The sequence below is a fragment of the Pollachius pollachius genome (genome assembly GCF_949987615.1).
Source record: "Pollachius pollachius genome assembly, chromosome: 9".
In the NCBI taxonomy this organism is placed as follows: Eukaryota; Metazoa; Chordata; class Actinopteri; order Gadiformes; family Gadidae; genus Pollachius; species Pollachius pollachius.
The window spans coordinates 20542776-20613094 of NC_136942.1; the positions used below are offsets into that span (position 1 = coordinate 20542776).

The window sequence follows — 70319 nt, forward strand, 5'->3', positions numbered from 1 at the left end:
TAAAAGAGTACAGATCTAAAGATTTGCACTGTTAATGGTATCCACCTAATGATAGCCGTAAGGTAGTTATACAATAACAAAATGGTCATATAGGCAAAATAGGTTGAGACTGTGGACGTTTGGCTTTTCTATGAAATTGTGGGAAAAGTAAACATTTTTAGAGCTGAAGACCAGGGTGAAAAAGATGCATCTGATTTTAGAGATTAATATGATGAAAGAATTTTGAGTCCAGGTCAATCTCGTAAGGAGAAATAAGGCTAGTTCATAATTTTTTTTCAAAATTTTGTTTTTTTTGTAGTGGGGGGTATTGGTATCCACCTAATAATAGTCGTATGTTTTTTTATACAATAACAAAATGGTCATATAAGAAAAATGGGCTAACTGCTCCAACTTTATTGGCCAATATTTCTCTAATGGAACTACCAATTCTGTTCGATGATTTTTGTGAGGCTTGGTCTAAAGATTTTATGTGGCGATTTTGGTGAATTTTTGATTATTTTTGTAGCCTGTGAATCTTTTTTATCATGTTTAGCTTGAATATGAAATTGTGGGAAAAGTATACATTTTTAGGGTTTTATAAATGCGTCTGATTCTAGAGATTAATATTATGAAAGAATTTTGAGTCCAGGTCAATCTGGTGAGGAGAAATAAGCCTAATTCATGATTTATTACAATAGCGCCACCTTTGGGTTCAGTACCACACATTTTCGTTTATGGGTAGAGGGGGTTATTGATACCTGAAAATTTCAAGAGTTTTCGACTTACGGTATAGGCTGCAGTATGACTTTTACAGAATTTGAGGGAAAAAAAAAACGTTACAGAAACAATAGGGGCCAAGCAGCTTTGCTGCTTTGACCCCTAATAAGCAATTTAGATTAGTTATGAAATGGTCCACAGTTTCTTCAAATGTAAACCTGAACAATGATCTGAACCTTAAACTCCACCTGACGGAGGCCTAGATGTAAATCATTAGCTAATGATTATAAATTCTAACAGTCCAAAGTCACGATCACCATTTAACAAAAATAAATAATTGCATTATTAAGTATATTATAATGTAGTGATGGAATTATATTCTTTTTTTTTTAATACAGTCCCATGAGACTGGGCAGGCTCGCTAGCCTCTTGCTGATGAATATATATATATATAATAATATAATATAATACACATATGGATAAAAGGGATCTTAGAGGGCCATATATCATGTTTTCTAATTCTGTGATTTAAATGTAAAAACTGTGAAGTGGGAGGATGAAAGCAAGTGTATCATAGAGTTTTTAACAAGACAAAGGCTCAAGAAGAGGGGTGGGGGATTGTAACAGACTGAGGAGCTTCATGCTGGGAGACCGGGAGCTGGGAAGTTCAAGTGCAGAGCAAGATGCATTGATGCTTTCCCTCTGTAACAAGCTGCGCTCTGGGCTGAGTATCAAGTCCAAACTGTTGTTCTGTGTGTTTTCTCTCTATTGCTCAGATGGATGGTCATGGATGAACCTCGGTATGTCTCGCTCTCTTGTCTCTTTACACATACTTTCATATAATCTTTCATGATGAATCCCCATATTGTGAAACTTTGTCATAACTAAAACCCTCCATCCCTAATCTCTACATGATGCTGATTCTGATCATTTGCTCATTATTGGTTTGTCTGTACTTTTGCAGGAGTTCTGGTTGTCAGTGTCACTCTAACACTGGGATCTGTTATGATTGTGTCTTTAATATGCTGTATATTAAACCGCAGAAGGTAGGTAACAAAGGACCACAGGGGTCTACTGTATGCATAGGTGCTTCGTATTCACAATATACTCATAAAGTCAAGAAACGTCAAAACACACTAGCAACACTAGATGTTGGTTTCTTAAAATGTGAAGACAGCTTACTAATAAAAGTATTACTGTCCAATAGGATACTGCTAATAGCATAGAAAAAAATAATAACACCAATAATAATAATAATACTTACTAATTATAATTTTTATTAGGATTAGATCACAAGGGATAAAATGCAGAATTAAGCAGAGAAAGATGGGCTAGCATGATGAAGGCTAAATCCTGTTTGCCAAGAGTCCCTTGATAATTGCAGGAAAGTTTCAGGAAAGTGTGCTTCAACAGCTGCAAAACCACATCAGAAGTCTTAAACTCAGACTCATGGAAATGATATTAAGCTTGATTTTTAGGGGACAGGCCAAAGTTAGTAGAGCACTTTTAGCCTATAGAGCTCTGAAAGAAGCCAGTCAGAGTAGACAATGTTCCATTGTTTGATTAATTTGAAGACCTGCCCCATCAGGAACTCACTGGGGGTTGAGTTTCTATTTGAAAATGATCAAAGAAGAGATTGTAGTTCAAAGTCAGTAGGAAAATCTTTTTATTTTTATTTTTATTATTATTACAATTTTTATTATTTTTATTAAAACGTCTGAATGAGCGTTGATGGCCAAAATAACCTAACAAACACACCACATATACAGTACAGATATAGGCACACGTTAAGGCCCATGGTGAAGACATGTCCCAACGATAGGGGCCGTCAGATGCTCACACAATGCACACACTCATTCGAATCTATCTGCTGATAACACTCGGCCACAGCCCGGGGTGCTCAAGGCCAGGCAGGTGCTCTCGAGAAACCCCCACACCAGCCTTGACACACACAACTCACAACACACAATTCGCTAGAAGAAAACACATAAGACTGATACACCCATAAGGACATTACGCTCATTTGAAGCAGAACCTCTACAGAGGCGAAGCTCCGGACGACTTCAGCGCTGTTAGGGACTTAGACATTTTCGCTCGATCGATCTCTTACGCTCTATAGCTCAGTATAACCTTTTTCACCTTACTAAATAAATCCGAGGCCCTCGTGCCAACAATTTTATCTCCTCTCCGTCTCAGTTTATCTGTTCAAGTAACTAGGCAGACTATTTTTCCCAACAGCGTCCTTATTAGAAATTGTACGATTTATTTGGTGCATAAAATGAAAAAAATAGTTAACTTATCATGAAAAGGTATAATGTTTTGCAAATTCTGATAGGAGAATGTACATTTAAATGTAAATGTAGAGAGTAGTTAATAAACCATCTGATTTTGAAGTAACAAACAAAAGTATGTACACACTGAGGAATAATGGTTATCTTGATTAAGTCATATCATTAGATATAAGATTATTTTAAATTAGATATAGAACTATATCTGAATGAAAATATCTGCACTATAAATGAGTGAATAAGCTGAACATGTAATTTCAGCAAAGGTTGCTTGGATAACGTAAAGAAACATGAGATAATTGATGCATTTGCAGGTCTGGGACTACCTCAGAGGAGAACAAAGAGGCCGGCTGCAAGGCAGGAGACATGGACGAGTACGGCTCAACGGTGTAGAACTCGTGGTTAGAGAATCATCTTCCACCCAACACAAGAGAATCCCCACAACAAGCCTCCGACACTCCATCAGTTGTCATGTCTCACGTCTCCCAACTTTCCTTTTAAGATGTGATTAATGAATGATTACGAATGTATGTTTGGAGTCAATATGCCGCATTCAAATCAAAAGTCCAAAGCTGCAATTGTAGTAAACCCTCCTAGTCGCGCCAAAAATTTGTCTGGCTTTCTTTTCGTTTTACTGCAGTTCAAACCTTTGTTGGCTGTTTATGGACGGAGCGTTCATGAGGTTGATTACGTCTTCTTGACTTACGGGAAACGCTGTTCCCCAGGTTCATAAGACACGGAACATTGAGTTTCTCAAGGACATCTCCTTCATGGGAGACTGACCCGCAAAAGGGCCAACGGCTGAAACAGTAGCCAGGGCTTAGGTCAGGAGCCAAGCAGACATGGTGGAAAACACGACCGCTGTCCAAACAATAGGGGGATAAGAGTCGACAGACATCCAATAATAGTAGGGTGGCCTAAGAGGGATGGGCTTTGCCACAGTTTTGTCAACCCTGTACTTAGCGCGGCTCTACGGATCGCATAATAAAAGGGCGCTTAGAAGATTTCAAACACAGAACCACACAACTCCTTTCTGGGCGCTGAGAACAAGGCTTTTGTTTCTCCGGTGGAGAAATGTGGGATTGACCTCTGACGGGGGGTCATGCCAGCCCGGATCACAAGATCTCCTCCCCCTCCCATAGCACTTCTGGGACCTCTGGCTCAGACCCACAGCCCCCAGTAGATGGAGCCCCTTATCGGCCCATCACCATGCTTCTTCGCTGTGCCGTGTTCATGGAGATTTATCCGGAGGATGACTGACATTCCTCGTTGGGCTCGGTATGAATGTATGTAGGGAGGAGACCCAGATGATTGAGCATCAACACTGTTGTATCACATCACATTCAATGCTCGTTATTGCTGCTTGATGCTATCCTGTTTCAGTAGCATGTGTTTTGGCACCATATTTAGCTATAGAATAAAAATAGTGTCTCTGTAAAGCAATACAGTAATGCCCTTCTAAACGATGTTTGCATAGATGTCGCAATAATACATTTATTTTTTGTCATGTATTATTTTCTTGAAGGAATAATACAGGTGTTTTATCTATCTAATAATAAAGAATAATGGTCAAACAAACCCCTACGTTTGCTCTATTTTGATATGTTGAAATAGTTACTGATAATAAAATTACGCGATGTGTCACCTTATGTTAAATAACCAGAATAGATAAGCACACACATACCTAAAGCGTTAAATTATTCATATTTTATTTATTTATTTAATGATCAATGCCAGTCGACCACGAATAATTGATGAGCAGAGACATCTAGCGGCATATTTACGCCATTACATTAATAGTGGAGCGATCCTTCTGGCTAGACGCTAGTGATGATAGACATTGTAAACGCAGATTTAAAGTCAAAGTACGATTTCCTAGCAGCTAAATACATGCTGTAGGATTAATTAGAATAATTTTGTATTAATTTCATTTTAAAAACCAAAAGTAAACCATATCCATTTTAAAACCTTTTTGTATATACACGAATATTTGCGACCCGTATACTTATTTCAACATACCTTATACTTTAACTTAAAATATATGTTTTCTAATAGTATCGGGAATATATTATTGAGCTAACACAAATAAATATTTTAAAAAACTCGTTATCGAAATGTCCTGCTTGAGTATCCGTACGCAATACGTGTGTTTTGGTTTGGAGACCGTCAGTATTGTGTGTGCCAGCTAGCAGCAGCTCATCATGTACCATCAACCTGTCTTTAAGAACAGAAGAACTCTGCTAGAGAGAGCAGAAAAGTTCATATCAGAGATCTATTTTACAGACTGCAATCTCCGGGGACGGTATGGTTCTCGTCTCACCACTCTTTACCTGCTGCAGAATAGTATTGATCTGATCAAATCTGCACAATAACCCCAATCCATTGTGTTTAATGCATGGACTGTGCAATAATTCTAGGTTTAATCCTAGTTTGCGACTCTTCTCTGCAGACTCTATGGGGACTCATATCCACTTGGATTTCTGACTTCATTCCTTTCCTTTAAACGGATTCCCTTCTCAGAAGCTGTCAGTCAGAACTTTACTCCTTATAAGATTGGCGATACCTTTGGACCAACGTAAGTCGTTTACACATGGCTGTTTATTGCTCTCTCTTAAAACGATTGCACGGATAAAATAAGTAGGTTTACAACCACACCTCTTTTAGATGGTGCACTTGCTGGTTCAAAGTGATATTGAGAATACCCGAATCCTGGAGGGGGAAGGAGGTCCATCTTCTGTGGGAGAGTGATGGAGAAGCGATGGTTTGGAGAGATGAGCAACCAGTCCAGGTAGATATACACACACAGACCAATAGTGTATCACTGTGGAGTTCAACAGTTCACTGACATCTTAAGATGACTTGCAGGGATTAACTAAAGAGGGTGAAAAGACCAGTTACATCCTATCTGAGTGTCTGGGAGATGATGACCCACACAGGTGAGATGTCCCCCACTCACAATAGGGCTAGCCTGCCATTTTGAGAGGGCTTAAGAATTGTACTATGATAGAATCTTAAAACAACATCATTATAGCTAGGCTAATGAAAATGTTGTGCAATGTGAAACACCATGACCAACGGTCCACAATATCATCCAATGAAGCCAAATCATTTCATGATAAATGACTGATCATCATTAATCAATAAACCGAAAAAAGTTAATTAAAAAACACTAACTCACATTTCAATGCCCCCATGCTTCCAAAATAGTTCATTGCGATGTGGCGTTACGATGTACACGCCCTATACCATGTTGTTTCCTTGTTGTAGCGTCACCCTCTACGTGGAGATGGCCTGTAATGGTCTTTTCGGAGCTGGTCAGGGGTCAATGATTGCAGCTCCGGATCCCAACAGGAAGTACTCCGTTCAGAAGGCGGAGCTGGTGGTGCTCCACCGGGACGTCAGGGAAATGCTCACTGACTTTGAGATGATGGTTGATATCGTGAAGGTAGACTCCCGATACGATAATTAGTCTCAGTACGATGAATACAAAGTCATTGTACCTAGAAACCCATATCAGCTGCTCTCTGTTCATTGAATCCTCCCTGCCCCGTCCGCAGCAACTGGGGGAAGGAGAGCAGCGGGGCTACCAAGCCCTGTTCACCGTCAACCAGATGGTGAACCTCTGTGATCCTGCCCAGCCGGACTCCTTCCCCAAAGCCCGCGCTCTAGCACAGAGCTTCTTCACCCAGCGGAATGGAAACAGCCAGCACACCGTCCATGCCATGGGTCACTGCCACATCGACACAGGTCTGAATTCATGTGTCTCCTAGAAGTTGTCATAGGGCCCGTTGAACATGGCTAATAATGCCTTTAAATCGACGGGTGAGAGTGACTGTGTGTGTCTCCGCAGCGTGGCTCTGGCCCTATGAGGAGACCATCCGCAAATGCGGTCGGAGCTGGGTGACGGCCGTACGTCTCATGGAGAAGAATCCTGATTTTATGTTTACGTGCTCTCAGGTAGTGCATTTATAAATTAGTGGGTCAGGTTTCTGCATGCCATCAGTTATTTCATGCCGTTATGAAAGAGCAGAACTTGGACTGTGGCTCTTTGTCTGAATGGATTTCCAGGCCCAGCAGTTCCAGTGGGTGAAGAGCTGGTACCCAGGACTCTACTCGCAAATTCAGCACTTTGTCAAGAATGGCCAGTTCATTCCGGTTGGAGGTACATGGGTGGAAATGGCAAGTTTCATTTACAAAATAACCACGCCTCTACCTCTTTATCAGAGTAGTCTGAGTCATGAGACAGGCGGCCTTCCAGTGCGGTGTTCCTAGTCGAACTTCCCTGCTCGTGGCCATGTACTTTCTGATTGTTTGAAAGCATACTAAGACACAAGCAAGCAATGATAGATCCTTGGAAAGTTTGGGAAATAAATAACATAGTTGCTGAGGGAAATTTATAGTGTCTTCTTCATCCAAAAGGATGGCAATCTTCCGTCCGGTGAGTCCATGGTCCGTCAGTTCCTGGAAGGCCAGCGCTTCTTTCACCAGGAGTTTGGGATCTACTGCAAAGAGGTCAGGCGTCCTTCCACTGTTCCATCCTCCTGCTGTGTTGAAATAGAGGTTATGCGTATACAATAGTATGTTGGTGCTTTTCCATTGGCACTTTTGGCCGTATTGAACCTTACTGTGCCCCGCTGATTGTGCTTTCAACACTGTGCTAGTCTACCAAGGACACTGTGTGATGGGGAAATATGTGAAACATGTAACAATGTGTATACATGACTAACATGAAATATATCTTCTCTCAATGACCAATTGAGCTAAGGAAAGAGAACGTCGAACGTCAAACTGAATTCATCATAGCGGATATCGTGATTCGTGTGTGTGTCACCATCCGTCGGAAACAACCGAAATATAGTAAATGCGTATTAAAACAAATGACTATACATCTGATGAGGCAATACAAGTGCTAGTGCTGTTGTATTGTCAGCTCATCACTCAAAGACAAACCTTGAAGGGGGAAGCCGGGTTGTAATTGAAATGCAAATCCGAGCTGGGCCAGTATGGTGTAGTGGTAAAACGCTTTGTGTGTGTGTGTGTGTCTGTGTAAGAATACCTCTCCTTGCTCTCCAGTTCTGGCTTCCAGATACTTTTGGATACTCAGCACAACTGCCTCAGATCATGCAGGGCTGCGGCATCTCCCGATTCCTCACCCAGAAGCTGAGCTGGAACCTGGTCAACACGTTCCCTGTGAGTAACCCCGCCCCTCCCACCGCAGAAAACACAGCAGGGCAAAGAGAGTCCTGAAGGAAACCTGTTTCCTTCCCCCTTATTCAGCGTGTTCTTTTCTCTATTCACCAGGGGGCCCGCAGAGGTATTAAGAGCCTTTAAAGAGTCTTACATTTTAAATGTCAAACTAAGGCCTTAGAAGAGGCCCATAAATACCCTGAAATACGTATTAAAGGAGACATTATGGCATTTTCATAAACATAGTATTTGAGTTCCAGAAAATATGTTTTTGAAGCTGTTGCTGGATATAGCTTTTAGGAAAAAAAATATTGCCTACCGCTATTCCCCTCTGTTTCAGTCCCTTCAGAGTGCGTTGTTTCTGGTGTCTGTAGCTTTAATGCAAATGAGCTGCTGCCCATTGACCAATGAGCTGTCAGACTGAACCACAGCATGGAGGAGAAGGGATTGTTGCCGTTTGCGGACTTCTGGAGCTCTTAATCTATATTATATAATATAATATAATAATATAAATATTATATATGGGTATTTATATAATATTATATCTAATATCACGGCCAAAAGCTATGTGCGCCTCGGATGATATTATGAATCATAAAGACTGCGTCCGACGTCTCTGGCACTTCCACAACAAGTAAAGAGTCTAGTGGGGGATATCTCGGATATGGTTGAGAAGGATTTGGGGAAAGGAACTTTGGCCTTGACACTCTGAAGTCCATGAACCGCGACATGGAGGAGAAAGGGATTGTACTCCGGGAGCTTGGCTGCCGGACTGCCGCTGTCGAAGCCGTTCGACCGACGCCGAAGCTTCGCCGGCAGTCCGGCAGCTCCGGCGATGTACACCGGGAGCTGAACTGCCGCCGAAGCTTTCTGGCTGCTCCGGCAGGTGTCCTCCGGGAGCTGAAAAGTCTGGCGGGGGTAGCTCGGCGGCAGTCCGGAAGCTCAGCTCCGAGAGTACAATCCCCTTTTCCTCCATGTCTCCTCTTCCGGACTGCTGCCGAAGCTTCGGCAAGAGTCCGGCAGCTCCGGCGGGGGGAGGCAGTCCGGCAGATTGTAAGGGTACAAAGGGATTGTACTCCCGGAGCTGAGCTGCCGCCAAGTTCCCCCCGCCGGAGCTGCTTGTGTGCTGGTCCACAAAATCTTAGCTATGCTCTGATTGGAGGGGGTTGGGGAAGTGGGAGGTAATATTCAACTGTGCCCCCTTCCTAAGTAGGAGGGGGGTGGAAACCTGCGGTAACCCTAATTAATCTCTTTTCGCCTGAAGCACAACACATTTTTCTGGGAGGGTCTGGACGGCTCCCATGTCCTCACCCACTTCCCGCCAGGAAACTCCTACGAGATGAAAGGCAGGGTCGATGAAGTAAGCTGGCAGTTTACACATGCTTTCACCGGGGTGCAATATGGGTAAACAGTTAGTGTGGGAGAAACATTTCAAATGTTTTTATTTCCTTGTGTCTCTATCCTCCTTCCCTAGTTGGTTAACACTGTGAAGAATAACAAAGACAAAGGCAGAGCCAATCACAGTGCAGCTCTGTTTGGCTTCGGCGACGGAGGCGGTGGACCCACGCAGCTGATGCTTGACAGACTGACGCGGGTTCAGGATACAGATGGTCTTCCAAAGTCAGTTCCTGTTATTCCCTGCCTCCCCCTCTGAATCCTTAAACAGGCTGTTCCAGACAAAACAGTGTAATGTCTATTCTCTGGGCAACCATGTCATTACATACGTAATGTGGTTGTGAGTCTCCTGTGGTTCCATGAGGGACCTCTCCATACAAATGGGTGTGGTTCAATGAGTGACCACTCCATAGAAGTGGGTGTGGTTCCATGAGTGACCTCTCCCATGTCCCCCAGGGTCCGGATGTCAACTCCTGACCAGTTGTTCTCTGAGCTCCTGGCCGACTCCGCCCTGCTGTGCACGTGGTCCGGGGAGTTGTTCCTGGAGCTTCACAACGGCACCTACACCACCCAGGCCAAGGTCGACGACACCTCACTCCTTACAGCACAGCACTTTGTTTGAATGCTATTGCTATTGTTGTTACAAATGATATTGGCAACGGATATTTAAGGGGAGCCACGAGATGCGAGGGTGACGGATGTTAGAAACAATGTCATAATATAAAAGTAATGTCATAAAGTCATTATTGTTGATGTGAATGCTTGTAGATAAAGCGAGGGAACCGGCAGTGCGAGTCTTTGCTCCATGACATCGAGGTGGCCAGCAGCTTGGCTCTGGGCCAGGACAAGGCATTCCACTACCCTCTGGAACAGCTACAGGAGCTCTGGAGGTACCGGCCCGTCTCTACTCCTAACCTCCGTATGGACCCAGCTGTTCCAACGTTCACTCTGTTCTCACCCTTTTCTCTTTTTCCCTTCCAGACTGCTCCTTCTCAACCAGTTCCATGACGTGATTCCCGGGAGCTGCATTGAGATGGTGGTGGAAGATGCGCTCCGATATTATCAAGGTACATTATTTTAGGGATGAGTTTGCCGCTTGTTTCCTCACCGCGTCAGCAGCCCCATTTGGGAAATGGAAAAGTTGAATGGTTCATCGTCCGTCTTAGATATTCTCCGTGTTGGAAGCGGTCTTCTGGGCGATGCCTGTAGACACCTCGGCCAGAGGGAACAGAATGTGGACTCCCCCGCTGTGTTCAACTCCCTGCCCTGGGAGCGTAATGAGGTGGTCCAGCTCCAGGAGGCCACTGGTCCACCATCGCTAGGTATGTTCACATCATGACTTATATCATTGTTGTCATCATTGTTATGGTCCAGCTTTGAGATTACAGCAAACAAGGAAGCACTCATGAGGGATTCAACAAAAGAAAGGAATAACTCTGACAAAATGTAACCAAATGATCAAAATGCAGTATGAGGTCAACTAAACTAAACAGCAGTCAGTGTGAAGTCCCAACCCTGTGGTCAAGGGCGAGGGGGATTCTCGACTGCTCGGATGGGATGGGCTGGGCTGGGCTTTATGCATTCCTGGCGAAGTGGCCAACTGTTCCCAATTCCAGTACAACCCAGCTCCACTACAGAAGGAACCACACACTAAAAGACAACACAACAAACATGCCCTGGGTCGTCTCACCCCGCCCATAAAGACAGTGTCCCGACAGGAACTCTAACCACCAACTATCTTAAACTCCAACAATATACATAATACATTTAGCATACTGCATAAAGACTCGCCATAAAAACAAAACGATTAAGACTGCATGACTAAATCAATACTTAAAATACTCAAAACACAAAGACACTTCAGCACTATGCTTATTTCCTTCCTCCGCCAAGCATTTGGAGAGAGAGACAGACTTAAAATAATGTACCAATGACTGGCATCTGGCTCTTGACAGGACACCCTCAACTATATCGTCTTTTCCTTCAATCTTCACCTTTTAAACTAAGGCCTATTCAATTTCTTAGAGTCAAACTCATCACTCTTTCCAAATCCTCCGCCAGCAGCCATACTCCACCAGCCCCCACGAGACGGGCGACCACCTGCAGTTTACAGGATGTATCCCAGCATGGAGCAGCCAGGAGCATCATAGAGGATCTCCATCACAGTTCTAAAGCAGTACCTCTGAACTTTTAGGTCTACCTTTTAACGATTCGAGTCATGATGAAGCAAACCATCCTCCCAAACTGTTCCCTACCAGATAGTACTGTGTAACAAACACACACGTGAGAGCTATCTACCAATGTGCTCTGCAATGGGACGCACGGGTGTAACACAGGTGATTTTATCCGATTCACCCTCTATTCTCTCAATCAGCAGTCATATGCGCACAGCATGCATGCATCAAGGGGGTTACCATTTGTTGCAATATTTCCTTAGCGTGTGGTAAGCAAATTACTGGTATGTCCTGATGTGCCCCGACTCATCAAGACTCTCCCACAACATTTCCAACAGTTGTGTTACACCATCGACGGGCAGAGTCTGGCCCGCAGCCTTGTAAACCTCCCCATAAAACATTTCTAAATAGCGCACAAGTTTATATACCCACACATGAATCACAGACAGGTATAAAATAGCCTGTGTCCCTTTCCTCAGAAAAAGCCAGAGCAGATGCCAGGATAAACTAATCCTGGCATCTGCTCTGTGTCACATACTATGGTCACTGGCACCTTCCCAACACTACCAAAAATATAATTTAGAAATAAACGGAAAGTAGGACCTTAAATCCGGCTTCTAAACGACGGATGGTACACTACTCGGCCGATAAGCGACCAAACCGGGAAATGGTGCAGCTGAAGCAACCAGCTTCACATGCTCTCATTCGTACGTGTTTCGCGACTCTAGCACAGCGCAGTCTCTCCTGGAAACCAAAATAAACTCTCTGGTCAGAGTGGAATTGTTTAAACGGAAGGCCCAGAGAAATACACCCCCACAGCAGGGCCATTTTCTTCCATAACAGCACAGGCATAACCACAGGCCTCCAATCACTACCTCTGTAGGGGTAACGGATAATCATCTGCCAGCGCAGAAGCCTCCGCTGCAGTTTTTACCTCCTTCTCACTTATGTGCCCTGAAATTTGCTCCGGGACTGTGTTTAGAAACTGACCTTCCTTTTTAAACTAAGTCACACAGATCATCAAAACCCTTCACATCTGATGCAGAACACCGTTTATAAAAGTGCATTATCAAACCGCGCCCAAAGTAAAGATATTGTTTGTCACCCGTTCTCGAGTTTCTATCTGTTGGTGGTAAGCCTCGGGTACTAGTTCACACGCCTTCAGCACAGCTACTTTAACCTTTCGATAATTGCTACTGTCACCTGCAGTCAGCGAGGAAATAGCCTCTTGAGCGCGCCCAGTCAGAACACACTGTAACAAGCCTATAGGGGTCAGACTCAAGCCAGGCCCTCACCTCTGCAACACTCTATTCAAAATATCGCTGGAATTATCACAGCCTTGAAAAGACTCCCCGATCTGAGATATCACACAACTTCCCTTCCGTAATTCGACTCTGCCTCTCTCTTTCCAAATTTCCAAATTTCCAAATTCTGCTTGCTGGCGAACCCTTTCCAATTCTAATTCCTTCTCTTGCTCAAACTGCATCCATGAAATTTGTCCCACCGTACGTTCTACATAATCCCATCTCCTTCCCAGCTTTAGTGAAGGTTCCCAGCATTGGCAGGGCCCTGGTAACGGACACACAACCAGCTATTCCAGTTTCTGTCACGGTTCAGGTCAGTGGTCACACGGTATTCAGTGGGGTTGTTTTGGTTAAAGCGATTATTAAAGAGTTCACTGGTCAGTTAAACCTCTGACCCATCTCAGGCCGATGGAACAGTCCTCATGGAGAATGGGATTTTGAAAACGATCATAAACAAAGACGGCAGTTTGGCATCACTGTGTTTGATGGAGAGCAACAGGTAAGATTATCATATGTATTTTTTGTTTTTATAATAAACATACAGTGGGGCAAAAAAGTATTTAGTCAGCCACCAATTGTGCAAGTTCTCCCACTTAAAAAGAGGAGAGAGGCCTGTAATTTTCATCATAGGTATACCTCAGCTATGAGAGACAAAATGAAAAAAAAAAAATCCAGAAAATCACATTGTCTGATTTTTTTTTAAGAATTTATTTGCAAATTATGGTGGAAAATAAGTATTTGGTCACCTACAAACCAGCAAGATTTCTGGCTGTCAGAGACCTGTAACTTCTTCTTTAAGAGGCTCCTCTGTCCTCCACTTGTTACCTGTATTAAGGGCACCTGTTTGAACTCCTTATCAGTATAAAAGACACCTGTCCACAACCTCAAACAGTCACACTCCAAACTCCACTATGGCCAAGACCAAAGAGCTGTCAAAGGACACCAGAAACACAATTGTAGACCTGCACCAGGCTGGGAAGTCTGAATCTGCAATAGGTAAGCAGCTTGGTGTGAAAAAATCAACTGTGGGAGCAATTATTAGGAAATGGAATACATACAAGACCACTGATAATCTCCCTCGATCTGGGGCTCCACGCAAGATCAACAAAAACAAACAAAAATCCCAGAACCACACGGGGGGACCTAGTGAATGACCTCCAGAGAGCTGGGACCAAAGTAACAAAGGCTACCATCACTAACACACTACGCCGCCAGGGACTCAAATCCTGCAGTGCCAGACGTGTCCCCCTGCTAAAGCCAGTGCATGTCCGGGCCCGTTTGAAGTTTGCTAGAGAGCATTTGGATGATCCAGAACAGGATTGGGAGAATGTCATATGGTCAGATGAAACCAAAATAGAACTTTTTGGTAAAAACTCAACTCGTCGTGTTTGGAGGAGAAAGAATGCTGAGTTGCATCCAAAGAACACCATACCTACAGTGAAGCATGGGGGTGGAAACATCATGCTTTGGGGCTGTTTTTCTGCCAAGGGACCAGGACGTCTGATCCGTGTGACGGAAAGAATGAATGGGGCCATGTATCGTGAGATTTTGAGTGAAAACCTCCTTCCATCAGCAAGGGCACTGAAGATGAAACGTGGCTGGGTCTTTCAGCATGACAATGACCCCAAACACACCGCCCGGGCAACGAAGGAGTGGCTTCGTAAGAAGCATTTCAAGGTCTTGGAGTGGCCTAGCCAGTCTCCAGATCTCAACCCCATAGAAAATCTTTGGAGGGAGTTGAAAGTCCGTGTTGCCCAGCGAAGGCCTAAAAACATCACTGCTCTAGAGGAGATCTGCATGGAGGAATGGGCCAAAATACCAGCAGCAGTGTGTGAAAACCTTGTAAAGACTTACAGAAAACGTTTGACCTCTGTCATTGCCAACAAAGGGCATGTAACAAAGTATTGAGATGACCTTTTGTTATCGACCAAATACTTATTTTCCACCATAATTTGCAAATAAATTCTTTAAAAATCAGACAATGTGATTTTCGAGATTTTTTTTTTTTCATTTTGTCTCTCATAGCTGAGGTATACCTATGATGAAAATTACAGGCCTCTCTCATCTTTTTAAGTGGGAGAACTTGCACAATTGGTGGCTGACTAAATACTTTTTTGCCCCACTGTACATCATATTTTCACAGGTACTAGGCTTGTGTGTACTTGCCATCACACATTGACTCATTGTCCTCCGTGATACCCTGACATTTACAGAGAGGCCCTCTCTGACGGCTGCCATGGCAACCAGTTTGTGATGTTTGACGACGTACCGCTTTACTGGGACGCCTGGGACGTGATGGACTACCACCTCCAGACCAGGTGCCAGTCCCCCCTGTCAACCATGTGTGATGGCTGCTGAGCCTAGCGAGGGACGGAGCCTTAACGCCAGTGTGTGGCCCCCTACAGGAGGCCAGTGACGGAGGTGGTGGAGCCCGTTCAGGTGGTGTCCTCCGGGGGCCTCCGGGGCAGCGTGAGGTTCACCCTCCGGATCAGCCCCAAGAGCACCGTCACCCAGGAGGTGGTGCTGGACGCCATGAGTCCCTACGTCAGGTTCAACACGCAGGTGAGCTGCACTGCAGATGGGTGCTGGAGTGTCTCAACTCTCCCCTCTAAGAGAAGAACATCAGAATTTCAAGTTCAATGCCATGAACAAAAAGGTTTATCCATTGAAATAGGGGTCAAAGGTCAACTTTTACCAATTGCTGCATTGCAGGTGGAGTGGGCGGAGTCACACAAGTTCCTGAAGGTGGAGTTCCCGGTGCGTGTGCGCAGCCCCAACGCTACATACGAGATCCAGTTTGGCCACCTCCAGAGACCCACCCACAGGAACACGTCCTGGGACTGGGCCCGATTCGAGGTGACCAGAGGGGCATCCAGCCCGAAGTGGGGGGGCGGATCAAAAACCGGCACTGAACGGTTGACCGCAGTTTGACTCCACTGTGTGTGCGTAGGGGTTAGGGAGTGTTGAGCCAAGTTCTTTGAGGCTGCAAGAGGGACAGCTGGCCATATGACAAGTGTAGCAAGGTCCGTGCTTCACGCCTCCTAGGTGACTTCTAACGGGCTCCTCCAGACAAAAGGATGAAAGGTGTTGGGTATTAAACCTGGGCAGACTGACTGCTTAATGTGCAACAGGTGTGGAGCCTCACCCAGCCCCAGAGTCCAATCAGACACAGGCAGCCGAGGCTGCTTAAACCAGCCTCAACCACACACACTCCCACAACAATGTTTATGTCCATCGTCAACCGCTTGTTTATGTCCAATCAATGTTCAATCCAGAAAGACATTGGAGCAAATGTCTGTAATATATATCATAACATTTGGTTGAAATAGAATATGATGAAATGTGCTTTTCTGCTATTACATTTGTATGATTTTTTTTCTGTTTAAAGGTATGGGGTCACAAATGGGCTGATCTGTCTGAACACAACTTTGGAGTTTCTCTGCTGAACGACTGCAAATATGGTTATTCCATACATAAGAACCTCATGACTCTGTCTCTGTGAGTTGTCCCTAACCATCACACATACCAGCATCACAAATAGCTTTTCATTGATGGTACTAAATGGGCTGTTAAATGTCTTTCAAGTTCCACTATCTAATCAGTAGTGTATTTCCCTCATATTGAACAAATCTGGATAGGATATAGCAAAACACGTAAAATCCGGTCATTTAAAGTTAATAGAACTAGCTCTTAAGTGACAGGTCAATGTATTTTCTAGACTTCGAGCACCCAAGGCCCCTGATGCCAACGCTGATATGGGCGCTCATCTCTTTACATACGCCATCATGCCACATGCAGGTAAGTTGAATGAAATGTAACTTTTGTCCAATACTGCAATGCATTGATCACTGCATATGGTTACAGGCTCCAATAGTGGAACTGCGTTGGTTTGAAGAATTAATGAACAAATGCTCCTTATGTTATGTTGTACCTTTCACTTCCTTGACACAGCGATAGTTACGAGGCACTAATCAAATGAAGCTGGATGCATGTCCAATATGTTTGAGAGTTTTGAGCTAGTAGTCATCCAAAGTGATGCTCATAATAACTTAACATAATAACAAGTCTATCCTAACCTCATGCTCACTAGTGAACCCAAACCCGATCCCTTGAATGTTTAAACTAAATTGATACGGCCCCTTGGACTGAAGTGGTGTTCTGCTGTCTCACAGGATCCTTCCAGACGGCCGGCGTCATCCAAAGTGCTTACAACCTCAACTACCCTCTGAGGCTCTTCAAGACCAGCGGTGACACGGCCTCGTGGAGCGCCTTCTCCGTCGACGCCGCCGCCGTGGTCCTTGAGACCATCAAGCAGGTAGAGGTGTTGCGCTCACTCTTTCCCCAAGGACACAATTAAATAAAGACAAATTGAATACTCTGATTGCGACCCAATTAACACAGCGTAAATCCAAAAGACATGGTGTTGGACAGGTAACCCTTGTAGGTGTGTAATGTGTTGAGACCGAATATGGCTCGTGTTTTTGCATCATCCACCTGTCTCAGGGTCGAAGAGGACGAGAATCTCTGACCTTTGAGTCTGTTTGCAGAATTAATACACTGATCATAATGAGATTAAGATCAATACATATAGATGCATACCAGATCAATGTATGGGTTAATGTCTAATTAGTGTCTGGCCCTGTAATAACTGCTCCACCTCTCCCTAGGCTGAGGACTCAAGAGGCACTCTACTGGTTCGCTTGTATGAGTCCCACGGCAGCAGTGTGACCACAATGCTCCGTACAGACCTTCCCCTCCAACAGGCCTGGCAGTAAGTATTCCTACTGCTCCTATATGATGATGGGTCACACGCTTTAGACAGATGCGTAGGTAGATGAAGCAGCAGCTCCTGAAAGTACCACATGACCCAGAAGAAAAATGTATGTGCCCGGACCAGTGAAAAGCCGTAGCATTTAGCCAGAGTATGGCTTCACTGATACTGTTTCTTATTCTCAACTCCTTCCAGTTGTGATCTTCTGGAGCGTCCGGATCACACTCAGCCAGCCCAGATGACCTCAGAAGGAATCACTCTGGGGTTCAGTCCTCATCAAATAAGATCACTCCTCCTTGTTCTAAAATAAGCACGGCTGAGAGTGACTCAAAGAATTAATCAATAAACAACCAACTTATTTTGACACAGTTGTGATTGTAATAGTCCTTTACAAGCCATTACGTTCGGACTGGAATTCCATTAATTCATCATGTCGGTAGCCATGGGTTACTCCCTACTTTGAGAGGACTTATCTTTAATGTTCTGTTCCCTAAACACTGCAATCAGTACTCTGAATCATAGGCTTTTGTAAAAGTGAAAAAGCTTTAATGTTTATGAACGTGTTTCAGAAGGAGAAAAATCATGGTCACATTATTTTCCTGGTCCATTTGGGTCAGCTTATTGTCTCTTTGTTTCTGTAAAAGAAAACCCTTTGAGTACTGCATCATACTTAATGTGTCCTTGCATTTTGATCTAACAACACATACATAAATAAAATCTATTAATGGATGCCTTTTAGCTATGCTTGTTCTTACTCAAGTTTTCTTACCAACGATACTTAAAATAGTGAACATCCGCTCTTCCCGCCTTAGCGTGCCTCACTGGTCTTGTTACTCCGCAAACATCTCGTGTTGTCAGAGGTGCGCGTCACTTCCCCCTCTTGTTTAACCTTCCGTTTCCTCAAGCCAGTCTTGCTATTTGGGGCTTCCTGCTTGACACCCTTTTCTGTCTTGATTTTAGGGACAATTTCAGCAACCTGGAAAAAAGGACTTTGTTCAAGCACAGATATAAATATTTTTTAACACCCGTAAACAAAGGGTTTGCCTTTTCTCCTGACCGTGGCGGCATTGTAGTCTTCTTCTTTCTTCACTCTCTTCTTTGCTTTTGTTGATTTGCACTCTAAGGAGGGAGAAGGCAACTATGGTTTCTCATTCAACTCTAAGAATAACCACCCTAAAAAAGATGATAAGTATTATAAAATAGAGTTTTGTTTGCCTCTCTTACCTTTGGGTGCCATGGGGCCTGAGTCACCCTGAAATTAAAAAAACACAATTCATTAGTTAAACGTTTTTCCTTGAATTGTTCCATCAAGGACAACCAGCCATGATTTCACCCCACTCACACTGAACCACATGGTTCTGCCATTGTGGTCTCTGGTGCTTTTCATTCCGGCCACATAGTAACACCGCAGCCAAGCCTGGAAGTCGGAGTGGTCGGCCTTCTGGGGGTCGTAACCTTTCCCACCTTAGAGAATTAACAGTATAACAGCAGTCTATCAAACTGCGGCACACTGACCATATTTGACTTTGCATCGATAAATTCGTAACCACATACATTTTAGTGATGGCGTGAATTAATTTGTTCGTAACCTGAGAGACAATACAGCAAAAGAAAAGCTACATACCCATGTTCACGACCTCCAGAGGAACGGTGTGGCACAACCTCAGTAGATCAGCAGATTGAGACGTGCGTTTCGACTCCCTGTCGGAGGTCTTTGAAAACAAAAGCGTTGTCAATAGTCAGTTATTGGTGGATCTTGGCGATCAGAGACTGCAAGTTTACCTTTTGGTCACCAAGCTCTTCTTTCACAGGGGTAGCATCTGCAGCCAGATCCTCTAGCTCAAGGCTTTCCAACACAGTCCTTGCCTGCACAAAGGGTGGAATGCTCAGCCTGACAAAAGAAAAGGGACACTTATTTTTAGTTAACATTCTTAACTAAAGCCTATCCTGTTCTTAATCATGTATTCATAGCAGTGGCCCCTAGAGGATTTGGAGAGGAAGCAAAACACAATGTTGTAATCTTGTTTATTGTTTTCAAACTTGTGAAACGAGTCATGCACGCCCAATAACCTGAAAAGGATCTCTGCCCGCAAGTAGTTTCCAATGCCGTTGAAGTAGTTCTGGTTAAGCAGGGCCTCACAGATGGGCCTTTCGAAAGCCCGGTTAGACAAATTGGAGAGCACCTTTTTTCTGAAAGAATAAAAACACTGTTAAGGTCACAATAAAAAGATCGGCTGAATGGCTTTTGATCTTGATCTGATGTATTCATCAGTCCACATCTGCTGACCTGAAGCTCTCGTACTCGAACATGACGCAGGGCCCCCGGCCACGCTGCCAGCTGCCGTTGGGCTGCCAACTGCCAAACCTGCGTGTGTCCACAAAGCTCAGCACTCGGCAGGGCTTTTCGTTGGAAAAGAAACGCAAATGGGCATGTTTCGGCAGCTCATCCTCTGTTGTGAATCGGAAATAGCCGGACATACCGAAGCGGAAAACGATGTCCATGGGTTGCTCTTTGCTCCCCTCCTTGACATCGCTCTTCATAGGTGTTAACGTGAGCTTCACTTCCTTCCCCCTGGAAGAAGCTTGGATCCTATAAGCCTCGCAGGTGAAGGACACATCACAGTTCTTGCTCACTGCAGATTTTGTGACTGGGCCTGTGAACACTACTCCCTCACACACTTTGTTAACAAACAGACTGGCCAAGTGCAGCTCTGGCCCTTCAGGCATGTTGGTAAAACAATGACGGTGAAGGAGCTGAGAAGTTTTCTGTAATGGACACAGGAAGAAGGATACCCATTAATCACCATGACCACAGCTCTGGCTGTTGTTGTGCAATGGAAGTGTGTGTGTGTGTGTGTGTGTGTGTGTGTGTGTGTGTGTGTGTGTGTGTGTGTGTGTGTGTGTGTGTGTGCGCGCGCGCGCTCGCTACATCACAAAACTAGGGTAAAAATGGTCCGCAAATACGCATTAATATGTGGTATCGAACACCAATACACCGAACTTGTATTTAACTATTTGGAAACGTGACCAGAAATGGGAGAGCTGAAACCCTAACATTTATATGCCGATCAACAATAAGTAGAAAAATGTATTATAACAGCAAACAACGTACCGTGCATTGCAAATGTCCAAGACACTTATGGGGAGCTTAACACAGGACTCGTGAAATATGTATCAGGAAGTTCTGGAACACATGTTATAAAAACAGCCTTGCATAAACTGCAACTCGATTCGTGGGCGACACTGGTGCTTAGCAGATCTCGCGGAAAGATCGCGAGATATACACAATATTGTGGCGACCACGGGTGTGGGCGCCATGTTCCGGGGCCGCGGGGATTCTGGGAATTGGGGTTGTCAGTTGACAAAAGGGGTTCTGTTAATTTATTCTGTTAGGTTAAGTGGGGTTAACGGGTTTGGGGTCTTTATTGGTTGTGTGTTAATTGTGTGTTGTTCCATTGTTGTGTGATCGGGACCATTAGTGAGAGTGTTGTGTGTGTTGGTCAGGTGTCCCGTGTTTCTGTTATGTTCGTTGTTAATAAAGGCAGTCCGTAGTCGTGCGGTGTATGGGGCACGGAACTGCATAATTGTTCAACCTGGGCTCCCGTCTCCTCCTTCCCGTGCTGCTCGCCACAATATGTTAATTCTGTGCTGTGATCATAGAAACAGGAAGTAACCGGGTATCATTATTCTTTAATATGTCGATGGTCCATGTCCCAGGGCCAGAGAGAGAAGAGTTGCGACCATGGTTGCGACACTCAGTAATCTCGCCGGCGAGATGGTCGAGAAAAATATGAATGGGTTTCAATGGAGAGAAAGTAATTATTTGCTGGTCCCAGTCTTTATATGCCCTGGATTACATATATGTCGTTTTTGGATTTAAATGATATTTTTTCATGCAAAGAAAACCTAGTGAACAGTGTTTGATAATGTTAGGGTTAAGGTTTTGTGTGAGGCCGCTTTGTGAACTACAGCTCTTCACTGCTCTCGACGCGAATGATATACGTCACCACCCGCACTTGGAACTCCGGTACAGATATGGCGATCTCTCTGCTCCACTGCACCGCTTTTTTCCAAGGGGAGGATAAAAGCATCGAAAGAGATGAAAAACATTATAAATCGGGCCATGTGGAGAGTTTCAGTTACGCCGATGATGGGGAGCTTGTCGGTCTTGTCCACGCCAGTCGCAGGGAGCGTGACGTCACATACGAGACGTGTAGTCTTTCTCATTGTGTTTTCTCTACAGACTTTAACTGAATAATTGCACAATAAACGGTCCAAACTTGACAAGAAAAATAATCATTTAAATCCACGAACAACATATGTGTAATCCGGGGCGTATAAAGACTGGGACCAAAAGATAATTACTTTCTCTCCATTGAAACCCATTCATATTTTTCGATCTCATAGGTCCCAAGGGCTCTACCGGAAAAGGCGTGACTTCGCCACTCTATTGTAGCATCCACAGCAACAAGGCCAACATCAAACATCCGACATTCTCTGCTAACAAATAGCAATGGATGATGGGAACTAAGGGAAACAAAACAAGCGTCCTTTTTTTTAGGTCCAGTCAAAGCTTTTAGGATGGCTATGGCCCAGTGTGCACAGTTTAACATTTATCGTCAACGACAGCACCGAATAGCAGTGTCAAGTGGTTCCTCGATAGATAGGCCTACGAAATCAATTTAGTTGTTTACTCTGCCCCACTATAGGGCATAACTTGAGTTAAGATACTTTAACATCGAACGCAATTGTTTGTAGTGACTTTTACCATGTCAATATAAGATATACCAATCATGGAATTGTACAAATTTTATTTTGGTGTAATAGCGAAATTGTTTTAATTGGTATCCTTTCCATGGAAACTGAACATGTTGTAGGACATGGTGAAGGTACCTGTAGAATTATCGAATACTTGATAATTGGAGTACGGCGAAGGTAATTGTGTGTTCCTGAATCTTAGGACGCCAGACTTCCGAGTCGAAAGTCAAAGATCTCCCAGCTTTCTTGCGGCATTTCTCGAAGGCACGCCCCTCGGAGAGTAGACCGAGAGCAGTGATGACGCTCTCAACAAAATTGCTGCGCCCGTGAAGAGATTTTTTTCTTTTTTGTATTTGTACCAAGTATTATTATTATAATGTTGATTTTAAATGCTCTTACATAATTGATTACATTGCTATTTTATTCCGGTCACCAATTTATACATTGCATGGTCTTGCTGTGCGTGCATTTGTGTGCGTTTGTTTTCAGGCTGGTTTGCTAAAGAGGCTGATGTAGCTAACACTTAACAACGACTAGCCAATTTCATGCCACAGTCAAAGACGAACTGGAACGCTATGAATGCTCGGAGACAGGAAGTGATGTCCGCCACGTTCCGTGCAACTCGGAAGGCTGGCGTCCTTCCGAGTTAGGAAGGACGCCAGCCTTCCGAGTTGCACTAAGTGACAAATAATTTCACGATTAACTAATCAATGACCAAATCACCATTACTACCTAAAGGCTTGTACATCATAATGCATCATGGGATTTTTTGTTGCCGACACTAAGATGACTCCATTTTGAGAGTACTCAAGATTAATAGTTGTACTAAACGTTGTAGCAATGTAAATTCTAAATAAATGTAAACAATCCATATGCTAGGCTAATCAAAACTTTGTTTTGCCACATCTCACAGGAGAAACATTGGCAGTTTCAAACACAACTATATCGATCCATGATGGCATAATCCAAGATTAATTACTAAACAATGCCAAAACACTATTACTACCATAAACATTCATATTCCCCTATACAGTACAAATTGTCGAACATTGCAATTTCACATCACTTTGTACCATCCCTATAACATCTCTATGCCTCTAAAGGCTACTTCCGGAATGAAGTCAACATAGCAATGTGACGTGACGATGTACAAGCCCTGCAAACCTCTAAATACATCTTATAGTATGGCGAAAGGATGGTGCATGCTCTTCACTAAGAAAGGGGTTCCGACAGAGGGTTCATCTTTTCTGCCTATTGAATTATAACGCCACAGTGTTGGGTCATAGCCATTTGTAGACACACCACCCCTTGTTCCTAGAACTGTTTGTCCATTCTGGGATTCAGTAGAAACATGGCATCCCCTGTGGAAGAGGCTCGCTCCCTATATGCAGATGTAAAAGCCTCATTCTAGGGTAAAAAAAACACTTCTTAATTTCATGTGACAATACATTAATTAAAACATACTTAGGAATAATGTATTCCCTCTCTGCAATGTTTTTTCCACTAGATGGCACTAAATACTACACAAATCAACTTTAAGCATAGTTTTATTTTAAAAAGTCAGATATTAATAAAAAAAACATTTACAATGTTAAATTTGCAATGTCAGTTCAAGCATGAAATGACTGACAATTGACAGAGATAGGCTATAATGGCAAAGAGAAGAATACAATTTGCAGTTTATGAACAAAAGATGAGCATTCATTATTAATGGATATAATGAAATTGTATCCAATATTTCAGGCAATCTTTCTTCATTGTAGTGCATTCATCATAGCTTGTGCTTGTTTTAGCTCTATGGAAAGAGACACAGACCCACACATCAGATTAAGCCCAAACTTCTACAAACAAAATATATAAAAATAGAGACAAGAGCTTATGTAAGCCATAACAAAACAAACCTGTAAGCAAGACCCTGAACTTCTCAGCAGAAACAGACACAACAGTGGTCTCTGCAGAGCCGGACTCTGCTCCCTGCGCCTGCAGTTTAAGATGCACAGTTGGCTCGTTGACCTCCTTCAGCTCACTGGAGCTGAGTATGCAGTCCACCCGCCAGGACACAGAGTTCAATCGGCTCACTGAAACACACGGGGCAGTGTGAAAATCCGACGGGGCCCCATCATGTAACTCGGGCCGAAAAGTCATTTTTGTTATGGTCCCCTTTCTCCCGAGGGCCCGAATACTCACATCTAAGGCTCTTCTCACGAAGTTTGTCCTGCAGTGCACTGTGCTTGTCTTCATAGGATTTACAAAGGCCTGTGGTGTGCTCTGAGGACAAGGACAAGGAGAAGAAAATGAATAACTGCGTTTCACCCGTTCTTCCTTGATAGGAGCAGTGGGCTGCCACTAAGTGTGCAGACTGGGAACCAACTCCAGTTTTTCACAATGTGAAAACGATTTATAAAATATCACATTATAATTAATACATAGAGGTAGTAATGTACATTGCTAATTTTTCTTTTGTTGCTAAATACGTAGATGATTTTATCCGACTGACCTTTTGGCAGGCCTAGTTGCTGGAGTTCACTTGATAGACTTTCACTCTCAACGTTGTGTTTTGCTGCACTGGATAGAATGAAGCTGAGCACTGCAACGCTGGCTTTAATGTCTCCACTCTCTGCAATGTGGACGGATGCATGCAGTGTAATTACTGAATGGGGTAGGCCTACTTTTGCTTTGTTGGTAAAGCGCACAAAATAACGCAAGAAGTTGACTTACCAAACTTTGCATCTGCAGTGAGCTTTGAAACCTTTTCATACTGAAACGATAAGACAGGGCTAGAGTTATCGACGCCAATAATGTGTATCTATTTTAAGAGTAAAACGATTTGTATTTACTTACATCAATGCCCTCTCCAAGCAGATCTTTCAGTACTTGAGCACAGAGGAGTTTCATCTTTACACTTGACTATAATATCGGGAAGGATGGAACATTTTAGATTTACGCCAAAAACATAAAGAACCAGTGAAAGCTGACATGTCCTCCCTAGCAATTAGCACTTACACCAGCACTTACAATTTTCGCCAACGTGCTGATCTCCGCAAGAACCCAGTCCGGGCAATCCAAATCGCCACAGAAACGAAATCGCTGAAACAAATAAACCAAATATATATAAGTTATTTTGTAGCAAAAGCGTTCATTCAGACACATCGTTCGTCTTGCAGTTACAAGTAAGGATGGCTCCCCTTTTATTAAGTGGAAAAGCGGTAACACATACGCATATAAATGACAGTTTATTATGGGATATATAGATGTATATATATATACATTTCCAAAGAAATAACGATTATTATGATAAACTACAACGTTACTTGCCATGGTGGTTGTTTTTATGTCAGCTGATTCATACTCCGGAAGTAAAAAAGGAACATTCTTTGATTGGTAGGTCGAAGGGAAGGCGGGTCTTCAAGCCTTGATGACACCAATGGTCGATGCGTAATCGATATTTCACTCATTATCAGGAACAACAGTTATGCCTCTTGTGAAAGTGTCTATGTTAAATATAAATAAAACTCACTTTATGGGTAAAACATCGGTGGAAAACTGCATGCTGAGCAAGGGGAAATGGACAGACCTGACTATAAGGGCTGATTATGTAGTGGATTCGTTAGATGTCATAATGCATAATTCATTTATAGATATAACGCTATATAAAATGAGTTGAATACCATTTATTATAATATTAATGCTAGTACAAAATGAAAAGCTGCATTGTGTTAAGGATAACCTGGTAAGTAGACCTAGCCCTAAGGAATAACGCACACCTATGTTTCCTAATCTTCTCAATACCTCGTCGGCTCCGTCAAGAAAGTTGAAAAATATTCTTTTCAGGCAGCGACGGATCCGTCATACAGTCAGATCGCGTATGCTCGGGTTTGGCTGACGCATGCCTCTGCAAAGACTACTCCCCCATCCGTCAGCCACGCCTTCCGGCTTCAGTTTTCGGACGGTGCAGCTGAGTAGACGGCGGCCTCGGCTGTCTGGTGTATTTATGCCAAAGTAATATGCAGAGTAGTTTTGCGCTCCTTGTAGTCACGGCGAAGGACAGAAATAGCACAACATGCGCAATAAAAAAAATAACAAAAGGATGCAATGATGCCTCTTATTGACCTCTCCGTTTTATTATTATTGAACTTCCATCTGACTCCCTATGTGATTCTGACGGACATAACAAACCTGGGACAAGATAAGCCGAGGCGTTTCCTGAACGGAGGTAAGGGTCATATACCAATAGCCTTTTAAAAATTGTAACACACCTCATCAGTATCCTATTTCTAGTAGGCCTAATGGATTTAAGCAACAGAGGTTAAGCTCCGTTAATCTAGTTCAACCATGTAGGCTACAGCGCCCATTTGATATGCTCTCACCGTCCTGTTAAAATTCGGTTTTCATTAAAGGTCTACTAATTTAACATTTCATATGGCAATTGATGCCATAGAGAAAAATATTGTTCTGTTTAATCTCAGGCAAAACTGTTTTTCTTCTACTTTCTTTATAGATACAATTCCTATTCAACTTCAGCATCCAGCCGATCAGAACTTTACCGTATTATTTCTACAAGAAACCAAAGATGTTCTGTATTTGGGAGGCACTGATTTTGTGCTAAAGATTAATGTGGATAGTAACTATGTTATGGAGGTAGGAATAATTAATTATTCTTTAATATGTTTTTTTTTTTAAGCACTCGTCTACTTTAGTGTCCTTTTTGTTATTCTCATACACTAAATATACAAATGTCAGTTTTATATACATTTATTAACCATCCCGTCCTGTTTGGGAAGAAGGTGTGTTTGGTCAACAAGCTACAATGCAGGCAATACTTAAAGGGGCTGTTGACAATGACCTTTATGTCAATATGGCAAGGTCCCGGTCACGAACAGCTGTTGGTGAAAAGAATAACAAAGATGTCTATTTGCACAAATTCTTATGAAGATAAATGTGTGTGTTCACAAAATTTCATGTTTGATTTGTTGTAATCATTTGCAGAAATTTCAATTGAATAAATCAGCCAATGAGGTGTGTTCACAGGTTAGTAGGATTAGATATTATTACAAGAGGGACATTTCCAAAGTTCTGATAATAATTAAACTTTTAATTATTAGCTTAATTCTGGTATAACTCTGTTCTTTATAGGGACCCTGCAGAAATGTCATTACTGTAATCCAAGAATTTCAAGATAGCTTGTTTGTCTGTGGAACCAACGGGTACAAGCCACAGTGTTGGAAACTGGTGAGTATTATAACGTCTTAGATGACGTCTTAGATGATGACGATGTGCTCTGTTAAATGTGTGGGTGGGCCTTTTTTGTTTGCTCTTTTAATTAGCGTAATTTCCCTGTTGTCGGCGGGAGTTCAATTTTCTGTGTTGTTGATAGTATTCCCAGGTGGGCAATCAGTCAAGTGAAGTAGTAGAGAGCTACGAAGGGACTGGGATTTCACCATATGTTTATACACAGAACTGGATCTCCCTGACAGTAGGTATGTGTACAACTCCCTTTGCATAAACACAAAACATTCAAAGTTTCAATATAAAAAGCGGGTATTATTGTGGATTTATTTATATTTTGTTAATTGCACAAACTCACATACTGTCACAACAGAAGAATATCATTGGAAAACAGAGGTAATGAATGTCTGTTATCCTTAGAGGGGGACTTATACGCAGCGGCCCCTTTGGAATACGATGGTAGCTCTCTGCAGTTCAGAAGAAAAGCCGGCAATAGAACTAACGTATGGATGTATGACAAGTGGGTGTCAGGTTAGTATACAACATGACCAGCATATATTTATACTTTCCTTTTAATGTCCCATCAAAGATTCAACCAACATTACCCACCTTTTATTGGTTGGGCAGTCGAATATACTTCAACCCATCTGATTTGAGGCAACTTAAAACTGACATCTTCATCTCCTCATTTCCTCTTTCACTTTAAAATTTATTTGTAAAAAGAGTGGAACTTTCTCCCTCTCCCCCTCCCCCTCCCCCGTCCGTCTCAACAGAGCCCACCTTTGTTGCCGCATCCTGGGTGAGGCGGAACGAAGACCGAGACAATGAGAAGATTTACATTTTTTTGCGGGAAAAGAATTCGGACAGCAGTCCTGAAGCGGACCCTTGGGTCACGAGAGTGGCCAGAGTTTGCAAGGTAATGGACCATCACAGTTACACAAGCAATCATCCTGATGGTGACCCAAGGCGATATTCTGGAAACAGTAATGTTTTTACTGAAACCATTGCACAACATTTTTGTCTTTTTTTGTATTTTTAAATAATTACTTATGTTATCAGTTCTAATTATTATAATGTCACATATTTAAATATGAACACCATTATGGCAACATTATATGGCACGATATCTGCACACTTTTCTTCTTATTTTGATTTAAATTTCAGTTTTTGCACTATTATTGCATTCTGGTATCTTCTGGAAGGTGCTTTAGAGTGCCCCATACCTGCACTATCTCCAGCCCTGCATTGTTTCTTTTATCATGCATTTTTTAAATCGTCATCATGTAATGTGAGACGAGCAGGGAGGTTGTTATTTATTCATCTGATCTAACCGGAAAGCTGAGAGGGCATCAAGATCCGAAGAGGACACTGATACGGAGTATAAATCAGCCTCATTTTCTTCATGAGAACCTGCTGCTGCCCTTGAAACTCATCGTTTTCTTTGCTGATAGAGGCGTCTTTCCACTCCCACCACCTGTACAAACAGAATTGTGGCAGTTTTTCAGTAGGCTGCTGCTAACAAAGCACCTTTTTCAATTCCACTTGTTAGACATGGAGTCTGGTCTCAAACTGCTTTCGGCTCAATCACGCCAACTAAAAACTACTATATATATATATATGTGTGTGTGTATGTATGTATGTATGTATGTATGTATGTATGTATGTATGTATGTATGTATGTATGTATGTATGTATGTATGTATGTATGTATGTATGTATGTATGTATGTGTGTGTGTATATATATATATATATATATATATATTAGTGGTGTCAACAATAATCGATTCGGCGATGCATCGCAATGCGGGGCATGCACGATTCAGCATCGATGCGGCAACGTGCTGTAATCGATTATGTCGCTGTTTATTTTCGGTCATCGAGTGGACAATAAAGTTGTGAAGTACATGCTAAACGGCGGCGCTAGCTAGCACAACAACAACAACAACAACAACAACAACAACAACACTATGGATGGCTGAGGGAGATGACCGTGAAAGACGGGTACGCACAGGGTGCGATTTGCCGGTGGGGATGGTGGGGATTATCCCCCCCTCTGGTTTACACGTCCTACCCTCTGCTGAATTATTTTTATCCTCGGTGGGGATAAAAATTATCCCCCCCACCCAAAGTATTTTCACCATTACATCGTAATAATTAACAACCAAAATACACAGGGTCCGTCTTCATTTTGAAACATTTTAAAATGTTTCTCAAAATTATCCCCCCCTCTGTTTTTTTCACAAATCGCACCCTGTACGCACCCAAAGCTTGGAGAGCGGACATCTGGGCACATTTCGGATTCTACGAAGTTAATGGGAAACTAAACAAGACTTACGCGGTGTGTAAAACCTGCCACTCTAAAATCAAGCACGTTGGCAATACAACTAACTTCAAGAACCATGTTGATCGTTGGCATCCTGAGTTGGCTTCAACAACAACAACAACAACATCAACAACAACACAAAAAAAGTCGACACATCCCAGCCAAGAATTGACGAGTCGCTAGTGTCAACGTTGCCACACAACTCCGAGAGAGCAAAGAGGATCACACGATCGGTGGCATGCTTCATAGCGAAGGATCTACGACCCTATTCTGTTGGAGAAAATGCGGGTTTTCGCCACCTGCTTAAAACAATTGAGCCCCGGTATAAGCTACCGACAAGAGCTACCTTCACTGATTCTGCGCTTCCCGCATTGTACAAAGAAACCAAAGCAAAGGTAATGGGATCCATGTGTAAAGCCAGTCGTGTAGCAGTTGCAACTGATGCCTGGACTTCAGTCGCAACAGAGTCCTATGTAACCATTACGGCACATTACATTAGCGAGGATTGGCAGATTGTATCACATGTGCTGCAGACGAGAGCCGTTTACGAGAGCCACACTGGCGCTCATATGGCGAGGCTACTCTTGGATGTTGTGGAGGAATGGCAGCTAACAGATAAAAGTTCAGGAAGTGCCTTGTCTTAGAGCTGCTATTTTACTGTGTGTAAAAAACCCCACTTATGGTCACTGCTGGAGAAAGTTGGCTGTTATTGCTCTATTTAAATTCAAATGGTTCTAAAGCAGAGAGAAGAGAAATATTTCTCATTCAAAGCCCTGAAAGCAGTGATTTATGTTTTCTTTTTCAGGTTTGAAAATGCCATATCCAATACCCTGTACCGTTTAATTTTATTTAATTTTATGACATAGCAGCCAATAAAATCGGTTGTTATATCTGACTGCTTGTATTGCCTCGTGATTGATGAAAAATGTGCCTTATTGTGTGCAGTAGAATTTTGATGCATCGCAATGCATCATACAATTGAATCGAATCGTTACCTGGTGAATCGTAATCGTATCGAATCGTGGGGCAGTGTCAATGCACACCCCTAATATATATATATGTGTGTATATCCATGTCTACGTACACACACATGCACACGCATTTGAAAAGGCACTGTTACAACCCTGATATATATATATATATATATATATATATAGGGGTACATAGGGTTAATTACGAGTTGCTTGGATATAAATATTTAAGTAACAAGAACCTTTTAGATATGGAAGTTTCCACCTTTATTCTTCCTCATTCCTTGGTGTGGTTTGCACAGTGCAATAATTAAATTATATATATATATATATTATAAATATATAACTATTACCATGTTCCTTTGCCATCCGCTGCTGTTCCTTCAGGTGGATGAAGGCGGCTCAAAGAGATTCTTCCAGAACACGTGGACGTCTTTCCTAAAGGCTCGGCTTGTGTGTGGCTATCCAAAGGACTCGCTCTACTTCAACCACCTCCTAGACGTGTATGTGTTGCACGCAGACCACTGGCGTGACAGCAGGGTGTACGCACTCTTCACAAGCAGCTGGTGAGAGAATCCCCCCGACCCCCTAGTATCTGTAAACATCCACCTGATAAAAACACTGACACGCAACACACCTCAAGCTGAAGCAATTCTTGTCTCACTAAAGTGACACTTTGTCTGTAGTATAGATTATAATGTCACTTTAGTGTGACTAGAAGCCATGCTATAGAGTATAGCATGGCTGAGATGCAGTGCTGCATCCGGCTAATGCGTAACACTTCAGAACTATTTCATGCTCCGCTCGCTAACTCATGGAATCAATTAATATTTCAGGAATTCTACAGCAGTGTGTGTCTATTTGATGGCAGATATTGATGACATATTTGAGAAGTCGAACTTCAAGGGTTATGAAGGAGTCATTCCCGACCCAAGGCCAGGAACTGTAAGGGTATTTTACTCTTTGGATTTTGTTTATTACCGCCAATATTTACTCTTTGGGGAATTATTGCACTGTGCAAACCACAGCAAGGAATTAGGAAGAATAAAGGTGGAACTTGCATATCTAAAGGGTTCTGTTACATGAATATTTATATTCTAGCAACTCATATTTAAACCTATAAACAGTAGTTCCTTATTTAGTTCCAAATCTTCTTGTGTCTAAACAAAGTGCTGCCTAAGGAAGTGGTATCTAGTGTAGTCTAAGCAGGGTTATAACTCTCCTCTCAGTAAAATGAGTCAGGATTAATCAGAATGTCAGCAAGGTTGTTGGCAAGAATTATTCAAGGAGGACACAACCACAAAGTATTTTCCCCTGTCTCAGGCGATTGGTCGACAGCACCATTCATGCCCAATGTAATCAGTTACACTGAGTGAAACAGTAAACAGGTTTTACCCTTGAATCTTCCTGGTTTCTTTCCTTTTTATCGTTTGCATGCTGCCCATCTAAACTACGGCTATCCTGTGCCCACGTTGTATTCCAGTGTGTAAAAAACAGCCGGGGCCTACCGTATGCAACGTTAAACGTGGTAAAGGACCACTCCGAAATGAGCGAGTGGCTCCACTCCTCCATACACCCACTGGCTCCCTTCTACGTCAGCAGTTACAACTACACAAAGCTGGCTGTGGACCGCGTGAGAGCCGCCGACCAACGCACATACAACATTCTGCTGCTGGCCACAGGTAGGTCACCTCAGTGTGGATGGACAGCATGGAAATGACTCACTGTAGTCCGGAACATTGTTCCGCACATCATTTAAAGTCCTGGTGATTGAGAGTGCTTCCCAGACTAATTATTTTCACATTTTAAGTTGTTGTTGTGTGTGTGTGTGTTCTATTTCTACAGACACCGGTAAAATCCATAAGTGCTTAGAGCTTGGTTCGGATATTTTCATCATTTCAGAAACCCATCTCTCCAACCGCTCATCCATTCAGTCAATGATACTTTCCTCCAAGAAGGTGTTTTGACTGTGTTTTTTTTCAAACAGATGCTTTAATTAAGAGGGCTGTCTCATTTAATGAAAATGTCTTTAATTCCTGCCTACAGAAAAAGCTGATAGTAAGTTTTGCAGAGGAGGTCTTTAGCCTTGACCTCCGACAGTGTCACCACTACAACAGCTCCTGTGCAGAGTGTGTCCTCTCCAGGGACCCGTACTGCGCTTGGACTCAGAATGGATGCACATCAACCATCATGTGTGTTGAGTAGGAACTCCACTGACTGCTTAATCAAATTTCCACTTCCCAGAATAATCTGTGAATTTGTCACACATTATTCTAAGTAAAGTTATCCCCGTTGAACAAGACCAGCAGGACTATGTCTGATGAAAGCCTTTGCTTCCACAGGGGGGGTATTCAAAATATAATGGAGCAAACAATGGGTGTTTGTACAGCAGCGTTTGATGGTAAGCTCTAATACCATATTATCACATCAAGGAATTATCATCTGATGATATATCAAGGGCATCCTGACACACACACACACACACACAAACACACACCAAAGGGTCTCTTCCACCCCACCCCCTCCATGTTCTTTCTCATCTAGAGCAAAAGACACTCAACGAGAACAGAAAGGAAACGGTGCCCGTCTCCCCAGCAGTCTCCAGGGCGGACCACGTGGTCCCGCTGGGCGTTCCCCTCTACCTGTCTTGCCCAATAGACTCGTACCACGCCACCTACATGTGGAAGCACGTAGGTGGCGACAGCAGCCCCTGTCAGCAGATGGGGTCCCAATGCCTGCACCTCATCCCGGCCCTGGAGTCCGGCAGCTATGGCCGCCACCAGTGCTTCTCCCAGGAGCAAGGCCACACCAGACTGGTGGCAGAATACCAGCTCACCATGCAACCCGCCCCGGACCCCATAAACCACAGTGAACGCATTATTCCTGTGTGGCGTGTTGATTGGGTCGTCCTGAGTGTAGCCACTGCGGTGGTTGTTGCACGGCTTGGTGATTAGGAGGAGCCCCAGAACAGCAACGCAATCGCTTGGTTGGATCTTGGTTGGAAGCACTTTCCATTGTTATTAATAGAATAATACCAAAGAGGGTGTGTGTTGCGTGCGCGTGTATGCAATAATATGAGAATAACTTATTTACTTAGTCGTCTTTTGGAAACAAGGTTAAAAAAGGGCTTCTCAAGATATCATTTTTTATTTATAACATTCTCAGGCAAGTCATTCCAGAACTGGATTAATTTTCCTAAAGCGAACATGCATTTTGTATGACCTTTTTTGAATTCCCAATTGCCTGTGTTTTCCCTGCTACTTTTTCATCTCGCCAGCCAAATGGCCACCCACTTCCTATGATACAATCTTTGAGGTCCTTTGAGGTTGAGGACAGGATTCAGATCTTTGTCTTAATTGGCTTTCAACCCCGCCCTGTCTGTATTTTTCACAGAATAGTCAATACCGGTTAATGAAAACATTCATTCTCATTCTAATTTTTAACTCTGAATATGCTTTAAAATGAATTCATCATATATCTGTAAATTATACTATATTTAGTTTATTATATTTTAGTTTATTTATTTGCAAAAATGAGAATCAAACAGCTTATAAATTAACTTTTAAAAAATTACCGCAGGACCGCAAACTGCTTAGCATCCAAGTGTCTGAGCCTCACCACAGAATGACATGGCACTGGAAGGCACCGCTTGCTAAGCATGTATTAGTCCTGTCCTGCTGTTGGCAAAGAATGGTAAAAGAATGGTTATGGGTGGCATAAAGTCAATGATGAAATGAATTCAAAGGAAAATGCAATATAGGTAACATCCTAACTAGGCACCTAGATTTGGCAACAGTTCAAGGAATCATTGTTTTAGTGGTTTAATTGATAGGGACGATGCATATTTATTAACATTACTGTTAAAAAACACCATGTTAATATGCCAGAATTATTAAAAATAAATACTTTTCATCTGCAGTCCCCCTTGGATTCCTCCTTGGTTGGTGTAGGACATCATATACAGATCAACGTAAATTGTCTCATCTTTTTAATAAACACGTTACAGCTAAGTGACATGCAACTGTCAAGGTGATGAACAGTGCAGTTGATCATTGTCTCACTTAGTGATTTTATGAAATCATTTTCAATACTATTTAATTGATTACCGATTCAGTTCGATCTGATAACAACCGAACGAGAGATGGCATTTTCCATTGCTTCCATGTGTTGTTTCTTTCAAAATAAAAATAAATCAATTTCAAGAGGTGAAAATCACTACCAGTCGAAACATGAGGGAACATGTCAGGGTTGTCATAACTTCAAAAGCTTAAAAAAGATCCGGGGCTTTTGACGTGAGATTCGGGGCTTCAGTCCCGAAAGCCACCCCCAAGCTCCACGCATGGTAACAGTTATCGTGGCTCTGCCTAGTAAAAAACCATACCAGCCGACACTTTACATATTCTTCACAATATACCATGGAGAGATATCACTATTCCTTACCTATCTATAAGAAATGTAGCCATCTCTTCTCAGGTCACGTAACTCTCCATCGCTCATAAGCCACGCCAATGTTTACTCAGGTTTTATTTCGAGCTCTCTCCGCCTCCCTTTTAGTAGCTGTCCTTTCAACAAGGGTCCTCTTTTTTTCGCTGTCTTAGCGGTGTTAGTTGTTGGTATCCGGGGAATGGGAAATTTAGGGGCCGTTGATGAAGACATTGCTATTCATTTGTTGTCGCCGTAGTAGTGCAAAACTGTCAGACTGCTAGGCTCGTGAACGCTCACGCAGGGACGCACCAACGTCGTTGCCAAGGTGAACGGACAGTCCCACAGCCAATAAGAACGGAGAATCAGAGCCTCGCTCTGATTGGTCAAAGTGTACATGAGCGGTGGCGATTTTTGGGGGCGGCACACAGAGGCAGGGGAGAGCAAAGTAATGGGCAGATATTCTCAGAGCACTTCACCTACATATAGCTGACTGGCTATTATGACAGTTTTGCCAAATATTACAGTAAAAAAATTACCCACCCTAGCTTTAAATGCTGTAGAGAAAACACAATGAGAAAGACTACACGTCACGCTCCATGCGACTGGCGTGGACAAGATCGAAAATCTCCCCATCGGCATAACTGAAACTCTCCACATGCTCCGACTTATAATGGTTTTCACCTCTTTCGATGCTTTTATCCTCCCCTTGGAAAAAAGCGTTGAAGTGGAGCAGAGAGATCGGCATGTCTAGTTCCAAGTGCGGGTGGTGAGGTATATCATTCGCGTTGAGAACAGCGAAGAGCTGTAGTTTACAAAGCAGCCTCACTCAAAACCTAACATTATCAAACTTCTTCGCGAAAATTTTTAGCTTTCTTTGCATGAAAAATTATAATTTAAATCCACAAACAACATATGTGCAATCCGGGGCATATTAAGACTGGGACCAGAAGATAACTACTTTCTCTCCATTGAAACCCATTCATATTTTCGATCTCATAGGTCCCATGGGCTCTACCGGAACGGCCGTGACCTCGCCACTCTATTATGAAAAAGTACAAACAAGTGTATTTATTAGTGTTATTTTCTTTATTCTTTATTTCAAGGATAGCCGCTTGAGATGTACCGTCTCATTTTCGAGGGGCTCCTTACAAATAATGACAAACAATACAGACATAATAAAAAGTAAATACTAAACATAATACCAAACATATAAGCACAAGTTCACACACTCATGCACACTCCAACAATGCTCCCCAAAGCTAATCCCCCCCCCCCTATTTTCTATTTGTATTTTGACCAGAGGAGCATCTCAGCCAATTAGGCTTCCTGCTTCGACCCGTTGCTGCGCATCGTGCGCGTCGCCACCATGTTTGATAGGTCAAGGCTGGCCTTTAAATAAATAAAAGACAGCAATACAGCGTATTCATTCATTGACCGAATTCATGAGTCGTTTCATTATTCATATGAAATTATATTCTATAGGCCTATATGATATAAAATATATATATTTTAAATGTAAAACTTTAGGAAGTTCCTGTATGTCACCTAGGCAACGAGTAGCGGAAGCCATTAAAGGAACAGTTCACCACACCCATGGTTGTAGTGCCCAAGAGCACTGGCAGAGTCAGGATTTGCACCGACCTCACGGAGCTGAACAGGTCAGTGATGAGGGAGAAGCATCCGCTACCATCTGTCGAGCACACTTTAGGACCGCTTACAGGAGCCAAGATCTTTTCTAAACTCGACGCCAATGCTGGATTCTGGCAGATTCCGCTATCCAAAGAATACTCTCTCATCACCACCTTCATAACGCCATTTGGGCGGTACTGCTACAACCGTCTCTGTTTTGGAATTTTGTCCGCTCCAGAGCACTTCCAAAAATGCATGTCTTGTATCCTGGAGGGCCTGGAAGGTGTTGTATGTTAGATGGACGATGTGCTCATATGGGGTGCCACGCAGAGTGAGCATGATGAGAGGCTCAGGAAGACATTGACACGTCTGCAGGATGCAGGGGTGACACTCAATGACAAATGTGACTTCTCAAAGAGCAGGATAAAGTTCCTGGGACAACTTATCGACGCCACTGGAGTCGGTGCAGACCCTGACAAGGTGGGCGCTGTGAAAGCCATGGCAGAGCCCAGTAACGTCAGTGAGGTGAAGCGCTTCTTGGGAATGACCAATCATCATCATGTGCCAGGCAAGGACATCGCCACTGCTGACGTGCTCTCCAGAGCGCCAATCGAGAACACAGCAGAGGGCTTACAGGAAGAAGAGGTGAGCCTTTACGTGGACACTGATGGCAAACCTGCCAGCTACAGACAAAAGACTTAAAGAAATAGAAACACATCAAGACAAAGACAGTGTATCCCACACACTGAAGAGATACTGCAAGGAGGGCTGGCCCGATAAATTCTCCATTCAAAGAGCATTCCGTCCCTACCTGCCATTCTCAGGTGAGCTAACAGTTAATGAGGGTTTGCTACTTTACGGCTGTAGAATAGTAATTCCAGTGTCACTTAGAGCAGATATGCTGAACAAACTGCATGAGGGCCACCTGGGACTCACTAAATGCAGAGAGAGGGCCAAGCAGTCTGTATGGTGGCCAGGCCTTAGCAAAGACCCGACACAACTGATAGATAACTGTGATGTATGCAGTCGCGAGAGAACCAACTTTAGAGAAACACTGCAACCCACTGAGTTCCCAGCAAGACCATGGTCCACTGTGGGGGCAGATTCTCAAGAATTTCCAGATTCTTTGAAGTAGCCAAACTCACTTAAACAACATCTGAGGCGGTGGTGGAGCACTTCAAATCCATAATTGCATGTCATGGCATACCAGATGTGGTGCGCTCAGACAATGGGCCACAATTTGCATCCGAGTACTTCAGAAAGTTTGCACGAGAGTGGGGTTTCAGCCATGTCACATCCAGCCCCCACTTCCTACAAAGCAACTGTGAGGCAGAGTGGGCCGTTAGGACCATCAAAGGTATCCTGAAGAAATCCAGTGACCCTTACCTTGGCCTCATGGCCGCTCCTCTGGCGAACGGACACAGTCCAGCAGAGCTCCTCATGGGCAGAAACATTAAACACCTGTCCCTGTCATCCCATCTCAGCTTTACCCGGGCTGGACAGCCATGAACAGTCTAAAAAGAACTGAACAGGAATACAGACAAAAGCAGAAACTGAACTACGACCGTCGTCAACATGCACGAGCTCGAAACATGCCACTCCTCCGACAAGGTGACCATGTGTGGGTCAAGGACATCCTTGAGAGAGGCACAGTGGTGTCAAATGCAGGCACTCCAAGATCCTACATTGTGGAGACGCCTAGGGGCACTCTGCGAAGAAACAGGTACCATCTCTCGCCCACCCCTATTCCACCAGCAACATGCACCGACTTACCTGAGGATGGTGCATCCACTGCGGTGAACACACCTGTCACACCTGCAAATCCCTGTGACTCGGGCAGCAGACACCAGTAAAAGAAGGACACGTCCCTTCCAGAGTGAGAGTACTTCCAGTGTACCTAAAAGACTTTGACAAAAAAAAAAGAGAAAGTGATGTGAAAATGTTGTTAAAGTAAATGTTGTTGATGCTTGTGAGAGTATCTATTTGTTGAAAGTGAAAATGCAACTGTTTACATTTGACATGATTTCATAGTTCCAGTAAGACTTACATAAAGGTTAAAAGGTTATGAGATTAACATAAAACAGTGTTAGTTTAAAAACCTGTTGCTTGAAAAGATGAAGTGTTTAGTTTAACTCCCAAGAGGAGTGAAAGAAATAATTAATGTTTTTTCCTAACAGGAGTTTTATTGTTTAGTTATACATCTTTTTAGACAGCATCCTTAAGTCAGAAAGGGGGATGCAGTATTAGTTGTAATACGGGGTTGGAACGTTCTGTATGTAACCTAGGCAATGAGTAGCGGAAGCCATTAAAGGAACAGAGTTCATACCATGCAGTCACGTCTCTACGAGTCTCCTTGATATTTTAATATATGTTGCAAGGCCAACTGAACACAAACTTCCTTAATAGGTGTGAGGTTGTAGGAAGCCTCCTCTCAAGTTTGACACAGCATGCATCATAGAGCCCACGAGGATGATGGCGATTAACTCGAGTTGAGGACGAGAATCAACCCCCCCCCCCCCCCAAAGAAAATGGTTAGGGGAGAGTGGGGTAATTTGTGCCAAGGGGCAAGTAGTGCCACCCCTGTTTTCTAGAAAACCATAGAAGAAGTTGGTCATGTGACCACATATTTTTGAAGGGGGATCCATTTCACTCATCCTGCAAAGAAGGGAGACACATGGCTTGAGAGGTAAGCACATTTAAGTTCAAAAAACATTTTTTTGCCCTCAAAAGTAAAATTTCTATGATTAAGGTTTTTTGATTGCTGTGTTTGAACAATTACAGACAACTTTGAAAACAGTTCACACATGTTTTAGTGCTTTAGTAAGCTACAGCATGAGTCCATACAGTTAGCATGATGCTTGCTCACCAGCTGGGGATGCATTTTTTTCAAAATGGTGGGTCTGGTGTAATTTGTGCCAAAGGGCCTGGGTTAAATTGTGCCAGTGGCACAACTTACCCCAACTTATGATTTTTTTTACTATATATTACTTTATTGTATTTTATTGTTATTGTACATTGTATTCTTACATTTGATCACTAAAACTATGTGATATTCTTAGAACATCATGTCACGCAAATACAAACGGAAGACAGACAGGGTTTCAACTCCTCTTGAGGAGTTGGAAAGAGAAGTTAAAGAGGTGCAAGAGGGGAAGACCGTACGTCAGGTTGGAAAGGAGATGAAGATCTGCAGGATGACCATAAAAAGATATATGGATAAGAAAGAAGTTGGAGAAGTAACAAAGCCAGGCTATGAAAGAACAGGAGCTGCCAAACATGTCTTCAATGAGACCATGGAGAAAGAGCTTGCTGACCATATTAAGACACTAGCAGCAGTGTTTCATGGCATAGGTGCCATGAAATGCCGTGAACTGGCTTTTGAGTTTGCACAAAGAAATAAGATTAACATGCCTGCCAGCTGGACCAGAGACAAAAAAGCAGGTTAGATGAAGTATAGGTTATTGGATAGTTATTTGAAGCAGATAGTTTCAACTTAGCCTAAATCTGAATGTAAACTGCAATGTGCTGATAAACTTTTAACCTTCTCTAGGACCTGATTGGTTCAATGCCTTTACAGTTTTTTTCAATTGCTTGAACACATTTTGCCAAACTTGGCTCATTGTGTCAAAACTCAACACACAAGCAAATAAGACACAACACTGAGAAATATACCATTCACATCTATGTCAAATTGAAACTCTTCTATCGAAACCTAACAATCCTTTGTGAAAACATCACTCTGATGAAAAAATGATACACACTTGTATCATATGAATACACTTTCAGATCAGCAGCAACACAGTAGTCTACTTTATATAAAACATTGCAGTCTTCCATATTCACTGTTTTTATTCAGTTCTACAGAAGGCACGTTTTCACAACAACCAAAACATCTAATACTCAATACTGTACATTGCAGTACAGTACTTCACAGTTCAGTAAATTCAGTTTCAGCAAAAATCTAACAAAAATTAACCAAAAATAAAAAACTATTGTAAACACAGAAAAACACGGCAATTGTGCGTTGGTTAGCTTATGGATCCTCTCCTTGTGTGCCGAATCCATCCATGGATTGAACTTACCTCAATGTCTCTGCAGGCCCATTCCATTGCCTGCAGAATAGGCATGCGGGCATGTGGTTGGCGGTCATATACACTACATCTTCAAGCCGAAAAAAAACCTTCTATAGGTTTTAGAAATGGCGAGTATAGGCCTTCGACTTCAAATTGTTTATGGTTGGTGTACCAGTTCCGGACCAAAACAGCCCGATGGAAACATTATCCCAGAGAACAACAAACCTGGGCTGCTCTGATCTGTCCTGTTCAGCTGCATCATGAAGTGCATCTAGAAGTGTGATGATATGCTGGATATTGTAGGGCCTATTTTTGCATGATGGTGCAGTTACTCTCGAAGGCTTATGGCGGCACACAATAATATATTTCCCCCGCGCTGCCCCGGGACGTGCACAATTGCCCTTTGACCTTTTTGTAGCTGGCTGATAGGTGTTCAGTTTTGTAAGTAAGTGTTTTGAGGTCTGTATTTAAGTATTTTCAATTACCCAATGTGTTTAGTATTTTGAATAGATGTGTTCTCCCAATAATATAATGAGATGTCATTTTTGAACTAAGTGTCTTATGTATGAAATTGTGTGTAGCGTGCAGGAGCAAGTGTGTTGCAGAAAGGAGCAAGTGTGTTGCACAATTGCAACTAAAGTGCAAAGCAGCGCTTTTGTTTAAGGAATGGTTACATTTGTTTAAGGTATAGTAACAAAAACTTCAAGTTGTGTTACTTTGGTCTAAGCATGTGTCTATAGTGTTCAAGCAATTGAAAAAAACTGTAAAGCACAATACCATTTGGCATGCCGCATTCCTGGAGCAACCTTTCTTGGAAGAGCTACTACTTTTAATAAGCACAAGAGAAGATGAGAAGCTGGAGTTGGAGAAGGCTCACAGAGAATAAGAAGATAAAAAGGCTGAACAGGAAAAGAAAAAGAATGGAAGAGAAGAAAAGGGCTATGAAAGCTGCAAATCAAAACAAAACCAAGAAGAAAACGACCGTGTACAGTAGCTCAGAAGAAAACTCCACCACCAATGATGAGGCAGAAGATGGCCTGGAGAAGATGCACAGCAGAGAAAAGCTCATTTTGGAATTTTGATTTTGTTCTGAGTAGCCTATGTTTTCATGTGGCGCTAGGCCTTGTCTAAGCAAATTGGCCGTTGATGTCATAAACTATTTTAATGTAAACCACACACACCACAAAACTTGGTGGTACAGCCAGAAAGGAGCAAAAGTTCATATTTCCCTGCTGCATTGACAAGTAGGATGTTAAGTTGTAAGCCTAGTAGGCTGGACCTGTGTCAGAAGTGTCAATTAGACTCAATTAGGTGTTCATGTGACGGTTATAGAAAAAAAAAGTTTACCCCAGTGTATTCTCTCTAATGGCACAACTTACCCCGTACCGGGGGCAAGTTGTGCCACAAAACCACTTTTTTTTCTAAAGCAGTATTTCTCAAACAGTTTGTCTAAGATCAAAAGTAATTGCTCCCAGGGATGCACAACATCCTAAACTAGATGTAAATATCTTAGTTGGAGGCATTACTGTTATCCCCTTGCTTTAAGGGCACTTTAAGTAAAAATTGGCACTACTTACCCCACTCTCCCCTAATAATTAAGACGTTTAAATACTTTTAGGCTAATTGCTTAGAGACTTAAAATTAATAACTTAAGAATAATCACTTGTATTTATTTTAGTCAATTAGTTAGTTAATTAGGTTTTCTGGTTGTCTTACCCTATTATAATTTTCAGGATTACCTTGTATCTAGTTTGCATCTATTGACCGGTGCATCTATTGCGATCGCCAAATGCTTCATATCCTGTAATGTCCAGGTCAGAGCACTAGGGGACGTAAGAGTGCTTTCCTTTACCTTCAAATGACTTTACAAGAAATCAAGAGAGACAAAACGAAAGAAAGATGCACGTCTTTCTACCAGAGGATGGCAGTAGACATACAGAATATTAGGATTGCGTTGAGAAAGAAACAATACTTTCAGGGATGCAGGCTTCAATTGTTTTTCATGAATAATCATGAAGTCTACTTGGATGACCATATCATCATTTTGACTGACATTTATTTTAAAGTTAAACTATTGTGGTATGGTAGCTAACGAAACCGCCACATCAAAAACAAGTAGGAAATGTTTTTCACGCAAGCCTTCTTTCAGATGTGTTGTCACGTTTAGTTAACTAGACCAGATGATTCTTCTGATTTCTATTGATTTAAAATGTGGCATCTGAGAATTGTTTTAATATCGCATGACAAAAATGTTTTTTTGGCCTATAGGCTTTCATCACATGGACCATCTGAGTGTTTGAAATACGCAATCAAGCTTTCACTTCCGACTTATTTTTTAGTTGGAGTTTGTCCAAATAACGCTGCACCGACAACTACAACAGATGCCCATCTTTGAAACCATTTACATATTTAAAGTAGCGCACATTAACGTCTGTTTGATTGTGTTGTATAAACATTGGATTTCCAAACCGAATGAGGTCAAAGATTAGACTTGGGTGATGGGTGAATACATTAAACAAACGTCTGAATTATGAATTTTCTTTGAGGGTGGAGTATCCGGAGCTTCTGTATCTTTAATACTGACGATGAAGGATGGGAGAGGCTGCGCGTTCACGATCTCCTCTCTTCCTGCGCGGTGGCGGGAGCGCGCATTGGAGCTGACTCTGCAGAGAGGGGAGAAGAGGCGTCCGACCGCGCATCACCGGGAGGAAAATGTTTCTTCAAGCGCCTTTTATGCATACTTCCGTGGTCTTCAAAAGTAATTCAATAGGATCCACTAAATCCGAGGATACGGTGTTTTACAACCATTAAACTTATTGCAAAATAGACCTACTTTAACTTCCACAGACGCTGGAACTGAAGTACATCAGGTAAGACGATTCACTAAGTTACCGCAGTGACATATCAGTCTTGATTACTATGAAGGAGTACTATCCCCTTTTTCTTAGCAGACATGAAATGTTTCTATGGTCGTATTTTAAATTATGGCAACACGGAGCATTTTCGAATGCATTTGATGCTCGACGTGCACCCGCTTCACCGGCGGACAGGTCCGTATCTTTTCGGATCACTTTCAGATCACTTTGGAGCACAACCGCTCCCTGACACTGGGTGTTGTCTGTATCTTTGATTTGTGCGTCTAACTAGTGAAACCAAAAACCCTTGTTTTGTTCGGTGACCATATAGTCAGTTTTGTGCTGACATCGACAGTAGTATTTGACATTGAAGTCTGTCCGATGCATTTGTCATGATTGTCTGAAAACGTATTTTCCATGTTGTTGTGTTCATCTTAGATAGGCATCTACTATATTTTAATCAGTTAACAACTTTGATACACCCCTTCTATTATGTCCAGTGGGTTATTTCTCCCAGCAGAAATGTGATTTATTCATGAGGGTTAACAAAGGGTGCTTTCTACACTGCACGGTCCACATTGCATTTGAAGCATAATGCTCTCCCACCTTGGCTGCACATGTTCTTAAATCTAGACATGTCCTATTTACAGGTGGTGAAAATGGTGTTGAGGCTCCTGCAGCTCGTGGCTCTGTTGACGACACTGGTTGGCACGGCGAGGGCTTGTCCAGAACCGTGCACATGCGTGGATAAATACGGGAACCTGCAGTTTGCGGATTGTGCGTACAAAGACCTGCTACTGGTACCGGTAGGACTGCCTCCCAACGTGACCACCCTCAGTCTCTCCGCCAACAAGATCAAACTGCTGAAGGCAAAAAGCTTTGTGAATGTCACCCAGGTCACGTCCCTGTGGCTGGCCCACAACGAGATCGTCACCATAGAGACCAACACCTTGGCCCCTCTGGTGCAGCTGCGTAACCTAGATGTCAGCCATAACAAAATAGTCAACTTTCCATGGGGTGATCTGCAGAACCTCACAGGCCTGCAGCTCCTGAAGATGAACAACAATGAGATGACTCACCTGCCAAAGGACGCCTTCTCCACGCTCAAGGAGCTGAGGTCCCTGCGCATCAACCACAACAAGCTCACCAGCATCGTGGAGGACACCTTCAGCGCCCTCACCTCCATGTCTCACCTCCAGATCTTCGACAACCCCTTCACCTGCTCCTGTCACCTGGAATGGGTGAGAGACTGGCTGGCCAACACCAAGATATCTGTCCCTGACCAGAAACTGATCTTGTGTGGGGCGCCTGAGAACCTGAAGGGGATCATGGTGTCCAAAATGCCCAAACTGGACTGTAAGCCCCCCACCGCCGTCCTCAGCTACCAGCCTAACCCGGAGACCACTCAGATCTACGAAGGCTTCATGGTCGTCCTGAACTGTGAGGCCAAGGGGAACCCCAAACCTGAGGTTACCTGGGAGGTCAACGCTGGAAGCCCCAAGTTTCAGTTCACCATCCCCTCTGCGGGGGAGGAGAGCGACCAGCCCATCAATGACCAAGCCACCAGGTCTCGCTTCCACGTCTTTCAAAATGGCACCCTAATCATCCCCAGTATGAGCAAGAAAGAGGATGGGAACTACAGCTGCTCAGCAGCCAACGAGCTAGGGAGGGCAGAAAGCAGCGTGAAGCTCGCTCTGACCGGAACACAAAAGCACGCCACGAACTCCGTCCTGGAGATGGCAGGGCCGAAAACAGCCACCGTGGCCAAGCCATCACGCCCTAAAGCCTCTGGAAACAACGTGATCAACTGGCCGAAATCTGAAGGCAAGGCCAACGTTTCTCCAACGGGAACCTCAGGGAAACATGGTGCCACGGACCATGTGGTCGGCAACGGAAAGGACCTGACGTTTGCCGGCAAGTGTGGAGTAAACGATGGCAGTGAATACATCTCCAACCATGCCTTCAACCTCAGCCTGGACGATCTCAAGCAGTATACGTTTGATTTTGGCGTTATTGCCTTGGAGGTTTCAGAGACGGAGGCCAAAGTACAGCTCAACCCTCTTCAGCTGCAAAGCAGCAAGTCCAACCTGCACCTCAGTCAAACTCAAAACCTGGAAACCGTCAATAAAGAAATATTCAGCCTTTTCCAAACGGCAGCACAAAAGGCCCCTCTCGACATGTTGTACCTTTGTGTGAAATCTGGCAACGGACACTCAATGGTTCAATGGTCCAAAATAGAGGAGGGTGTTAATGCCTATCGTTTCCATGGTTTGCAACCTGGTACCAATTACACTCTCTGTCTCACCTATGGAGGCCAGGACTGTCAAGTTCAAGTTGTCTTCACCACAAGGAAGAAAATCCCATCTCTGCTGATTATTGTGATCGTCAGCACTTTCCTGTTGGCTTTGGCCACCGTTCCCTTGCTGGGAGCCACCTGCTGCCATTTATTATACAAGTATCAAGGGAAGACGTACAAGTTAATCATGAAGGCTCAGAATCCAGATCAAATGGAGAAACAGATAGCGGGGGACTTTGATCCTCGGGCCTCTTTTGTGGAGTCCGAGAAAAACCTGGACCCCAGCGAGCTGGGAGAGTTAGAGGGAGAGGCGGACGGAGAAGACATCGACGGAGAGGGGGAGCTGGAGGGAAGCGTGGCGGCCACGGAATCCATCCCTGGCTCCTCATCCAAAACGAACCCGGAGGAGTTTGAGATGGGCTCGGAGTACAGCGACAGACTGCCGCTCGGCGCCGAGGCGGTCAACATCTCCGAGGAGATCAACGGTAACTACAAGCAGCCGAGTCGCTGAACCCGTGTCCCGTTACTGGTGAAATGTAAAACTATCACTTTTAGATATCGCACATTTATGGAAGCCAAGTGTACCATTACTTTACGTAATATCTATCAAAGCCCTGGAAAGATGGCTATAGCCTTGTTTAATTTACCTCAAAGTAGACCTACCGGGATAGGAGACGGGATTCATTGGTGTAACATTCGTAGATCATGACATAAGCACATGTGTTAATTACAAGACATCAGAAAGGAAAAGGCACAGCCGCATTGTGTTTTACAGAGGACATTTCATGTGTTTTGTGGTCCGCCCGCGTCCACCTCAGCGCGCGCGTCGTCAGTGCGTACTGGCGCGTCGTCAGTGCGCTCGTGGCGCGCCAGGCGCGGCTGCTGTCGGCTCCTTTGTTCTGTCCAAAACGAAAAACAGTTATAGTTCAGGCATGTGATGTTCTTATTAAATCCCAGGTATTATCCCGAAAATGTTCAGTGTAACGTGCAGCTTTAAGATGTTGACTTTAACCTCTTACTTAACCGGTGCTCCAACTATTCTATACATTTGTACATTGTTTCTAAACCCTGTGTCCTTTTTCTTGTGGCGACGTGTCAATGGCATGATTCCACGTGTGGATTTAATTAGTGTAGTCTAGGACTGTAGACCTGATTGTCAAACCTGTGATGTAAGCCATTTGAACTGGATTATCTCTTTTTTACGACGGTACCGTTTATATTGGTGAAGTATCAGCAAATAAGTGCGGCCGAGCATCTGGATTCACTGACATGTGATTTTATGCATTAGTGAGTTTTTGTGAAATGTTGTAACAAAAAAAGTCCATTGACCTTTTAAGATTTTTGATATAATTTTCTGTAGGTGGAAATAATAAAACATGACAAATTATTGTTTTGTATTATTTAACTGAGTGCAAGAGAAGGGAAACAACATAGGCGTAGGCCTGACTCTTTTTACAGTTCGGCCTATTTAAACAATTCTATTTAAAAGGTAATCTTTTTATCTGAGCGAAAAGCAGAATATGAAGGCGGGAACGAAGGATTTGGCTTTATAGTAATCTAAATAGGTCCAATCGAGCAAGCAAGAGGAACGCTTTCGTCTGCTTTTCGCTTTCTAATTTTATTATAATTTTATTTGGCTTTGACAGATACATACACAAAATGCCTTAGTAAAACGAAAATGAACCATTTCTGTCCGGCTGATGATTAAGGTTATGTAGAATAATGTGAAGCTGGGGCCGGGATAAACGTTGCTTGTTATTGAATAGACCTGGTTCTAACAGAATGATATAGGCTTAAATGTATCGCTTGATTTATTAAACACAAATACAAGTCTAGAGGAGGACATGAAAAATAATTTATTATTTTACGGTAGACCTTCATACAATTTACACATAATATTAGTTTGATGCCAATAACAAATAGAGGCCTACTCTAATAACACATTGAAAATGATTTATTTGTCTCCCAAAATATTATTCTGTTAATTTATAAATAGTCACTCATCACAGTTGCGCTCTGGAAAAGGATGTAATTTTAACCCCTTTTTCTTTTGTTAAGGAATACATACATATACACCATTAGATCAAAATACACCTCAAGCCACACTAATGGATATGTTCATGTTTTTAAAAGTGACACCCCTAACTAAATGCAAAAGCACGCTGGTCTGCTCTGCTGGAGACGCTGCAGTCACACAGACAGACAGTCACACAGCCAGACACAGTCGGACAGTCAGACACACGGACCGTGGGACCAGAGACCTCGCAAGATTAAACTGGAAACATTAAAGCACTACCTGAGGCACGTTGCTATAAGTGCACTTATTTCTCTCTTCTTTTTAGCAAAATATAGATATATCTATGCATGCATAAAGCCTGCACCCATTTGATCCACGGACATAAACCCCTTGAAAAAAGAAGAAGAAGAAGCCTTTGCGATTGAAGTCTCTACTCTCCACGGGAAAGGGAACGGGAAAAGGGGGAGTGAGACGTTCAGTTCCCGGCTGCATGCTCGGCCGGCTCCTTGGTCTCCGCCTCCCTCTTGCTGCCCTTCTTGGAGGCGGTGGGCTTCAGGCTCCCGTTCAGGAATCCCTCGGCGGGGCGGTGCTTGAAGTGCTTCCTGCTGCCCACCAGGGAGGGGTTGTTGACCAGCGTGTAGAGCAGCCGCCAGTGAGCCCTGGCCCTCTTGGCCGCAGACACCTTCTGCTTTTTCTTCTCCTGCTGGACCAGCTGGATCCCTGGGGACAACCACCCACACACACACACACACGCACACGCACACGCACACGCACACGCACATACACACACACACACACACACACACACACACACACACACACACACACACACACACACACACACACTCTTAGGACCTGTCCACCGTGAAAGAGAGGCCCACCCAGCGCTAGTTATCACTACTGTTACTGAGTCGTTTAGTGGACGCAGTTATCCAGAAGGACGTCCAGTGAATCCAGACGCATGAATCAATCATCAGTCAGTAATGAGCAGGTAGCGGGGGAGGGTGGGCTTCTTTCTCCAAGGTACCTGCAGATATACGGCGAACATTGGGGATCGAACCCAGCAACTTTGCGCTGGGAGTCAAACGGCACTACGTCAGCTGGTCAACGGCGCGCAAACGTAACGGTAGTAATCTTTCGTGCAACCAAACGGTTTAGGCGATAGCCCCCGGGCAGCAGCTATAGTGAGACAGTAATAATAGAAAGCAATTGTATCATAATCTTCTGAGCATGGTTGGAGCATATTGAGCCTCACATTAACATGCTGAACACACCCGCACCCTCCCCCCCCCTCCCCCCTCCCCCCCTGGGCTGCATGAATATGAAACAGTCAATTAAAGCGGTCTAAAATGACTCTTTATGGTTTAATTCCTCCATCCATTGCTACGGATAATGTAACGGTTGTCTTGGTACACACACTCATCCTGGCTATACTCTTCATAGCTATTAGCCATTGAGTTAGGGTTTTGCACAGCCAATAAACAGGATGCATTTTACTGCTAATTGCAATCAATAATTCACATATATGCTCTGCATCGGTTATACTCTCTCGCTTGTATGTAACATGTACGCCACTGGTAGAATACCAGTGAAAAATGCCTTACATTTAAGTGATTCATAGACACACTCACACACATATATCTATATATAAATATCTCCAGCAAGCATGGCTATGGCTGATTGGTTTATGGTTTGATTGAGGCAGCAGGCACACCATTGCTGTAAATTATTCCTCACCAGGACTCAATTTGCTAGACAAATTAAATCAGGGCCGATAAGCTATCATTGCTGTTGTACGTGAGGCACAACATTATGATTCAATTAGTTTTTAGTGGCCTGCCAGGAGCTGGCGCCTCCGTCCTCAATACCTCTGGAGACAGTCACTCCCCTTTGAGCAGCCCTTCCAAGCCCCTCCGCCCGGACATCCGCACATCCGGACCCCCAGACATTCGGACACGGTACTAGCTCAGGCTAAAGACCTGATGTGGCACGGATATCAGCAGACTGCTCTCCTCAGCGCCTTCAGCTGACACCTCCAGGCAGAAGGACTGACAGCGAGTCCAGACCCATGTCCTTAGGGAGCATGTCCGGGCTGGGTGGCTCCTTAAGGCGGCCTACAGGTGGACTGTGGAGATCGGGGGCTGACCCTGGAACGGTTTGAATACCCTGACCCCCACAAGACTATCCTGAACCCTACGTGACACCCTGCACCCATACAGCTATCAGTAGCATTTCATATGACTAGGAATAAGCAGAAAATAAATGGTAGACAATAGAAAAATTTCAATGAATAAATCCATAAATAAGTCCATTCCATTGAATAGACAGGCGCTGGGGCGTTGTGTGGAGGTGGGGGGGGGTCTACGGACCTTCCTCGGCATCCCGCTCCCTCTGGGTGGGGTCGGGGTCCTGGCCGGCACCCTGGAGCAGCAGGCCGCAGAAGGCCTTCATCACCGGGTGGGACTGGCTCACCTCAATCTTCAGATAATGAGCGTAACAGCGGTAGGCTGAGGGGAGAGACACACACACGGGGGGGGGGGGGGGGGGGGGGTAAAGCAATAAACACGTCGCTCTGCTATTGGATGGGGGGAGGGGGGGTGCTGAAAAGCAGGGAGGCAATCTCAAATAATGACCACGCAATCATGGAGGACTTTTTTTCCTAATCCTCCACCCGACTGCTTGTCTCACAACAGATGTCTGGTGTCCGCGCCGATTGCTGTAATTGTTGTGTGATTAGGGCCCTGTGAAGCATAGAATACACAGAGCCTACGACCTGCACTGTGCTTCCATCCTACTGGACTTGGCTTTTCTGGCCTCCATCTTTGGGATTTTTGAATCACAGATGGAGGAATGTGGATGTTAATTTAGTGCTGCTGTTGTGAACGGGGCAAGAGCAGAAACTCAAGCATACACAGTACATGTTGAGAATATTATACGCCTTTCAATTGTTCTGCATTTAAATCGCTTGTGCCAAGGACAGGTAAACAAAACATTTAACGAGGGAAACAAAGCTTTAATAATGGCATGAATAATTACAGCTCTATACCGATGTCATCACGGTACAGTGGTCCCGACGGTTCGCCATAGTGGGGCCGTGTCGCCGACCATCTGTTTGTATGTGTGTGTGAGCAGAGCGCGGGGCCCACCTGGGGGCGGGACTCACCTGGGTCAAAGGCCTCCACGCTGCGGCTCAGGAGGCTGATGTCCGTGCGGCCCAAGTGCACGATGTTGAAGAGGGCGGTGATGGCCATGCGCCACGCCCCCAGCAGGACGCCCACCAGGACGTTGACCGGGAACAGCAGGTAGGTCAGCAGGAACAGACCGCCCCTGGGGGACCGGGGAGGCGGAGGAAGTGAACACACCAAAATGGCGGAGGAAGTGCCCTAGCCGGTGTCTCAGTCTCAGAAGCGTGAATGATTACCTGTTGCTGAGGTCTCTGGTTCCCGCTGTTTTCTTGATGAAGAAACACCTGGCTGAGATGTGTTGGATCAGCACCGCAAGGAGAAGCATCAACCAGAAAGGCCTGATAGAGATGGGAACACGGTGACGGATCAATACAAGTGCAACAGGCCCCTCACCAGACCACAGGCAGAAGCCGCGTGCATTGATTTGTAAATGAAGCAATAGTATATGCAGTTTTAGAGCGGATCACGCTTACCACATGCTCCATAGAAGCTTGAAGAGGAGCAGGTTCTCTCCATGCAGGACAGGGACAATGATGAGGAAGACTGCAACCAACAGGCAGAGGAAGAACACCAGGGTTTGGATGATCATGCCTGAGAGAGAGAGAGAGAGAGAGAGAGAGAGAGAGAGAGAGAGTGAGAGGGGGAGATTATACCTTTTCTAGAAACAGATTCTGTGTATATAAGAATGTATGTATTATCTTTATATAATATTCATTGTATAAAGATAGATAGTAGTAAGATAGTAGGATGTTTAAGGGGGTCTCAGCAATTATATAATCATCGTACGTCATCATATTCTAAGAAGATACACTGGGTATTTCTCTTACTTTATTAAAGACAGAAAATATAACATGTTGGAACTTTGAAGGCCCCTGGTCCTGATGGCATCCCTGGCCGGGCTCTCAGGGTGTGCGCAGGTCAGCTGGCAGGTGTGTTTCCAGACATTTTCAACAAGTCACTGCTCCACTCTGTGGTCCCCACATGTCTCAAAAAGTCCACCATCATTCCCATCCCCAAGAAATCCAAAGCGTCCTGCCTCAACGACTACCGCCCAGTAGCACTCACCTCCTTCGTCATGAAGTGCTTCGATTTAGTTAGTCAAATCATTCATCACCTCCTCCCTCCCTGACTCACTGGACCCCCTGCAGTTTGCATACAGGGCAAACAGGTCCACAGACGACGCCGTTGCCCTCACCCTCCACACTGCCCTGTCCCACCTGGACCAGAGGAACACATATGTGAGAATGCTGTTTATTGACTACAGTTCAGCATTTAACACCATTGTGCCCTCCAAGTTCGCTGTGAAGCTCAGGAACCTCAGGCTCAACACCGCCCTTTGTGACTGGATCCTGAGCTTCCTGACGGGCAGACCCCAGGCAGTGCGGATAGGAAACGCCACATCATCCAACCGAACTCTCAACACCGGCGAACCCCATTGCTGTGTGCTCAGCCCTCTCCTCTACTCCCTGTTCACACATGACTGCGTGGCCACACACAGCTCCAACACCATCGTCAAGTTTGCTGGCGACACGCAGTCCACAAGTGATTGTGGACTATAGGATGCGACAGGGAGCCGAGCACGCCCCCATCACCATCAACGGGACGACAGTAGAGAGAGTCAGCAGCCTCAAGTCCCTCGGGGTCCACATCTGCGAGGACCTGACCTGGACTCACCACACCGACGCCATCACAAAGACGGCAAGACAGCGGCTCTTCTTCATTCGCAGGCTGCGGAGGTTCAACATGGACTCCAGGATACTCTGCAACTTCTACAGGTGCACCATAGAGAGTATCCTGACCGGCTGCATCACCGCCTGGTACGGCAGCTGCTCCGCCCTCAACCGTAAGTCATTACAGAGGGTGGTGAAGGCTGCCCATCACATTACCAGGACGGAGCTGCCATCTATGGAGGACCTCTACACTCAGCAGTGCAGGAAGAAGACCAGATTGTTAAAGGCCCTCATCACCCCAGTAATAAACTGTTTCAGCTGCTCCCGTCTGGTAGACGCTACCGCGGCATCCGGTCTCGCACCATATAACTTGCCACTTTATACCAGTCGACATCGATTATTATTATTATATATATATTTTGTTATTTAAGTCTCAGCTTTCCTACTTGTGTTTCTCATATACTTTTACTTTCTCTTATATTGCAATGTTGGAGGACCCCAAGACTAAAGAATTTCATTGCCAGCAACTGCTCTGTAATTGTTGTGCATATGACAATAAAACCATCTTGAATCTTGAATCTTGATTGGCTTGACACATTCATATCAATTAACGAGGGTTGATTGATGAAAAGTTCACATCATCATGGTGCTTCATGCGAAGCCTTGGTATGGTTCTTGTTGGTTCTTGTTCTGGGCCAGCTCTGGGCCAGCTCCCTACCTAAGCAGAGGTGGGCCGCCGTGAAGCTGGTGTAGCCCATCCAGCAGACCAGCGCCGGGCGGGACGGCCTGATGCTCCTCTGGCAGTGGTAGACGTTGTAGATGTCTCCTCGGTACAAGCCCTTCAGGTTGGACCTGGGGACAGGGGAGCACAGCAAACCATCCAGTAAGTCTCCTCCATTCAAAACCAACGACGTGCTACACTGACGGCCTACGATGTTACCGGTGTTATCAATGCGGCAGAGAAAATGCATTTTCAAAATTGTTTATGGATTCGCCACTTCGTCATTTCCCATCTCAGGAGAAGGACCAACAATCATAACTCTGATATCTGCGACTCCAGTATTGTCAAAACGTTTCAGGTTATAACTGAACACAAATCATAACATTCAGCAGTGTTTGTATTGTGAACATTTAAAAATGATGAGGACTTGACAGGATATCTAAAACATTTATTTGGAATAGTAAACGTGCCCGTCTCCACCATAGTAAATTGCAAAGGCCAGCTGATAGAGGAGGAATCGAATTGCCAAATATGTTGTTTCACTACTTTGCTTTTAGTTTGAGACACCTAGCTCACTGATTTCTGCCTCCTGAGAGGGCCCCCCCCCCCATGGTATTGTATTGAGCAATCTGTCCTGGCCCTGTTTTCAACCTCGCAAACCTTGTTTATCAAGTTGAGTAAAGAAGCAAAAACACACCCAGTAATCTCTCACTTAAAATTAATTTGGACTAAAGTATCTTAGATGTTTAGTTTGGACCCCTTTCTAAATATATCTTCGAGCTGAACCCAAAATTATGCATAGGTAAATCCCCCCTTCATTGGAAGGTATGGCTAGATAGTGGCATGGTAACTTTAGGGGATCTATATAGTAATGGTTCCCTAAAATCTTTTGACGATTTGGTGCAACAATTTAAAATTCCCAGGTCTCAATTTTTTAGATATCTGCAACTCCGTCATCTGTTAGTAGGGGTCTTTGGATCTAGCTCGTCAGCTCCCAAAGCTGCAGAGCTCCTTTACTGAAGAGTTATGGAAAAGGCCATGAGGCATCTGTCTATTACACCATGTTGATGCAGATGCTAGGTAATGGAGCTCTGAAGAAGACATGGGAAAAGGATCTGGATGACAGGGAATGGGATATGATTTGTAAAAATGTTAAAACAGTGTCGAGGGATGCAAGGGTATGCTTCATCCAATTTAAGATTATACAACGCTTTTACTGGACACCCTCCAGATTGTATTGACTGGGACTAAAAGCCACATCAAATTGTTGGCGATGTAAATCGGAGGAAGGTCATTTAGTTCACGTATTGTGGTCCTGTGACAAGGTTCAACAATTCTGGACATGGATCTATAATAATATACGTGACATTGCAGAGACCCAAATTCCATTCACCCCCAGATTATTTATTTTAGGTGACCGATCAGCTCTAGTGGGAGGGGATAAACACATTAAAAGTTGGATCCAAACTAACATTATGATAGGCAGGAAGATTCTTCTCAGGAGGAAGACTGAGGGAGTGCCATCAACGCAAGAATGGGTTGTAGAAATGGCGAGCAGCATTTGAAAAAATGTCTTACAAACGACATGTTAAATTAGATCTGTATATTCTAGGAAGTGGGACAAATACATAACCTTCCTAGAAGGCCCCTGAAATGGATGATACAGTGAGTGGAGAGATGCAAATTTTGAGTGTTTGTAAAAAAAAACGTACCGATGCAGTTTATTTATTATTCTTTTTTTTTTTTCTCTGAAAGGTTTGCCTACAGATTCTACTTTTGTATGGTTATGCATATTTGCTAATTTATATCTTAAGTTGTCCATGTGATGGGTACATCTTTCATGTATATGGGCAGAAGTATTTAATTTAAGTTTTATTCATCTATTTATTTATTCTCTCCTTATTTTTCCTGTTTTGTTTATACGTATATAAAGATATATTATTTTATTTATCTTTTTTTTTTTTTTTTTTACTAATGCTGACTTAACCTGTTTTACAAGTAATGTGGCTAATGTGGCTTATGTCATTGGTACTGACTTGTGTTACTTATGGCTGCAGTTATTAATGAAATGTCCACTAAAGATCAAGGACGGTTATTGTACATTAACAACAAAGGACAGAGGGGTGCAGGGTGATGACGGTTTGTTTTGTTTTGTTTGATTTTCTTGTCTGCTTGTTCTATGTGAATGTTTGGTGCACGTTGTTTGGCTATGTTGTAATGTCATGGTTTGAAGAAGGAAAAAAAGATTAACAATAAAAATTGTTAATCACAAAAAAAAAATGATGAGGACTAAAGTAACACAAGAAAGGGGAACTCACCGATGCAGGACCATGGACCTCATGAGCATAGCGAGGTTGACCAAGCAGACCAGGGTCAGAGCTGAGACGTAGCACACTGCAGAGACCCAGGGAACAAGGACATTCTGTAGAGCTTCTTAGCATCAAAAGCGACCCTGCATAGCAGAGAGTCTCAAGCACTGACATGACCCAATGTTGGCTCTTAAAACTACAACAGGCAAACAAGAAAGGAAGAGTCAAAAGGGAAATTCAGTTTTGCTTTAATTTCTAGCCATCACGGTTTGTGTTTAGTGTGTGAAGGTATACCCCTGCAGGACCTAAACAAGATCATAGGGATTCCGTTATGATCCCAGCAGGTGGACTAAAGTGGGAGGTGGGGCCGAGGGAGACCTGGGACATTGGCTCACCTTCCACACACCAGATGTAGTACACCACGATCCGGACGACCTCTGCACTGTCCGAGGACAGGTGAATCTTAAAGCCTGCCAGCAGGTATGCGATCTCCTCGGTGACTCCCATACGGGCGATTTGAAGCACTGGCACCACTGCCAACACCAGTAGTAGTGCAACCTATTCACAGGAAGGGTTTTTCATGTGGCAACACTTTTTAAACAACATTACAAGCATTTGCACAATTCTGTCACCGGTGAGATAGCTAAGATTACTGTTTAAAGGTTATGCTACCCTAGTTGTCATAATAGCAAGGAATGATAAGGAATATGGAAGGAAAACACGTGACTCCTATCCATGTTTATTCTCTCATTATGTTTGATAATCATGTTGGTGGTGAAATATTTACCTGGTAAAGGGCAATAAAGGAAACCACACCAGATATAGCCAACTTCATAGGAAAACGGAAAACTGGAACAAAGAACATAGGAAATGATGTGATAAAACTTAAGAAAACATGTAAGTGAAATCTGACAGAACAAAAGGTTAAAAGGCAAATCACTGTTGAATACTTACCATCCTCAGGTGTATAAATGTAAGACTTCACTGTCTCTTCCATCCTCCGAAGGAGGTTGGGCTTCTCTGTGCTTGATGCTCTGCAGACACAGAAAGGACATGAGGTTTTAAACTGTTAAACTCTTTTATGGAACCAGTGGGATCCAACCTTGGGCCTCTCCCACATCATACATCCTACATAAGTCTACGGCATGAAAATCAACAGGGTCATTATTTGCCCCAACCGTCCCAATAGATGTACAAGTAATTAGCATCTAGCCAAAATGATCTATTAACATATTTCTATTTTAACTGATTAAGCAGGTTCATGCGGGTGATGAGGCTGTCCTAGTTCTTTATTCTCACACACACACACACACACACACACACACACACACACACACACACACACACACACACACACACACAGTCCCTTCCAATCATAAATGTGTCGAAAGAGCTATTTATCATGTCATATCTTTATCTCAGAATATCTATCTATGCACCACTAGGGTAGGCAGAGTATTACAATAACCTTAAAGCCAGCCGTCCCTGTGTAGCTGAACAGTATATAAATCAAATAGGTGAATTGTGAATATCAACAGATATTAATGAATGAGTGGGGGCCGATCTGCCGCACACACAGCAGACTTCGTTATGTTCAAAAAATTCCTGTGCAACTCAATATTACAAATATGAATCATTCACTTGACCTTAGAGTGATTTCAGTAGTAAGACAGATTTAAAAGAGAATTTCATTTAAGGTGAGATCAAGGATTTTTTTCCGGTCACACATAATAACCTATATTGCCAAATCGAGGTTATATCAACTGGATAACCATGTAGCATGTTAACAGTAGAGTAGCATTAATTTCTCACCCAACACTGGACGGCTTCTTCTTCTGGAGGATTCTCTTTACATAGTCTCTGTAGTAGCTGCTGTCCAGATCCTAGGGAAGGAGCAGAAATAAAAAAATATCTACCAAATGTATAACGATTTGCTTGCATGTCACACATTTTATGATGGCATTCACAAATGAATAACCGTACTTCAGTTAGCAACACAATGATTTACACCATCTTATCATGTGCATTAGCATTCCTATTTTTTTCAGATTGCAACTACTCCTTATAAAATAATCTTTCCCATTGAATAAACATGAGAGTGGATTGTGGATTTGTGGATCATCATTCAATAATAATATAACCAAGCGGCCCGGATATTACCAAAGACGACACAATTAATAAGGTTATCTGTGTAAATATGAATCAAAGCTGCCTTAAAACAGTAATATAGGTAATTATGTCGTCCAGCATATCTGAACCAATCGCTCGGTGGCAGGACGTTTAAACCCTGTGTCGTTGATGAGTCAGCCTCCACGCACAGGCCTCAGCCTTGCTTTGTTTCCCCGTGGTTGGAGATTAGCGTGGAATAATCAGCACATTGTGCCTCCTTGGTGAGAAAACACTGCAACCTTGTCATAATCTGCTCAGGAACATAACGTAAACGAATTAGATCAAATCTGCTTACGATGATCAGGTCCAATGCGGGCTGCGGTGGGAGCCCCACTCTCTCTCCATCCACATGCTGCCACCATCCTAAGCCCCCTGACTGCTAGGCGGCTTATGGTTGTCCCTCACATGCACGGAATTACAAGAAACGAGTGTTTCTTCTAAGTCAGGGCTATTTAAAGTTACACAAGTAGGGGCTATTCAGGTAACAACACAAATGAAGGGAAAGAGAGGAATTCCAATGCGAGCCAGTTGCATAGTCAAGGCCGCACAACAAACAAATGTTTCCTTGGGCAACCCATTCACCCTCGGGACAGACTGGGATCACCTGGACAGACGTACCTCTCCACCATTATTTTTCTCTGTGCCCTTTAAGCCCTTGAAGAGGAGGAGCGGATACTGGAAGCTGAGGAATGCCAAGCAGGCTATTTGTGGAAGGCTGGCGAAGAGGGCGTAATACTTGTGGATCTGAAAAGTAGAACAGAGAATTAGCATTAAGGAGCTATTTTGAGTGCTTTGTTTGGGTCGGGGGGAATAGAAGGAATTAACTGTGTTTTTAATTAGCCATTAGGCACATATCTTTCATGATTTATCATTAAGTAAGTATTCATTATTGGCACCACACAACCACACTTGTAAATTAACATGTTTCTACTTAATCCATTAACCATCTCAATGAGTGCCATGGGTCTGAGAATCTCTATAGTCATAGATTCCCCACAGGGACTCAAACCAGTAAACCACACTATGCAGGGTGTGGTCTGCACCCTTCAACCGGAGGTGAATGGCCGGTCGGGTGGCCGTGCCAATCAGACACGAGGTGATGACAGCCGCACAATGCAGAGCCCGGGAGCATCTTCAATGGATTGGCACTAAACTGATTAACTGTGGCAAAGCCTCTTCATATAGAGCAGACACTAAGACCGATTAATGTGGGCGCTCTTGGCCATTCAGTGCCGAGGTGGTCCGCACAATGTGTCATTTCTGCGGTTGCCCGGGCCCTGAGAGGCATCGGGAGCGGAGACACCGGTGACTAAAGGCCTTAACTGTGCCATCGCAAATGCAACCTGACAGCCCCATCCTGATCCATTCAGGACCCTGGCCGTGATCAGGGCCTCTCGTCTGATTAATCAGTGGGTCTTCAGCATATCCGCAAACCTCAGACACACGGCCCACCAGAGGCTATACCTCGTTCATGTTCACCACAACAACGTCAACCCACTGTACATTCCCGTCCTCACCTGGGGTGTCGCGGGGCAGTCGATTTTCTGCCACACCAGGACGCTAAAGTGTGTCCATGACAACAGGCTCCCGAGCACATAGCCCACTTTGTTATGCAATGTCCCACATGCCAGGAGCGGGTAGCACAGCGCCGGGTAGTACAGCAGGGCCAGGATCATCCAGTTCTCTGTGAGCACACAGGGCCAGGGACAAAACATCAAACGGCTGCCAGGGTAGGCTCCGATATCAGACAGGAGAGCCGCCCGGCCCGGCGATGAGGTTTTTGTCGTCCACAAAACCTGACTTTTTTGTGATTCATAGGTCACTAGAAAATGCTGAATGGTGTGGGATTTTCAAACCGCCAAGGAATTTCCTGCAATGCTAGCATAGTAGTGATTTGGGATTAAGTTGAATCACAGCAGAGTGACTTCTTTAAACCTTATGTAATCATGCCACGTTATTGCATAAGGTCGTTATATACATAGAGTTGTGAACATGATCTAGTCCATTGTCCTATGAATCAAAGCTTTGTTTCTGGATGAATGCCAGCTTTTTCAAAGGGGAAAGAAGTTCACATTCATGCAATACATTTTGAAGAAAAGTGTCAGATATGCCAGACTATCAACTTCCCGGACACGAGGCATTTGAAGACGCATCGGAACTTCAAGCTGCCGTTGGAAGTTATTTGGAAAAATAACAACCGATAATAAAAAGTACAAAGCTCCATGTGATGCATATTCAGGAAGAAAGCAAATAGGTAAAATGTAAAGAAAGGCCTGTGAAGCCGACCGGTGATTGAGAGGATCGTTAACTGAGGCAAGGCGACCAGCTTACGTTTGTTCTCTGGGTCTGTGATGAAGGGCAGGGGGTTCGGGGAGACCACCAGTCCGCAGAGTTTACAGAAGAGCACTCCGAACACCGCCACGCCCAGGCCCTTGTGCTGGGTGTGGTCCAGGAAGTTGACTGGACTGTGGATACAAAGCAGCGGGCGTTGAGGTATTTAGAGCTGGGGTGTGAGCAGCTGGGGTCCAGAGCATTATCAAACCCCAAGCAACGCACTGAAGAGCAATCATCTGTTGACTTATGCTAAGACATTTTGGAGATCCATCACTTGTTTCCAGAGGAAGGAGGTGGAACGCACCTGAGCAGACCTGGCAGTCCTCTCTGTCCGTCTGCCAGCTTGGTCCGCCTCGCCAGGATGGCCAGGATCAGCATGACGACAAGCTACAACACACACACACACACACACCCAACACACACACACACACACACCCCCCCCCCCTCCCACACACACACACACACCCCAACACACACCCCCCCACACACACACACACATGTGCACACAAAAGCATGCAAACACACACCCATGCACACACAAACACATGTTGACATGCACACACATACATACACACACAAACATCCATCCACACACACACACACAGACACACACACACACACACACACACACACAGAAACACACACAGACACCACAATTGATGAACATCTGACCTGAGACCTTCCCCCCCGGGTTTGAGACCTCCATCAGTGTGACCTCCTCGCTCATTAGGACGCTCCAGGGGTCAAATGTGAGGGAAGCTTGATCATTCAGGGTGGACGACTATTGAAAGGGAGTTCCATGACCGGTCATGACCTCAAGACTTTGAGGAAACAAGGCCAATGACCGCTTTCTCCGGCCCTGCCACGCTGGGGACAACGAGGGCTGCTTAGAGGAATCCAAAGATAGATACGACTACAATGTGTTCCACCTACAAAGGCCAGAGTTATATACCTAACATATAAGGCCTACATAAAGGAGGGTGTGGAGTTGTGTCGACAGTGTTGCTGCTAGCTTTGTTTCTGCAATACACAAGGGATGTCATGGTGGGTTGGAGTCCCATGTGGTGTCATGTTATATATGTTATGTTATAGATGTTTTATACTCACAGACACAGCAGTGATGCAAATGTGGTAGAGTCTGTCATCAGCCGTGGGGTCACATGGGGAGATTATTCTTGAAATGAGAAGGAAAGAAGGAAAGAAAGAAACACGGACAACAGTTATAATCTGTAGGAACTTTAAAACTCGGGTCGAGGCGCCCCGGCGCTCGGCTAAACCTCTCACACCTCAGCATCAGGAGACCATTTGTGGCCCTTGAAATCGCATACCAGAGATTTGCATGTAAACGTATTGGAGGCGACGCCGTGTCACGGGGTAGAACAACAAAAACACCTGAGCTCTATTTCACGTTCACCTGAGGACCAGAGGACGCCGGCGGGGAGATGAACATAACTCTGATAGCATATTCATTCAGACGACGCCATCAGATATTGGGTGACTTCACAGCTAGTTCTGGTTCGGCCGGTTTGGGCCTTTAATAATAACGGGTGACAAACTCAGTAGAAATAACTGAAAGTGTTTTCATGACTGGATTGCTGTCTCTTCCCTGTCCCTATTGTGGATCGTTTGTGTATCTTAGTGCACCAAAAAGTTTGCCAGTGTACACGGCGCAAGCAAAGCAGACTTTTGTGAGATTTAAGGCTCTGTCGGGACTCACATTTGTATAAGCTGTGAGCTGAAAGCACAAAGCTTTCAGGCCCTGAACTCCCCGGGTCTAAGCAATGAACAGCGGGACGTTTGGTTGTTTGGAGTGGGAGCCAAATATTATCACGCTTACAGACTAAGCACATTTAGTGAGAAGAAATTACCCTTTGATGTCCCTTTTTAGTAGGTAGTCACCAAACAAATGATTGACTGATGATTGTAAATTAACATGAACATAAACAAATGAATTCCATCGCTCCTCTGATGGTTCAGCCCTCAGAAGCCATTTTCTAAATCCCCATGAAAAGCCCTACCCTGTGGTCTGTCGGTCTGCGCAACAGTGCTTCAATAATAAAGAATTCAAATACGAGTATTGATGAGCAGGAACTATTGAATGGAAGCCATGAAACGTGTTATTCGCTCGACATGGCTCACAGGTCTGGTTTTAACCTCAGGTCCAGCTGTGTTGCCCATTAATGGTGACTTTCCCTGACTAAGCAACACTTTCCATTGTATCTTCTCAGTTATACCTTGATTTGAGTTTTGCAGTAAAATATTAACACTTTATGACATGAATATATGACCCAAAGTGACCCCGACTGATCACTGTGACTGGGTGAACTCTGGCTGTTTTGCTGCTCATTCTCAATGGGTTACCTGCAGAACACATGGTCCAGAAACACCTCTCTATCGGACGAGATGGAGGATCACCTCAGAGGACAGCGCAACAGCGCTACAGTACTAAACTTTTTATACAGGTTTGATAAAGACAGTCAAGTCAACCTAAATTTGTTTGCTATAAACATATTTCCGGAGGGGATTTGTAACAATGCTGTTATGCATCTTGCATTGTGAGCATTGCAAAGGGACCACCACCTTACCAAACTGTTCTTTAAGCACGTTGAACTTGTTCACATGGATGTTTTACTTGGGAATCACCCGAATGACCGCCAGCACTACAGCTATTCCAGCTGATAACAATGCTCAGGTTGAACCAGAGACTAGAGCATGTTCATTCAACAGATAGGCTCCATGTGCCAGAGGCAACTAATATCCCTGTAAAAACTAAGCGTTGTGGTTCAATAACAGCTTAAGAGATTAACACATCAAACACATAGACAAAGCATCAATGAAGGTGATTTAGTTTAAACTGTAAAAAAGGGAAGTTCTTACAAAGGTTAAACAAAGTTGAAAGTCTATGTCGGGAGAGATGGGAGTGCTTAACACATCATGGATTTAACACACTTTACACACATTTAACACTTTTAATACTTACTCAAGCTGTACCCTGGGCGGTACGGGTTCTAACACCGGATACTCGTAGTCGAGCAGAGCATCCTCATCCATAGCGCCGCTGACCGTCTGAGACAAATCCAGAGTCCTTAAGGTTCACCGTCCAAGCTGTCTGGAGCTGGACAGATAGGATAGCCCTTGTGTGGAGAGAGACCAGCAGACTAAAAAGAGAAAGTTTCTCCCAAGTTAGGCAGTGCTGTGGCAATCTCAATGCTGTCCCCGACTCCCTGTTTTGTTCCCCTCTCTTTCACTCCCTCTCTCTCTCTCTCTCTCTCTCTCTCTCTCTCTCTCTCTCTCTCTCTCTCTCTCTCTCTCCCCCGCCCTCTCTGTTTGGTAACTCTTCCACCGAGCCTGTGTTCAGGTGACCAACAAGTCTTACTGTGGAGCTGAGACTGACGTGACAGGTCCTGGCTGCAGGGTGCCAGCCACCCCCTCCCCCGTCACACCCACACACACACACCCACACCCCCATAACCACTCACACACACACACTTCAGAGGAGGATTACCATAGTGGAAAACTGGGAAACGGTTGAGAGGAAGAGTGTGTGTAAGGAGAAGGTGAGGCGGGGGGAGATTACTGTGTCATGAACAGCCAATCTGCAAGGCCACAGGCAGCTCTGTTTTGGGTTCTATCTTCCCCAAACGTACTTGATTACCTACCCACCGATTAAGGGGCCAAGACCAATACAAAGCACAGGCTAACATTGGCAGCAGGTCCGGCGGACATTGGGCAGCCCTTCCCGCGCAGCTCCCCATGTCAGTAAGAGGGAAGTTCTCCATCTTTTCCTTTTAGTCATCGTCTTCAGTTTCTTCATTCAGAATAGGTTGCCAAATCCCCCCCTATCAAATGCATCCAACATGGCCACCTGGAAACCCAGAGCAGATGTACTTTCTCCCTGTCTTCGTGTAACGCTACCCCCTCGTCCTGATAAAGAGTTCAGCCTGCAGTACTTTTGTCTGCTCAAGACAAAACAGCGACAAGATGCAGACTTGAATAGGAAAATAAATATGGCTCCATTTCTTAAAATGTGCCAGTTATGAATAGCTGTGTGTGAATGAAGAGTGTGTCCCTTTCATAATTCATCCCTTTGACTATTGAAAAGAAATAGGAAAGATGAAATCTGATGGTGGGTGTTGGGAATGAGTTGTGCCACCAAATAAGAGCTAAATAAACGTGACATTTATTTAACAGCCACTCATTATGGGCACGAGTCAATTACTAACATGGAGTACTTAGTCTATGTTCGAAGAAGCATACGAGACAAAGCCGTACTTAGGGAGAGCTGTTAAATGTCCATAGAATATTGTTCCTGCAAGGTGTAAGCATGTGATGAAACGCCTCCACCACAGCGGCCTTCTGGCTGCGGCCTCAGAACAGAAGGATCTAATCTGGCCAGGGATTAGTTCTGCATCCAGGTTCAGCGTGCCGAGACTAAGGCTGTGTTGCAATCCAGCCTGCATGTCAGAATACACTCATTATGCCGGAATTACGGTCAAAGGTTGTTAAAAGAACAACAAAAAGCCACGCTAAAACTCCTGAGAAAACAGAACATCCACAGAATAATAATAAGCCAACAAATCATGTCGACCGACACAAAAAAGCGGTCAGGAAAATAAAGGGGTCACTGGACAAAGAATGCTTTGAAGAGTTATAATTGCATCAGTGGGACGGCGGTTTGATTATAACGGACAGTTTGTTGCTGATTTAGCAGTGGGTGTTGTTAACCTACTAAAAAACCGGGGTCCTAACAAGCCTGTTGACAGGAAATGTTGAGATTTGTTAACGTTATTCTTTATTTATTATTTTAATGGAGGCTGGGATCGAAATGCACTGCTTTAGAGTGAGTTCAATTGTTGAATGATAATTAAAACACGCAGACTAACCCATCACTGTTTTGTGAAATAAGCCAACCAACACACACTACTTCACACAGGTCCATTTCGTCAAGATTGATGCTCTTCCTAATGACTTTCATATCCGCCATCATCATTCAGTCTGTGGGGAGCCTGTACCTCCGTGCTGGAGACTCTAATTGTGTTCACCCCGTACGGATTCAATTGATTAAAATAACCCAGTCCACATTCATCTTCTGCACGACACATTTGGCCATTTATCCTATCAATGCAAACATGCTCATTTCGTTTTTATACTTTGTCCATTTTTCGTAAAGAAGCAATGCCTATAAAGAAAGATTATTCCCAGGCTGCTGACAAAATGCCAATCATAACACATGTTCCCTCCTGATTGGATCACACGATGGCGGGAACTCTCTCTGCCTTAACAAGTCGGTCACATCAACTGAGACTCTGGTCACATCAACTGAGACACCCACCTGCATCGGGTGCAGGTGGGTGTCGATTATTCCAGAGTAACTGGAATGAAATGTATTCATATAATCTTCTCTCCTTAGCATATTCAACCATTTTGTTAAAATGGTTCAGTGCAGCCAAAGCAATGTGTGTGCCTGGCGTCTGGAACCAAGACTTTAAAGTTACAAAGTTTAAAGTTCTCACCATAACCAGTCTCTGATAAGCTTGGCCCCCTCCCAGCCACGGAGAACCCAGCAGCGCACGAGGTACACAGCACCTCACCTCAGGAGCACACCGGTGAATATCAGTGCTCGCATGGTTTTCATGGACCCTCCCTTCAGATAGCTTAACAGGTCTCTATGGGTGACCTTTTCAAATATAGCATTTACTAAAAACGTAAGCTAGGTTTTGTATGAGCTTACCTACTGCCGAACGTTGCTCAGGGTCGCACGAGCCTGGTGTCGAAATGAACTGAAAGAGTTTTGGAGTTGGGTTTGCCAACTTAGGTCATTTGTGATAGGCCTGCAAGGAAAACACTGGCGAGCCACTCTGCAGTGTTTTATACAGAGCTCAACACCTTCTGCAACAAGTTGAGAGGACTTTGACCTCATTGTATCTACACAAGGTCAACATCGTAAACATTTAGAGGGCTTGGCCAAACAAAGAAAATCTATAAAAACATAACAATGGTCTCTGACAACATGACTATCTCCCTATTAACTATCATTACGTTATCGTAAGCATGTGTTTTATTGGAGTCGAGTGTAGAACTAGTGTATGCCATATAAATCATGAGCTCTGTTGTATTGATCTCAAGGTTTGTTCAAGACCCCCTGGTTATTGGTGACACGTGCATCATGGTTCTGTGGTAGAACCTGGTTGAAGAAGGCTACTCCACACCTAGGCACCTGAACATATATCGGATATATTTCTGTTCATATTATGCTTTTGTCTAGATTGAGCAGCTCTTGGTTTAAAAGAAAGGATTTAAACCAGCTAAACCAAAACCAATATCTTAAATGTGTTGAATCCACTCCAAGGTGTCTGTATTGTCTCATTATGAGGCATACTTTCAGATACGATTTAAGATGCGTCGCAGTAGTTATATTTTGGTAATTTATTAATTTAGTTAAAAACAAATATTTAGGTTTTTGTTAAAGTCACAATGTGTAACATTCTACTAGCTTGTAGTTTAAAATGAGCCGGCTATATCTGTTGTCAATGCTCATCGACAGTGATTTCAATAATGCTATCAATAAAAACACATCCTGTAACTGATATATTCAACAAATAACAAATGCTGGCCAGCCCATACCACCTTCTTTGTTTACAAGAATTGTTCTATTGACATTCCCAAAATCCCTCCCCCTTACGCCAGCCAGCCAATCTAGTTAAGCTAGTTCAGTTCAGACAGTAGCACAGCCAGTAGGATTGGACAGAACACCTTTATTGAGTTTTTTATTTCTGAAAGTCTTCCGCAAACAGATAGGGGGGGCTCAATCTTACACATTTCGACTATATATATTTATTTAAAAAATAATAATAATAATTTTTTGATTCAATCTGCTGAATCTGTCAAAAATATCTAATCCAAAATTTGAGTTGAAGTGGATTCTCTTGGCTGACACCTGTAATGTAGAAATTGATATCAGTAATTTTAGCTCATTGTAGTCTTCTTGAGAAGTCACCTTCTCAGATATGCCTCTATACCTTATATAATAAGATATATGGACAATAAGACAAATGTGTGCTTTGTGGTGCAAAAATATACTTGAGCTGAAAAGAATACTGATAATGGGATCTTATTGATTTGTTTGTTTAGAAATTATGTGGGTGTGACTGTGAGCAGAATAGTAGTTCCAGGGTTCATTAGTACTAGGATACATTTAAAGACATGTGTTTTTTGGCATCAGAGTTAGTTTTTCTAGTAATTGGGTAGAAAGTGTTAGTATATTGATTTGTTTTCCACGTTTCGTGCTATCAATATAGCGATTATTATTCTGTTTGAACGAATGGAGCAGCTGGTGCATATTTTGTATAATGTATATTTTGAGCATTACCTAAAAGAGACATGTCAACCTCCACGATATAACAGATGTAATTGATTAAACGCACTGTGTATGTAGGCCTACTGTCAGTCTGTCTGGGCATTTGCTTTTCCAAATTTGCTTTTCCAAAACGATGAAATGAATTCTGTCCCCACATGCAGAGCATAATTGCTATCAAAATGAGGAATTTGCCAAACTGTCCCAAATGAGCGATTCAAGGGCGGAGAGTACTAATAGGCTGTTAATGTCTTGTGTGTGAGCCCCCTGTCAGCCATATATTTGTAAGCACTGTTTTCGTTCAGCAGATTTCATACCGATATGACAATGGACCCCAATGGGGAATAATGAATAGCTGGTTTTCAAAAGATAAACCGTTTGTATTAATCCAAACGCTTTGTTATAATACAAATACTATATGAGCTGACGTTCTGCTGTTTTTGTTTGCATGTTTCTCAGTTGCTCTCCATTTGACAGCGTCTCATCGATGGAGCATCTCTCTTGTTATTAATTTTTTCCATGAGATATTTCTGATGAATAATGTAGTGGTGGGTTGGGGCTGCAGACGTCTTTTCTCGGTCCAGAGGTGCTGGGGGCTCACACATCTCAAGAGCCATGAAAGTAGAAGCCAAATCAAAAGCATTGCATGGTTTCCACTGGCGGGGTGAAATATCCTTTGATACACAGGGGGGTAGGATTTCAGAAGGATAAAAATGGATTTTTGTAGTGTCCTTACTAATTAATGCATCTTCCAAGGTACACACTATCTTTCCCCTTATGAATTTCAACATATTTTTCTGCATGTAACCCTTTTTGCAAGGGTTCATATAGTAAATCATGGCACTTTTAAAGGGTTTTATTGAGCCATTATCCTCAGCGTTTTGTAGACATGAAACCATACTTGAATGTTTATTAGCTTTAATACAACTGGTCCGTTTACTCAGATCTGTTGTTCGTTCATTCTACAGGTTAGTTTAGTTAAGCTATCTTTAAATCTTTATGGGTTTTGGCCTATTGGGTCTCCTGTTACGACAGAATTTTGACCGCCAGTCATAAATTCCAACTATTGTTTATTTATTCAAACCAACACCTTGTAGGGAGAGCGATGCATATTGGTTTGCTTTCAATCAATCGGTCGGCACATGAGATGTGCTGCGATGCTATAACACAGCACGCACACTTCCCAGTTCAGGAAGGTAGACTTGGTTTGGGCTCTGAACAGCTACCAAAGAAAGTAGCTTATATTATGTATTATAAATATTTGGGGGAATTTGTCTTGGCGCAAGAGCCTTTTTGATGACCATCGTGTTTCTGAGGAAGCTCTTGCAAAACAACCCGCACCATTTGTTTCTTTGATGACACAGTGAAGATGATTTGTAAATGTCACAACTGACCAGTTGACGTGGTGTTGGGTGGCCAGAGACCCCCACATGGTGAAGCCACCCCCCACCCCCCAGCCTCCAGCCCCTGCTGTGATCTTGCAGTACTTGGCAGCAGCAAAAGGCTTCTCACCCATCGCCCTGCAGACCAAACAAAGACCCACCGTGTTCTCCAGACACTCAGGGCTCGACCCCCGCACTCATGAATTAGGTTTCGTCAACAATCCAACCAGGTCCTTCTCGTGTGTGTGACACTCATAATACACGTGTGATTGCCATGCTGTTTAACACTTGCTAAGAGAGTAGTTGTTAATGGAAACACTGACTGCTGTAAGAGAAGATCGCAATGTTCTGGTGTTATCTTAAAGATCAGGGAAAATCTAATTAGAGCAGATCCAATTAAATGTGGATTATGCACCATCTCTCTCTCTCTCTCTCTCTCTCTCTCTCTCTATTTATGCATATATATATATATATATATATATATATATACATATACACACAGAGGCATATACACACACATGCATAAACACACTCAATAAATGAATACATATTTAGTTGATAGGTGTATTCCAGATATTCCCATCCCCAGCGGGACTGTGGTGTAGCGTTGATATTTGCATTTTGGTTTAAAATGGAAATGTTTCAAAGCGTGCCTGGTGGAGTGACCCACCGGTGTTATGGGATGTGAAGGCTCCGGTCTGCGCTCCTTCACTGTGCTCTGATGAAAGACGGAGGTGATGTTTGGAGACAGGAGCACATTGTCGGAGTAAGCCCTCCTGTCACTTCCTGCTGTTGTTGAGGTGGAG

General features: G+C 43.7%; 6 protein-coding genes across 7 annotated transcripts; 3 read left to right on the top strand and 3 right to left on the bottom strand.

Annotated features, from left to right (window-relative positions):
• Positions 1-5148: 5148 nt before the first annotated feature.
• On the top strand, positions 5149-18144 carry man2c1 (mannosidase, alpha, class 2C, member 1). Its single transcript, XM_079743118.1, has 26 exons — positions 5149-5286; positions 5434-5559; positions 5649-5772; positions 5850-5920; positions 6252-6429; positions 6542-6731; positions 6835-6941; positions 7053-7163; positions 7404-7496; positions 8058-8174; positions 9436-9531; positions 9646-9791; positions 10023-10146; positions 10335-10456; positions 10548-10633; positions 10733-10888; positions 13278-13357; positions 13449-13543; positions 15258-15362; positions 15450-15606; positions 15757-15900; positions 16433-16542; positions 16763-16842; positions 17217-17359; positions 17712-17815; positions 18011-18144. Exons 1-26 carry the CDS (start codon positions 5186-5188, stop codon positions 18123-18125), a joined length of 3081 nt encoding a protein of 1026 aa, XP_079599244.1. The 5' UTR covers positions 5149-5185; the 3' UTR covers positions 18126-18144.
• Positions 18145-18339: 195 nt separating this feature from the next.
• On the bottom strand, positions 18340-21059 carry neil1 (nei-like DNA glycosylase 1). The gene is made up of 10 exons (XM_079743119.1): positions 20928-21059; positions 20103-20581; positions 19886-20005; positions 19598-19706; positions 19440-19527; positions 19158-19279; positions 19040-19067; positions 18873-18934; positions 18585-18791; positions 18340-18450 (listed from the first exon to the last, which is right to left on the bottom strand). Exons 2-9 carry the CDS (start codon positions 20540-20542, stop codon positions 18624-18626), a joined length of 1137 nt encoding a protein of 378 aa, XP_079599245.1. The 5' UTR covers positions 20543-20581; positions 20928-21059; the 3' UTR covers positions 18340-18450; positions 18585-18623.
• A 3049-nt stretch (positions 21060-24108) lies between these two features.
• Positions 24109-26409, bottom strand: commd4 (COMM domain containing 4). 2 transcript variants are annotated; one of them, XM_079743731.1, is made up of 10 exons: positions 26363-26409; positions 26091-26160; positions 25889-25984; positions 25589-25660; positions 25415-25480; positions 25292-25331; positions 25071-25190; positions 24761-24841; positions 24475-24651; positions 24109-24368 (listed from the first exon to the last, which is right to left on the bottom strand). In XM_079743731.1, the coding sequence occupies exons 3-10, from the start codon at positions 25889-25891 to the stop codon at positions 24328-24330; spliced, it is 600 nt and encodes a 199-aa protein (XP_079599857.1). In that variant the 5' UTR covers positions 25892-25984; positions 26091-26160; positions 26363-26409; the 3' UTR covers positions 24109-24327. The 2 variants fall into 2 exon arrangements, with proteins under 2 accessions (XP_079599857.1, XP_079599856.1); XM_079743730.1 differs by lacking the exon at positions 26091-26160 and having other exon boundaries at positions 25889-26064; positions 26363-26392.
• A 120-nt stretch (positions 26410-26529) lies between these two features.
• On the top strand, positions 26530-35296 carry sema7a (semaphorin 7A (JohnMiltonHagen blood group)). The gene is made up of 14 exons (XM_079743908.1): positions 26530-26786; positions 27072-27211; positions 27560-27601; positions 27707-27802; positions 27948-28050; positions 28220-28330; positions 28573-28715; positions 31482-31660; positions 31931-32039; positions 32578-32776; positions 32940-33052; positions 33141-33286; positions 33437-33495; positions 33639-35296. The coding sequence occupies exons 1-14, from the start codon at positions 26666-26668 to the stop codon at positions 34046-34048; spliced, it is 1971 nt and encodes a 656-aa protein (XP_079600034.1). The 5' UTR covers positions 26530-26665; the 3' UTR covers positions 34049-35296.
• An 8618-nt stretch (positions 35297-43914) lies between these two features.
• islr2 (immunoglobulin superfamily containing leucine-rich repeat 2) lies at positions 43915-47686 on the top strand. The gene is made up of 2 exons (XM_079743716.1): positions 43915-44091; positions 44727-47686. The coding sequence occupies exon 2, from the start codon at positions 44736-44738 to the stop codon at positions 46881-46883; it is 2148 nt and encodes a 715-aa protein (XP_079599842.1). The 5' UTR covers positions 43915-44091; positions 44727-44735; the 3' UTR covers positions 46884-47686.
• Positions 47687-48864: 1178 nt separating this feature from the next.
• On the bottom strand, positions 48865-63828 carry stra6 (signaling receptor and transporter of retinol STRA6; the record flags this gene model as incomplete). Its single annotated transcript, XM_079742893.1, has 17 exons — positions 48865-49109; positions 50759-50896; positions 51553-51716; positions 51811-51912; positions 52048-52165; positions 53963-54096; positions 56284-56359; positions 56670-56832; positions 57062-57123; positions 57229-57308; positions 58087-58157; positions 59062-59187; positions 59961-60127; positions 60775-60908; positions 61082-61164; positions 61885-61951; positions 63758-63828. 17 exons carry the CDS (start codon positions 63826-63828, stop codon positions 48865-48867), a joined length of 2001 nt encoding a protein of 666 aa, XP_079599019.1.
• Positions 63829-70319: the final 6491 nt, after the last annotated feature.

Bases quoted from the DNA above. Each gene is read 5' to 3' on its own strand.
- islr2 (XM_079743716.1), top strand. From the start codon at position 44,736: ATGGTGTTGAGGCTCCTGCAGCTCGTGGCTCTGTTGACGACACTGGTT.
- sema7a (XM_079743908.1), top strand. From the start codon at position 26,666: ATGATGCCTCTTATTGACCTCTCCGTTTTATTATTATTGAACTTCCAT. The intron at 27,212-27,559 runs GTAGGAATAATT...AATCATTTGCAG, and splicing joins ATAGTAACTATGTTATGGAG to AAATTTCAATTGAATAAATC. The intron at 27,803-27,947 runs GTGAGTATTATA...TGTTGTTGATAG, and splicing joins AGCCACAGTGTTGGAAACTG to TATTCCCAGGTGGGCAATCA.
- commd4 (XM_079743731.1), bottom strand. The intron at 25,481-25,588 runs GTAAGTGCTGGT...CCGATATTATAG, and splicing joins TCAGCACGTTGGCGAAAATT to TCAAGTGTAAAGATGAAACT. The intron at 24,369-24,474 runs GTTTGTTTTGTT...CTCTTTCCATAG, and splicing joins GTTCAGGGTCTTGCTTACAG to AGCTAAAACAAGCACAAGCT.
- neil1 (XM_079743119.1), bottom strand. From the start codon at position 20,542: ATGCCTGAAGGGCCAGAGCTGCACTTGGCCAGTCTGTTTGTTAACAAA. The intron at 19,528-19,597 runs GTAAACTTGCAG...TTGTTTTCAAAG, and splicing joins AAGAGCTTGGTGACCAAAAG to ACCTCCGACAGGGAGTCGAA. The intron at 18,792-18,872 runs GTCAGGAGAAAA...CCTTTTTTCCAG, and splicing joins AAGACTACAATGCCGCCACG to GTTGCTGAAATTGTCCCTAA.
- man2c1 (XM_079743118.1), top strand. From the start codon at position 5,186: ATGTACCATCAACCTGTCTTTAAGAACAGAAGAACTCTGCTAGAGAGA. The intron at 17,360-17,711 runs GTAGAGGTGTTG...ACCTCTCCCTAG, and splicing joins TCCTTGAGACCATCAAGCAG to GCTGAGGACTCAAGAGGCAC. The intron at 17,816-18,010 runs GTAAGTATTCCT...AACTCCTTCCAG, and splicing joins CCCCTCCAACAGGCCTGGCA to TTGTGATCTTCTGGAGCGTC.